Raw genomic sequence first — 72,089 nt, 5'->3', positions numbered from 1 at the left:
ATGGAATTTCAGTTGCAAAGCAAAACTTACCAAATGCGACTGGCATTGCTTCAAATGAGGAAGCTGCCCAAAAACCTATGAAGCAATTCAGGAAACGGTTTCCACTCTTTACGCAATCTGGATAACGGGACTTAAATTTAGAAACTGTCATGATACTGGCCTGTATATAAAAATAAATAACTGTCAAAAAGAACAGTAATAAGTAGAGGAGAGCAGCCACATGCTGTTGCAGCTTCTAATCTGCTTAATCCAAGGGAGAAGAAGAAACACCGGCATTGGCTGTCATGTTGTTGTCAGCAAACTATAACATTTTTTGGAAAAAAGCATGCAATCCATGTAATATTGGCTTTAGGCTTTTAGGTTTCAGACACTACACTATAAAACCCAGTATACTGTTTAAGCTTATTAAACAGAAAGTCTGTAAGGAATTTTTCGGATGCAGCCAGGGGCTGAGTTTTGGCTAACGCTAGTAAAATTACTAAGACAACATCAACTGAGACAGTAAAAATTAGCCCAGTTACCTCCAACAAGCATCTTTAAAATACTTAAAGATGTCAGTCAAGATGATGATGCCTCATCGCCCATGTAGCGGGTGTTGAACTCTGTGACTGCAGGCATGTAAACGTTGGCTGCAGCAGCTGCAAAAGTCCCAAGGAAGAGCAGCAGGCCTTGAAGCCACTTTTTGTAGTGTGCAAACCGCATGATTCCATTGTCACGTGTCGCACTGGGGCCCAAAGACTGCTCGTATGAACTAACATTGTGAAAGTAGCATCTGTAAAATGGTGGATACCTTTTTTGAGCATCACAACTCCCGTGAAATTACTCAGGTTTTAACCCTGAGGTTAGTTGTCTTCAAGTTGGCAGAAGTCTCGAGTGTGCACGCTCTTCGGGCAACAAGTCGATCTGGGTATTTTCATACCCGGGAAACTTAGCTTTTTTTTTACTTCGAGTACAATTGAGCAACTTGAACTGTGCTCTGCCTACAACACTGTGTCCAGGTCTCATTTTATGAACATGCTGCTGCAGGGGAAATGGCTTCCAGGCTATCAAATGTAATACACTTTTCAGCTTTGAGATGTATGTTATGTTTGATGCCCTGGTTAGCTTTGTAGTTTGCAAATTTCGCAGCGCTGAAAGTTACTGCAGGGGTCACGTCTCAGTCTCTCACTTCCTTCCAAATTTTATGTGCCTGATGCTCAGATTGATTTAACGCAAATTGGTGCTGTGTAATTCGATCAGTACCCTTCGGAGTAGCGAGTTCGGTACCTTACCATAATGGCATGCAACACTTGTATCATTACTGCTGTTGAATGATGGCCATCATCAAGGTGTGTGAGTGTCAATCAATATTAAAACAAAGTATTCTCTTGATCATGCCCTCCTATTATTCTTAATTGTGTAATTCCATAATTCCGCTTAGGGATTAATTAGTGAATCACTTGATGGTTATTTGACCTATTAAAGCCAATTTCTTAGTAAACCTTATTAAAAAGGCAGTTTAAAAAGGGATTATTTTATAACTACTGTACGTGTTTGGAAACAAAAAAAAAAAAAAAAAAAGAATAGCTGATATTTTCACACCTCAGAAGCAACAACTCCTACCTTTGTTATACACTTTGTGTTCTGTCTAGCATCTGTTTTGGAGGGGGGATGTTCGTGTTTTCATTCAGTAAGCAGCAGCTATCAAGTCATAGTCTGCAACATCAATTGAATCTGTGACACGACTTGTTCTAGACTGGAATGATCTCTGGTGTATTATGCAAATGAGTCACTGCAGACGCCAAAAGTTGGATAATTCAGCTACTTTATTGAATTAAGATCCGAGTCTGGCCCGCTGAACTTATTTGAAAATCTAACCAAGTACTCATTCTACAACAATTTTAAACTACTAAATGGTAATTGTTTATTTATAAACGTGTCAAAAATGATTTCGGTTGATTAGAGGCGTGAAGATTGAAAAAGGCTGTATGAAGAAAGAGCAAGTCGTTTATCAGAGGTGGAGAGAAAGCCTCACTATGTTTGTGAATATACACTGAAAGAATAAGGAGCAGACATAGTCAAGTGCAATTTGCAGCTGGTGCTGTTGTGTTAATTACAGTGACAAACCGAAGACGATGCACATGTCAAAAAAAGCGAAACAACGAACAATTTACAGATCCATATGTTAATACAAAGGGAGGTGAGGAAGAATGTCCACAGTACTGCAAAGCACGTCTCATGTACACTTCACAGCTTTTGATATCCAGTCTTCCCACTTTGGCCTGAACTTGTACGATACATCACTCAAACTAGAACAAGAACAACCTGAACTGTGACTGGAGCTCGCCGAAAATCATGAAATCCCTTCAAATGCAACTGCTGTCAAAATGCTGTCGGAAGAAGGGGAAGAAAAAAAAAAGATCTCATCAAAAGTATGTGGACAAAAAAACAAAAAAAAAAACATGTTCGTTGGATATGAAAGGCTTCAAATGTCCAAAGATTGGGCAACTCACTGTCTGAAAGAGCAAATGAACTTAATTCAAGCAAGAAAAATATCCTAAGTGCAATGACACTGCTGTCATGTAGGCAGTGATATGCTGCCAACATCGTGAAAGTGAAACATTTCTTTACACTGTTTGAAATACAGTCCCTGTTTGTTCCTCCTTTGAACTTAAATTATTAAAAGGATGTCACTGAGGGATACAGAAAGCAAGTCGCATGTACGCCCTGTACTGTCGCGCAGGTGCATAACAGATTCCAGAACAGATTCAATGGCAGAAGGAAACACAAAAAACATGGTTCAGACTAGTTGGTGAACTAGTTTAGCTGGCGGACAACTGATTATCATGTTAGCAAGCCAGAGACAGTTAGGATGGCTTTCTAAGCTTCGAAGGTTGACTAAAAGTGGATGAAGCAAGAAAGTGAGTCTTCATCAGACGAATGGCCAACAGCATATATCTTTACCTTGTTCTGTGTTACAGGTATACCAAAATGCAGTTGAAGGACTTTAAATCTTCATTCAGTCCCAGAGCAACAAACATTTCCAGGCATTCTCTCACACTTGAGTCATCTTGCATACTGTGTTCTCTGTTTTCGAAAAAGTCCACCTGGGCTGACACTATGTGTGGAGACGATAATCTGACTTTGTTCTTTCTTCAGGGCTGGAGGCTGCACTGAGTACTGTGGACCAACCTATCGTCTGCCCCTGTACGAACAGGTTCTGCAAGTTCTGCAGATTTTCCTAGCCAGCCGACACAGCATTTTTTCTTAGGTTTTACAAGCTAAAACACAGAGACTATGGTAGGTCCCACTTGCCTTATATATACAATGACCCAGACTGAGCCCAGACAAACACAAAATGATTTTTGAAATGTCTATTTCTGAGTGTAGAAGGAGTATTTCAATGCTAAGGTAAACTGGCACAATGGCATTTGATGTTTAGTTGAATCACAATGCAGCCACTCTGATCCCTTTGTCGTCTCCAACATTGGAGGGTAAATTAACTTTGGTATTGTGACAGTACATGTTTAAGCTTATGAGGAGGTGGCTTTAGAAGGGGTGGATGTTCATACTGAGAGACAGAGGAATATAGGAAGAGTTTCTGGAAAAAAAAAAAAATGTCAAAGCTGCTGTCGTACTGGAAGAGCACATCATTGTGCATGACCTACTAGTCTATGCCAACGCCTTTGCAAACTGTATAGGTCTTCTTTATGGCCTTAACATAGACTATCCCCAGGGAATGAAGTACATATCCAAGCTAACACAAAAAAGTTTTCATGGACATCTGCAGTGGCAACTGTTCAGCTAAAGCTCATGAACTGCCCCGAGGGAAAGTCAATGGCAGCCACAAGCTACCGCCATTTCAGTCGATCTACTCGAGTTATTTGAATGTTTATACATTACATAACTAACACCATATCCACATACACATTATTGTTGTCAACACTCAAAGCTTATGACATAAAGAACATTTAAAAAAGGCCTTATTTACCTATACACAAAATACACAAAACGTAATGCAATTTTTTGAAAATGTTGTCGTGGTTGCAACTGTACACCATTTCTTCAGTTCAAGAGAACATCTTCCCCTCAAGGTTGGTGCACTTCAGTTTGGCTCTTAAACAATACCTTGATTGTTCCTCTTGTTTGGTTGAAGGACAGTACCAAGACTGTTTTGCATAGCTGAGATAAATGTCAATAGCCAGAGAAACATTGGCATTTGTTATCATATTCTGGGGGTCTTTGCTATAAAAAAAGAAAAAAAAAAAAAGTTGAAAATCACTTGTTGTTGATGAATCAGTGTTATTGCATTTTTGTGTGGGTAAATTGTACATTTTAATATTCTGAGCTGCATTATTTGCACTAACAGTAAGATCTATGACTTCTGAAAATGTAACCTGACTGCTTCAGCATTAAGCCCTGTACAACTTGAAATGTTTTGATTGTATTGTTAAAACAAACTTGATTAAACTCCAAGTATGAAAATGATCAAACTATTGTCAGCTTCTCCTTAGACACTATTTTACTATTACTATTTTATGTAGAAGAAACTCATAATCTTAAATGTGCAAATAACAAAAGGTACTTATCTTGCCCAACTCAGGACTTTAAGATAGTCAGGTTACCATTACTTATTTGGATCAGCCTGCTCAATATTACTGTAGTAGGTTAAATTCTACACATCCAAACTCATCTAGTTACCCTCTGAGTAGGGATAATTATAATTGTCTTACAATTATATGAAGAAGGTGTTATTGTCTTTCCAGTATGTGTTCCATGTGGATTCCCATTATGCAGCTGCACACTTGTGAGATAACATACCATCAATGCAGACTTGAATGTGTCTGTGTTCTGTCACCTTACTCGTTTTTTTCACAACTCAAACAACATAGCAGTGTAGCTTTTCATGACGGTGATATTTTGTAAGAACATCTTGAGAGCATGGTGTCTTCAGCAGATCACAATCAGAGCATTAGTGTGCATGTAAATGTACATGGATCATTACCAATCTATGTCTTGTAGAACAACCTGAACCTAAAATGCAGACATCACAGTTATCATCTCAATTACACTTGAGTGCTACTGCTCTGCATCAGCTGTCTAATGATATGTTTTCTATTTTTGAGTGTTTTCGATGGCACTTGTTTTTTTTTGATAGTTTCACACCAGATGTAAATAAATGACAGTCAACACCCCCACCCCCCTTTTTTTCTCATGTCTGTAATGTTTCTCCCTTTTTAATCATGAAGTTCTCGAGGGTTTCTTTTTAACTCCACATTATAATGAAATGAATAAATTTCCCACAAAATAACTTCCCCAGACTGTGCATCATAATGATGAACTGTGGTAACACACCAGGCACAATATCACCACCAAATTGCCCTTGAGAATGAGTTATTCTGTAATATATCCTAAACCTAAAAAAAAAAAAGAAAAAAGAAAAAAAAGTCTTGTAACAGGGGCCTAAATCCCCAGCCTCCAGAGTAGCTACCCTAGGAATACCCCTGAGCCAAGACAGCATCTAGAGGAGGAGTTAAGTCCATCCTACAGCCACTGTCAGTGTAGGTCCCGGTGGGCCATGTAGAAACAGGCATGGCTAAAATGTTAAAGCACCACAGTATTTTGTGCCATTAATCACACTTTTAACCACACAGCATTTCTTACTGATAAAACTTATGAACAAAAAAAAAACAGGTGATCCAGGGAGCTTATGCAACTAAAGACTAATACTCTTAGTTTTTTGTTAATTGAAAAGTGTAACTTGTAAAAAAAAAAAAAATGGCCACAATTCAAAGGCAGCTCAAGACCACATTACCATACTATACAGGACTTGCTATTACTTGCTGTTGCTATCTTTGGCTTTAGTGACTACAAGCCTTTAGCAAAAAGCTCAGGTAGCTGTGGAGCTAAGTGGCCCAATTAGCTGGAATCTGCTCACATAGCATCCTCGAAATGACGGGTTCCCTCCAGGCAACTAGAAAACAGTCATCAACAGGTCTCCCTAGTGAACACGGCTGCTGGACTAATGCCTGAACACAGCTTCTGAGACTGACAGATGCCGGTTTGAAGTCTTGGGATCCAGTAAGGAGGCGATTTACAGCGGCTCTGACCAGGACTACAACTGGTCAACCTGCAGAGGACGTGGGCATCAGCAGCGGACGAAAACTGTTTGCATAGCCTGAATATATTCACACTGGTGTAAGGTTGTAGATTTCTGAGAGGGAAATAGAGGTAAAAATATATCCTTTCTTGACATGTTTTAAAGTTTATTGTGGCGAACCTGCTGCTTTTATATCACCCAGCTGAATTAATGGGTGGCTATCGGACTATCGCCTCTTGAGGCACAAAGTGATATTAGGAGACAGGAAGGGCTGAGGCTTTTTGGTTAGCATGCTAACTTGAGTAGAGATATTTGCAACACATTGTTTCACACTGTGTTGATAATGTTTATTCATTTATGAAAAAAAAAATAATGTTTTGAAACCAAAATTCTGGCCACATCTTACAAATGAGCCCCTGTAAGTAATATGGTGTGCTCAGAGAAAAAAATAATATTAGTGCCAGCAGAGATTTATTTAAATTGCAAAATAATGGAAATGTGGTGCTTTTGTGGAAACAATGAGCTATAAAAGAATCTGTTGAGTCAGTGCTATTGTTTTTAACTTTTAAGTCATGATTTCACATTCAGCTCCTAATTAAAATTCATCTTTCTTGACATAGATAAAACGCAGCCACGACACGTCATCCTCAATGTGCCAGGAGGCTTGCTGCAGAATGCTTTGTCCATTCTGTCATCTGAGGACACTGAATATTTTCTACCAGCTTCATTTGAATTTCTGCATTTGAAATGCAGTCTCCGCTGTCTTGAGTTTCTTTCAGAACACTAAAACCAGACAGATGTTTTCTACTATTTTTTTCATTTTCTTTGCATTTGTTTAAAACTTTTAAGCGATGGCCATAAATCTAAAAAAGCAGTGTAGCAGACTGAGTATTTTTTACACCTGGGCAGCAGCTAGAATGATCTTTTCTTTTTTTTTTCTTTGCTAGATACCAGCCAGCTACCACAAGTAACAACACACCATGCTAGACATCCAAAGGTGTCTCCAGCGTTGTCAGAGAAGCCACTATTTGAGAACAGTGCTGTTCGATACGTCATGATTTGATTTCTCAGAGTATGGCAAGTTTCAAAGAGAAACACTAAGACAGAAAAGATTTTTGGCAGCCGGCAGCGGAGAAATGTGAAACCTCCTCCTTAATGGGAGAGGAAAGATCGACAGTTACTGTGTCACCACTTGTCAGAAAGAGGAGTGGAGGTATACTGTGGAGCTTGAGTTGTTCTGAAAGTAGTTTTACATGGTACCGTCTGCTTGTGTCGGAGGAATGCTTGGGGAAAGTAGGGGTTCAATAAAAGATGTAGACTGCTGGCCACAGCAAGCGATAAAGTGAAGCAACTGAGCTGAGGTGGGTGTCAGACCAAAATTAATTATTTCTGAGCAGTACTTCTTTTTTACCTAGCAAACAGAGTTGACTGGGCTTGAATTCCATAGTTTTAATGGTGTAAAGTGAACATTTTATCACAATTATACCTGGTCTTTAACTGGAACAATAGTCCCCCAGGTTCACTGCACTGCCTGTAGCCAGGGTTGATGCTTTGGACAGGAGACTACACGTTTGGGTTTGGCCACTCAACAGACCCAAAGTTATAATCTTTTAGACCATTGGGATGTTACTGTCAAATATTAGAAGTTTTGGAAATCCCTGCCACAAAAACTTAATCTGGTACAATAAAATGGTGAGGACTAATCTCTATTTGAGCTTTGGGTTCCAGAAAGCCCTTTTTTAAAAAAAATCAATCATTTTGAATGAATGGTTTGCAAATAAATCAAAATATTTTTTGTACATGGAGAATAAAACACGGTATCATAGTAACCACGATGACAACCGAAAGGGCAGGAAGAGACAACGAGACATCTGGGAAAAACGTTATAATATAAGTAATCACGAGTCGTTGGTTACATAAACTGGAAGGTTATTATTTTTTTTTAAACACACATTTTTGTTGCCACAAACCAGCTCAAGAGATATAACATTCTTTCATAAAAATCTTATATTTGCTGGAAACTGTCCCATGGTCGTGATGAACATGCACTGTTCTGTCATGCTTACAAATGTTTAAATGCAGTCTCGAACTGCAGTCACTGCTGTGTAAGCCCCTCCACCAAAGTCGGGTCATACACATATCATGAGAATGTGAAATAACATATGGTGGTTGGAGAGATTGCATAAAAGTTCAATGCCATTTCATTCTGGGGACTGAGCTTGATCCACTTAAAGGGACAGTGTGTAATATATCATTTATTTAGCGCCATCTAGCTGTGAGGTTCTACATTGCAACACTCCTTTGCTGGAGACGTTCCGGAAGCTACGGTGGCCCTGACGGACAAGAAACTCATTTTCAAAATATGGACTCTTTCCCAACAGCGTCGAGTATTTCTACTGATTCAAGTAATGAGGTAAAGATGTAAGATGTTAGTTATTAAGGCAATACAACTAGAGGTTATAACTAAAAAGCTCCCTCTCAGTTCTGCAGTCAAGCTGGCTCTGAGCGAAAAAGCGTTTAGCCTTACTACGTAGTACCACGTAGTGCTTTGTGTCCCTCTCGGCAGTCCATAGTTTTTTTTAAAACTGGAAAGACATGGTCGCTCCATAGAGCTTGCCCGTGCTATGTATATTCAGATAGGTAATTCTTCGCTCAGGAGGATAAGTCAGATTGTTGGCAGAGGTAATTGTACACCAATGAGGACTTACTTATGAACGAAGACGTTAATTTGAGTTAATGAATTACTTAAATCGTTACACACTGTCCCTTTAACAGCAGTTTTAATTAATCAATATGCATATTTTCGAGGTGGAAAACTAGAAACTTACATGTCAATAATACATTTGGTGTCTGTTAGTGTTTGGATGTGAAAGGGATTACAAGCAGCCGGTTCCATGGAGCTTTACAGTGTTTTTCAGCTCACTGTGTTGGTGTTCCCTCCTACAACTTTAGTGTTTCGTGGTTCACTCTCACTGCTCTCATTAGTATTGTTTCGGTGAAAAGGTTCATCCAGTGTGTGCTACATAGCCAGCGCAAAATGAGAAAGCCAAAGTTAGCGATCACCTGGAATACACTGTATAGTGAAAACATTTACCAGCTGGACGCCGAAAAAAAAAAAAAAAAAAACACGTTTTGCAATGTATTTGTTAGTACAGTATCTGCTATACTGCATTTCTTCCCAGACTTCTATAACGGCAGCAAATGTGTCTGTGGGATGAGTGATTGTGCGCAAACCGTCTATATAGTTGTGAACAATTTCACACCATGAACATGTGTTCAAATTCAAACAATACTGTTGCATCTGTCTCTCTGTTTCTTCTCGCATTATGTCTCAACCTTGCACTTAACCAGACATATGCCCTGCTGTGTGAGTGCAAGCTGAAGGATGCTGTTTTTCTCCTGCCTCAAACCCCAGAGAAATTGTTGAAAAGGACGACTTGCTCTCAGGTTTTCTGAGAGTTTAGAGGTGTCCAGTTATTGTGTAGCCACTGTCCTTGCATGTTACACTACATTCATAAGTCTTTTCTCGTGACATTTCAAAGAAAGGTTAAAAGTAAAAAACGCTGTCCCCGCACTGAGTGAGATGTTGTGTGAAACAACACCCCCTTTCCGTTTTGAGCAAATTCCACTATAGTGCTCTACTGTATTCATTCATCAGCAGTGATAAGGTGACCAGCCTATTGAATTATCTGTTTTCTTATCGCGCTGGTCCTGGCAGAGGGCAAGGTTGCCGAACAAGGAACATTTTTCGAGCATTTTTTGAATGTAAGGCCATCATCAATGAAATACCTTGAGCTGCTTCTCTTGTGCCATTAAGTAATACTGAGTTGTAAAGCTTTATTCTTCATTTAAAATGCTGATGTCCTTCAGGCAAAATGAGAGTTTGCGTGCGTATCTGATGAAGTAAGGTCAATTTAGTAAACGATGATAAAAATGTGAGAAAGGCTAAATAAAAAAAATCGACATTTTGCACAATCCAAATATGTTTTCTAGTGACGGCATGTGTACTTCGTGAATTAAATTATAGAATCTACATGTCAACATAACAGTGGTAATTTGACTGCACAGGTTGTTTTGTCTTTGAAAGACAGGTGGTGAAATAGGATATGCTATCGCTTCTTTTAATGCCTTGCATTTCTTTGTTTTCGACAAAATGCCACGCAAATACGGTCTCACAATCCATAATCATCCCATTTCATGTCCTGTAACCTCTCCAAATCGTGCCATGGCAACGCTGTTTCCTTGTAATCCTCAAGGGGAAAAAAAATAGAGCATAAAAAAATGAATAAAGATTAAAACAGGTTGGATAGACTTCAATATCAGCCTGGTGGGTACTTGTCATAATGTCAGTTTGGATGTACAGTAACTGAAGGCATTAGCCTCGCATATCGCCATGTGCGTGTGGCGACTGTTGGTTAATCAGCACACTGGTTGGGGAGAATTACAGAATTAATTAGAAAATTAATAACCATGAGAGGGAGAAACGTCTGTTGCATGTCAGCGTCAGAGTCCAGGTCTGTCATTTACCCTCAGACTCTCCGGGATAATTGTTGCAAGGGCAAACAATAGAAGAGAGCAACACGGCTGACGTCAAACCCACCGACTGATGCACACAGACTTCTGTTAAACAAATAATTGTTTGCTGAGAAAAAGGCAAAGATGAATGGTTTTATTTATAATAGCCTCCCACCACATATGCTGCATTCAGCCTGTCCATGTGTACAGTGCAGTTTTCCACAAAAAAAGGAAGTTACATAACACAAAAAATCCACTAGATGAATAATAACAAATAAAATGATATGTGGGTCACCCAACGCACAAAGGAGAGGAAGGGGGAGAACTCAAGTGTCCTCCATATTATGTATTCATACATGGACAAGCTAAGGCGCAAAACACACAGTTGGGTTAAGAACAATGGGCTGGTTTGCATCATTCGCCTAGAGCCAAAGAGGAAGAAGTGTTTTGTGGTTTGAGTTAATATAAAGATGGACCGAATTAAAATTCAGGATCCCGCTGAACTCGACACAACCGCTCTGTTTATCCATAATGTGCATGTGTTGACATTTACAGTTCAACTCTTGGCCCGGAAAGCAAAAAATAATCCAAAATAATCAGTAGTAAGAAAAGTAAATATTATTCAGATCACATTCCACAGTCATTGACTTTAACTCTAGACTGACAACAAGTGCCTAGGGTGTGAGAAAAGCCTCACTAGCATGGACAATACAAATCCCTACATTTTGACACAACAGTTTTTATATATATCGCAGTTTGACTGGCTGATCTTCACTGTTATACTATCATTATTTAATACATATAGTCTTTAACCAAGCAACCTGACAATAAGGGGTAAAACAACCGATGTTGAAGATAAACTTGCCCTGATTGGTGGTTTTGGATTAACTTTGACCGTATAATGATTCTGCACTAAAACCACAACACACTACATCAAATTATCGACTCCGGCTGTAGGAATATTGTGTTTTTCGTTCTATCAAACATTAATTGCATGTCTGTGATGGGAGGAGAACTATGGTCTTCTCTATTAAAGTCCAATCTCGTCATGCCAATCAACCATCTCACTCCAAACAATCACTTTCAACATGAAAGATTCCCAGTGTTGGCCAAGAAAGTTATTTTAAAATCACAAGTTGCAGAATGATCCAATGTGAATGTAATACCTATATACATATTCGACCTCCAGTGTAGTAACCTATAACACAATATGACGTTTGGGAAGCGTGTGGTGTTGAATATTTGGTGAAATGTGTCAGAGTGCTATTGATCCCGTCCATCCGTTCACTTTCCAGCACTTATCCTGGACTGTGCCACTACTTCTCCCTAGCTACATCCTGCAGCCCCTTCTCAGAGATCCTGGTGTATTCCTGGACTACGGGATATTCAATATAATCCATCCAGTCTGTTCTGGGCTTTTTACAGCATGTCTTCCCAGTTGGACATACAGAAATACCTTCAGAGTGAAGGGGCTGTGATTTATTCTTAGTGCCTTACAGAGCTTCCTTTTACACTGCGACAAAACCTGATTGTAAGTACAATTGTTCTTATGACTTAACTTTTAAAGTAATTCTATCCTGTATTTTATCTAATTTACTTAATCTACTGCTAGCACTGACATACTTGATTTGCAATAGAATAGATGCACTTATTTTGTAGTTGTATCCACATGTTTCCTGTAACTTTCCACTTCCTATCATTGTCCTTTCCCCACGCCCTTTTTCTGAGCACACCTGTGTATTTAAACCTGTGTTTTTCCATCACTCTCTATGAATTCATACACATGTCAGTCCTGCATCTCATGTGTTTCTGCTTTTGCCTGGTTTGTATTACCATTTTCTTGCCACCTGCCATTTTATTACTTGTACTTTTTTGTATTTTGGGGGATTTTCCTGCCTCCTTTTTTAATTTTTTTTTTTTTATGTGACTTTAAAAAAAGTAACACTTTTGTGTAACACTTGGACAAAAAATAGATTGCAAGACATTTGGGGGGAATCAAACCCATGTCACCAGAGCTGTGGAAAACATTCACACTCATCGATCCACAGATGTTGTTGTAATGCTGATCCTGATGGAAAATTGATCATTCACAGATGTGTTAGAGTGCTCCCTAACTGCGATTGATGTGCTTTAAACAATACAGTATATGCATGTAGGAGCACAGCAGACACAATACAGACACTCAGATGACACATTGCAACGTCGGTCACCCTCTCTACCACCGATTGATTGGTGATAAAAACCTTTAGGGGCACTTGAGGCTCTCTGCTGGGACAGTCTGGGTTGTATCTCTTCTGAGTCTACCCCTCAGGCCTACATGGTCAATTGTAATTTGCAGCTTGTATGTGGGTGTCTGTTTACAACACTATGATCTGACAGTAATGCTGGAAATAAGAGAATAACTTTTTTTTTTTATTAGCTTTTCCCACTTTCCTTTTACGTTGCAATCTTACTTAATATGAGATGAATTTATGTTTACAATACGCTACCACAAAAGCATCATGAGTGAACGGCAGATCGTGGTTTGGCCTGATTCCCAAAGGAATCACGTCTTTGTTCAAACGTTCAGTAGCAAGAGGTGAACAAACAACAGGTCAGTGAAAAATAATTATCAAAATTGAGACAATTTCACTTTGGTCTCGATGCAGCCCGAATCTCTCCTCAGCCTCCATTTTCGAGGATCACTGGTGCGCATCTCCAAGCTCCGAGTGCGGTCAAGAGGTGTCTGATATAACATCAGCACAGTTGGAAACAGCAGGTAAGATCAATTACTAGTAGGTGTTGTATAGGCTAGTATCAGTCATCACCAATCAAATCTGCTCCTTGCCTTCCCTTTAAAAGCAGTACTTAAGGTTTCAACAATTTGAGTCAATTTTGGTGCAGAGAACGGTCTGGAGTGGATTCGCCACAGAGGCGTGTCTTCCGAAACGAAAAGGGAGGTCTGTTGTGAGGTATAAAATCACAATGAATGTTTTCCAAAGCACATGAAATAATGTTGGAGGAGGACCGCACATTTTGTTTACAATTGGTCCCCGGAGCACAGAGCAGTTCAGTTGGAAGTAAGCTGCCATCTGCCAGCAATCGTCATCAGTCCCTCCTATCTACAGTATATAGAATGCAACTGCCCTCATAATCCACACTATGTATGACGCATGTTATGACAATTGAAAATCCAACACTGCAATGATGCCAGCACACAATGTATACTAAGCTTTAGGATTGTTTCACCAATCTCCAGAATGAACGTTGGCAATGGACGTTTCTGCAAAACACAGTTTTTATAAACTTTACATTTCATATGTTGCAAGTTTACATCTATTTAGGTTACATTTTCCATTTTATCTTGTGTCAATGCTGTGCTTATGTTCTGGTTAAGGTTAGGCACACAAACCACTTGGTTAGGGTTAGGAAAACATCATGTTTTGGCTTGATTGGCTTAGTACCTGCTTTGGTCACAACTGGAGATCTCCTGACTTTCCATCAAAGACATCCAGTCCTTTTAATTTTTTCATGGAAGCAGTATTTATTAATTATTTTTTTTTTCTGTTCTGAAAAAGTACCTCCTTTTGTTTAAGGCACAAAGGTTAAAATTTCATACTGTAGTGAATGCAATTCCCCGGAACAGGATTTATTTTTCCCAGACAGGCTGTTAAAAGAACCACTCAATAAAAGACTGCGCTGTCCAGATAAGATGTCACAACCTTGGCTCTCTAAGGATTTAGATCTACATTTTGATCTAGGAATTTCCCAAATAGTTTTTAACAAAGCCTAAATTATTCCATGGGGTTTGGAATAATTTCGCATTTGGGAAGCAGAGAGGGCATAATGTAAGCTATTACCATTTTGGCATATAGTAACTGTATGTTGCGGTTGTTTTGGAGCTTCAACAAGCTAGAAACTAAATATCCAGTTACCACAGCATGTGTTGCTTTTGATTTTTTTCCAAGTGCCCAAATGTAATGGAAGAGCAAATTGGTGTGCAGCTTTTTACAATGATCCTTATCCCATCCTTAAAATTACAACTGAATAAATGGACAAATTCTCAAGGTAAATTCACCATTAAGTCTCAGTCCATGTTTCTTTTGCTGCAGTATATTCACCAAGTAAATTTGTTTTCAAACGCAAACTTTAAGGATGGCCTTGCAGACTTTAATCAAACGGAAAACAAAATTGATTTTTGTATTTCCACAGGGAGTCATCTTTCTTTTTCTTTTTTTTTATTGGCAATGGTTCTGGTTCCGTTGTGTTTTGTGCCGACTGAGAATGGCAGTTTTATCATTGATTTTCACAGTTGCCAGACACCGACATCTTCATACAGCACAGGATATATTTGTAGCAGGAGAGCTATGGTAATTTCCACATGTTTGTCTATAATTGGTGCCCTTTGCTCTTCTTATTTTTCGAGTGTGAGGAAATATGTTGCACATGAGAAGTGGTGGGAAAATAAAGATATGCAAACGGACACTCAGCGTAATTATTTTTCGAGTAATAAACGCATTATTTCCCCAGCCGAGCGCCAGCTCTACAAAATCTGGTAAATGCCCACGAGGGGGAAGTGGACTGTGAAATTTTTATGATAGTGGCAATTTAGTCAATAAAAGCAGATGTATCGCCTGCTGAGCACTTCCATAAGTAAGTGTTCGCAGACTGAGTGAAGTGTCATCACTTTGGCTGGGACAGGAGCATCCTCAGGGCTTTTTCTTGTGAAACTATCATCCAGCACTCCTTCCTACACACCACCTCTCTACACTCTGCCAGTCTACGTTAGTGGGGATTTGTGCCCACCGGTGATGGAGGTTTCTCCTGTATAACAGGCAAAACATTTTGTGAACTAAAAATTGCTGAAATACAATGAAGTGACATTAAACAATATATCTGGACCACATTTGTTAGTTTCATGGTTACACTTATTGTGTCACCCAATTTAGTCATCAAAACACTCGAGAAATATCAACTTAGACGATACAGCAGCTGTACAATACAGATACTAGAACGTAATATAAAAAAAGTCATTTCTATTGGCAGCTCACCTTGACCCAAAACAAAATGTTTTATTCAATGCAAAAAAAAAAAAAGTCTCACTTACTAGAGAGCGCAGCAGTGAGCAACAGGGTTCAAAATTAATATATGCAAATGACTCTGCATTATTACTATAGAAGCCTACAGACATCCGAAGAAAATGCTGTTTCTGAAAAGCATGAGAAATATTGCAGTGTGTGTGAATACTTGAATTTTAATAAACTGGCTCAAATGCATCTTTTCTATCTCAGCAAAGGAGCAAATACATTATAATAACAACGCCTATGTCCTAATGATGAATTCTGTGTCCTTGTATCCTTTGGTAGTTCAGTTGTCTTTTCAAAAATGGGCAGTATGGAACCAAAAATTGACTCGTTTGCAACATTTATTTTAAAATACAAAAATCTGACTTGAAATACAAAACATTTTTCTTTTTTGGGGTCAAAAGGTATGAGCTGAATAAACAAACAAAAAAAACGAATGGCTTGACTTCACTTTTCTATAACAATTAAAAAACAAAACTAGGGATTTATTTATATTTTTAATCATATACTGCATGTAGAACCATGTGTTTTCAGCGTCATCTACATTGTACATTTCTGTAATCAGTCTATCATGCAGTTGTTACCATGGTTACAGCAGGTCTGTTGACCCCAACACAAACTCAGTGCGGGCTCGAGTCAGGTTTAGGCATTAAAAATAGAATGTCTGTCGAGTTCGGGTCGGGCTCAGTCACTAATATTTGGACTCAACCGAGCTTGGACAGAACCGAAAAAAAAGTAGCCTGAGCTCGATCCAGATCCACCTGACACTTGGACTGTGTTGTGCATCTATTTGTGGCACTATAGCACTGGTGCTTGGAGTGACCCAAGAGGACGAAAAGACTAGCATTGCAGAAATTCCCTTACCAGATTACAAATCATGACTCAGTCTTGTTTTGTTGAATGTGACATCAGCATTTAGGTTGTAATTTGCCAAAACAATTTCTGTAATAGAACAAGAAGCTCAGATTACCAATATGTTCCTTTTGGTTGAACTGCCATATTTCATTTTCAATGGAATCCCAGACTACAACCACCTATAGTTTTCTTAAAGTCTGTACAGTGAAATAACTGAAAACTTCACATGGGTACAGTTAGAGTCATCTCGAACAGGATTCCATTAAACATGTGATCAAACCCCTCAGGGTTTTTTTTCATTGCATTTGAAATATGGAAAAACTATTAATCCTCCATATGACAGGCCTTATTTCGCCATTTATAAAATCATATAAGAGTGGGATTCCAAAAACACTGTAGAGTTGGGTAAAGCAACACTGTCTGGCACATGTGAAATTCCAACACTCGGGGGCTTGCGGCTGGTAAATAACCACATCCGGTCTCAAAATGTGGAATACAGGCCTTATTTTTCATTTATTTGATTTCTTGAACACAACGATAAAAGCTCAACCATTCATCAAACTTCCATCATACCTTTTAACAACACAAAGAAGAAAAAGGCCTTGCATTTCAACCTTAATGTCTGTACTTAAATCATATAACCAGTCATAATTACTTTTTTCACGCCTGTTTTTAAAAAAAGGAATTTAAATGGCCAAAACACACGTTGACTCCTCTGAGCAACCTTCGATTTGAGAGAAGGAATCAGTTCCTGTTAAGAGCTCACACATAGATGTCCATTAACAATTAACTGTCAAAATGTCCTTGAGCAAGGACCTGTTTACTGTACCCACCCACACAGTCTTAGTTAGTCCTGGAAAGAGCTTCGGCTGCAGTGAATGTATTTCATTGAATTTTATAAGCATACTTGAATCCTTGCATTCTGCATGTCTTGTGAGGGGAGTTTAATTATGGAATAATTTAAGGGAAATCTTCTGAAGAGAGGGCTACAGGTGCTGGTGAATGCCTCATCTATTTGGATGCTGACACTAAAAAAAATGAATGACATGAAAAAACACGAATGACTACTTATTACTCCAGCTCATGATGAGATATGCGTGGTTCTTGAGTCAAACATGACATACAAGTAATGAGCAATTATTGTGAACTTCATCTCGGACAGGAAAAAAAGAAAACTGCAGAGGGATCAACCTCAATCCGGAACTACGCCGCTTGTGTGCGTGCTGAATCAAATGGCGGTGTAAGGTATTGTGTTTACATCCTCCGCAGTTTGTAATCACAGAGAATGGTTCTGACATTTGCAATATAATAACCCAGCGCTGTACCATCACCAAACTTCTAAAAAAATGATAGAGAATCATTATTAGTTTAGTGCTGTGCCTTCTACTGAGGCAACGGATTTGTTAAGCGTATTGTATCCCTGCAGTTATTAAACTGAAAAAAATGAAACACCCGCTGCACTTAACGAGAATCTGAATCCCGTAGAGAGAGAGAGAAAAAAAAAAAAAGAGGCAAATGTCACTATATTATACTTAACTGCTTTTCTCGCGGATGCTAACTGACGCGGCTGTATTTCAGAGACAGGAAATTATTAGCCCACTCAGTTTTGGCCTTGACAAAACCATTTTTCAGCTGACAGTCAATTTTGTATTTGTTCCAGCAATTCCGACAATACACACTTTTCCTTTTCTTTTTTTTTTATTTCACCGCAAACAATGCTGTCAGAGATGAAGCCAACCCGCAAACCACAATGCACAGCTGCACACCTGGCAGCCAAGTATTTCTGTGCAGGAACACTGACACAAGCTGCACTGGTTCTCTTTAAAGTTTGGGCTGTTTAGCAAAGTGAATAACCGTCCGTTAAAAAAAGGTTGGCATCTCTACATTATGAGATCCATCCTCAGCTAACCCCGAGCAGCCATTCAGTCATTTCAGGTTCAGTCATTTAGGAGGTTGTGGTATCTGTTATGGTCCAACAAGTGGATTTCACCCAATCCACCACAACACGTTCTCACTCCCAACCTGTCAAATTTGGCAGCTCGGTCGGTCGCCTGAACCTTCAAAGTATGATGTCTACCTACCCGTCTTGCACTTGAAGGGTTCCACACTGAAGTAAGAAATTATACACAATATGCAAAGTTTCGGTTGGACTTTCAAAAATAAGCTTGCTGATAAATGTTGCAGCTGCAATCATATATTACATGTGGAATGATATTGATGTGTCAAACGGTTGTGGTATGGTTCTCGTCAGTGTTAAAGGGACAGTGTGTAATATATCAAGTATTTAGCGCCATCTAGCTGTGAGGTTCTACATTGCAACACTCCTTTGCTCACCCCTCCCATTCTGAAGACGTTGGAGACGTCCCGGAAGCTACGGTGGCCCTGACGGACAAAAAACTCATTTTCAAAATATGGACTCTTTCCCAACAGCGTCGAGTATTTCTACTGATTCAAGTAATGAGGTAAAGATGTAGTTAGTTATTGTTATTGTTAGTGACGAGCGCCTTCGCTGAGCTCCCTCTCAGTTCCGCAGTCAAGCTGGCTCTGAGCGAAAATGCGTTTAGCCTTACTACGTAGTACCACGTAGTGCTTTGTGTCCCTCTCGGCAGTCCATACAGGGTTCGTACGGGTGCTTGAAATCCTTGAAAGTGCTTGAATTTCAATGTTGTGTTTTCAAGGTCTGAAAAGTACTTTGATTTTAGTTTAAGTGCTTGAAAGTGCTTGACATTACAACTCTGTCTTCCACAAAATTGTGATCAGACTGGATAATTAATTTCTGAAGTTTTTGCTATTATGAAACATAATTTTAGATGTTTACAGCATAATACAATGTACATTGTATATATATTCCTGTAGATATGTATTTTATCCCAGCAAAAAGGTGCTGGAAAATCTTTAAAATGACCCTTAAAAGTGCTTGAAAAGTGCTTGAATTTGACCTTGAAAAATGTGTCCAAACCCTGTCCATAGTTTTTTTTTAAACCGGAAAGACATGGCGGCCTCCATAGAGCTTGCCCGTGCTATGTATATTCAGATAGGTAATTCTTCGCTCAGGAGGATAAGTCAGATTGTTGGCAGAGGTAATTTTACACCAATGAGGACTTACGAAGGCGTTGATTTGAGTTAATAAATTACTTAAATCGTTACACACTGTCCCTTTAACAAAAGTTTATTCCTTGGACACAAACCCTGGTTACTGTAGGTAACGTCGAGTGAGAGACCCACCCAACCAGTCCATGAGTAGGACTGCTCTCACTATATACTACACTAGACAGAAACAGAAACACCAGTGATACCAGAGGGGTATCTACAGAATCAAATGTAGAATTGTAGGGTTCTGACTTGGCTACTGTATTTGACGTGTTAGGAGTGAGACTGACCTTGACCTGCCTGGTACCATGTAACCCACTTGAGCAGATGATAGTTTTCATTGACTTTGAACGCAATCAGTTGTATTGGTTTAATTCCAAACTCTGGCTAATTATTTTGGGGTATTGTGCAACATTGAATTAAACAATTGATTTAAAAAAACAAAAAAAAAACAATGAAAAGAAATTCATTATTTTGAGAGTAAAAACAGATAATAAATTACTGTGTGAACCGCACATAGTCTACTGCAATACTGTATTAAATCATTGCACTCCGTAAAATGGGGCTTGTTTTGGTGGAACATTTGAGCCTCGGCCTTAACCCTTAGAAGTCGGTTCTGACGTATTGTGTTGGGGCAGCCTTCAAACTATATACCAGTTTTAAATCGTGTTGATAGGCCAACTCAAACCGGAGATATGATAAATAATGTCCGCTGTGTTTTTTTCGCTAGCATTATCGGCACGTTTGCTGCGCGTTTGGTGCAGGAAGAGACGCTACAAACGGGCTTTTCTCCCGAAAGTGTCCACAAGCAGGAAGTGTTTGCAAGGAAAAAAACATGTTCCTGTTTGTGGAAAAAGGCACCACACTAACCAATCACAAAATTCTATAGCAAAACACGTGATTTGGTTGCTAGGAGCAGGCGGAAGTTGTGGGAGGAACAGCGGCGAAGATTGACAGCGGCAATGACGATGGCAGAGAGTGATAGAGATCGATAGTTTTGAGAGTTTTGAGATTTGTGACATTTAGCGTGTTTGGAGTGTATAGATAGTGTGTTCTGTAGTGTTTAATGTAGTGTGTTTAGTCTGTAGTGGAGTTGTTTTTTTTGTTTTGTGAGTCAAAACAATGAACAGACAGCTGAATGTAAAGCAGGCAGGAAGCAGCTGAGGAGCCTGAGGCTGAGGCGTTGCCTGCATTTAAATGTAAATAGTCACATATAACTTTGTAAATTTCAAAAACGTATGCACAATTTTGGCAAACAACAATTGTTATTCTAAGTAATAAAATTGGTTTGTTAAACATATTTGTGGTTTACACAGTAAAAAAATCCAACTTTTTCCAACTCGGATTTTTATATTTTTTTGTGATTTAGGTCCATTGTGTTAATACAGTATGTCAAAATGAAAAAAATAACTGTACAGTCACACATGTGAGGTTGTGCTGAAAATAATGACACCAAACAAGGCAAGGTAAATAGTTTTTAAGGTGAAATATAATGGTAAAATCAAAAGTAGTCAAAAACGGCCATTTATACCCCAGACTCCTAAGGGTTAAAATGGCTAAATCCCTGCACAAAACCGCTGCTAACTTGTTTGCCAACCATCAGTGACCAGGTGAGGGCTGCCATTCCCAGCGTGTAGGTAGCTAACTTGGACTTTGTTGTTGCTTCACATGACAGAACATAGCAGAAGGGAGGGAGAAAAAAGATGAAGTAGTCAGAAAATGGCATGATTATATACAGGCTACATCCGGTGAGTCAGACTGCTGTTACAATAAATGCCTGTTTAATAACGAGGGCCAGAGAGCAACCTCTGACATGGTAAGCTGTAAAGATTACGTAAGACGACATGGAGGGTCTTTCTTTCCTGATGGAGCCTGGAGAGATCGCCTGCTAGCACCTCTTTATAGTCCTTGTTTCGCGAGTATATCTGACATATTTCAAGTGTTTCCTTTCGAGCAAAATAGGCCTGACAGCTCAGCGGTGCATAAGGGCAATTCAAATTATGACCTCAAAGTATGTAAAAGTTTTTCTGAAATGAGAGAAAGACATATTGGGTTGAGTGGATTACGAATGCTGAATAAAAAAAAAGGTCAGGGAAAAATGTATACCAGAAAAAAATAGTGCATTTCTGTTGAAAGAGGGTTGATTTTATTTTATTTTTAAGTTGTGCAGAGGAACAGGACAGAAGCTCTCCCGGAAACATGTGATCAGGAAGAGATTCTTCCACAACTGCGAAAGAGACAATGGACAAAAAATGTTGTGTTGCTGTCTGAGTCAAAGGTTATTGTTAATTCGGAAGCCTACACTTTTTGTTAGTTTGTAAAAGATCTTCACGTTGGACGCTGAAAAGCAACAACAGCGGCAGATTGGGAGTTGTCAGTGCCCACCTAATGTGGTCTTGTCATTGCCATGCGGGGAGCTATATCAATAACATATCAGCAGCTGCAGCTGTTATGCTAGCACAGCAAACAGTGGGGTAGACATCCGCACTTGAGCGTTCCTTTGGGAAGGCTGGGGAAATCAGAGAACTAATCAGCGGCAGCTAGGACTGTGGAGGTGAACGCGAGTGCAACAAGCTGGTGACGCTGATGGGAGCTGACACGGAGAATTGGGAGAGGATCAGGAGACACCCTTACTTAAGGAAGCTGTTTCCTCAGCCTGGAAAACTTTGATTCAATGTAATGGAGTCCTCATTAGGAGGGGAAGGGGGAAACAATGGGAATCTGGAAATGGTTTGCTTGGAAGGGGCCTGTGAAATTAAGATGAGAAGATTGGAAGTTTTTTTTTTTTTTTTTTTCTGTCGTTGCTGTTGTTGTTGTTGTTGTTGTTGTGTGTGTGTGTGTGTGTGTGTGTGTGTGTGTGTGTGTGTGTGTGGCTCTGAAAGCTTGTTTCTATATTTCCTCAAACCGTTGGGTACAGCGCTCGTTCTTGTTCTCTGATGTTTGCGCTCACTTGTTCGGGCTCCGTAACAACCGCGTTATTAACGTCCCAGGGGTGTAGATAGCAGGTGAATTAATACTAATTCTATGCAGAGATGTACAAATTAGCCTGTTTTTTATTATTTTCTTTTTATCCGGTGGCTTGTTAGTGAGGAACACCACGCAAACACACGTGCGTGCGCACGCAAGCTCGCGGAGACACACATTCGCATCCATCGCGTGCACACACACGGGTATAAGCAAACATGACACACCTCTCCTCCCCCAGTCAGACGTACAAATACAGTAGACGAGCCAACATATGCACACATGAACAAATACAAACACACACCTTCTTCTTAATCTCCCGGCGCCATACACACAACGAGGGGAGAGAATTATGAACTGCGAGGACTTGGCTTGCTATCAGAGGGAGGCTACCTCGCCGCTTGTTTTCGGATGTTAATTAGTTTGGCCTGTTTGCATTTTTATTTATCTGGCGCGGGGAGTTTGAGCTGATAATCTATTCACACTGATATTGAGAGATAAAACTTGAGCTTTTCGGATGAGGCTGGCCATTCGGAGCGGCTGCTTTTTCTTAAATAATTCATCGGCAGCGCGGCTCTGAGTGGCGCCCCGCGCATTTCAAAGTCACTTCAACCGAACCGTTTATCTGCTCGAGGTACACGTTGGGGACGGATATCGGCATCTAATAACGTATCGCTCTCCGTGGCTCTCTGTCTCACCCCTTGGCATCAAACAGCTCTGCGATATATTATTATCCCCCCTTCGCTTTTGAATTAAAATGCTATATCACTCTCAAACTGTATGGAGATGTATTGCCGTGCATCCAACACAGGGCATGTAATGAGAAGGGATGACAGAGTGCCCCGGACTGCATGTGCACCTGCCACACACTGGCCGGGCCAAGTCAACGGGATGAGAGACGAAGATGAAGATGAACAGAGCAAAAAAAAAGGCAGCCCTCTCCACCTCCCTCAGCCCCCTCCCGGCCCTTCGCCGCGTGGCTGATTTACAAGTTATGGCCTTTTTCTCCTTCATTCCACTGTCATTGAAAAAGAGATTAGATGGGGCCGATTGCTTTTAGACATCAAACATCATGCGGCCGATCCGTCATAGCGGCGGCTTTCAGCGCAGCCTCTTATGAGGAGAGCTTTTCTGGATGCATTCGCAGTCAGAAGAAAAGAAAAAAAAAAAAAGAAAAAGAAAAAGGAAAACACTGTGTGCCTTCCCAGCGTCCACCCCTCTTCTTCAGCCTCCAACCTCCCCTGTTCCTCCATTCCACAGTCAACTGATGCTCACTGGGATGTGAGGGCACTGTTTTCTCCCTTACCCCCTCCATCCAACCCACCCACCCACCCATCCAACCCACCCGCCCACTCTTTTCTCCCCTCCCTTTCGCTCCTTCGTCCCCTTTTTTTCTTTTCTCCCTTTTCTTTATCGCTAACTTGTGAATGGCAGCCAATCGGGGGCAGAGTCGCCTCAGCTTCAGCCTCGGTGACATCCACCGCCAGAAGTGATGCACTGCTAGAGAAAGAGAGAGGAGGGGATAGAGAGGGAGAAAAGGGGAGGGGGGGGGGGGAGGAGGAGGAGGAGGTGGAAGGGGGGGAGGGAGAGAGAGAGAGAGAGAGAGAGAGAGAGAGAGAGATGATAGAAGGAAAGTGTAGAGGAGGAAAGGGAGAGAAGCCAGAGAGCGGGGAGGAGAAACGGAGCGAGGGAGGGCAGAGAGAAAGAGAGAAGCATAGAGGGAGGGAGGGAGGCAGGCAGTAGACTCTCTCTCTCTCTCTCTTTCTCTCTCTCTCACACACACACACACACACACACACTCTCTCTCTCTCTCTCTCTCTCTCTCTCTCTCACACACACACAGACACACACACACACACACACTCCCATACACATTCGCACCAGCTGTGCTGTTGTCAGTCTTGGAATGTAAGCACTGCCGTGAGGAGTCAGATTCTCCGCCGCTAAGCACTGCTAAGGAGTAGGAACACAGTCACCGCGCACTCAGTCACACAGATGGATGCTAAGCTGTGAAAATCAAAAAGGTAAGGGCTTCTCTTCTGATTAATGTTTTTAAGGATACATTTATATATATATATATATATTTTTTTAGTCTGCCTCCAGACTCCAGAGGATGATCTGCTCCTTTGCTCTGTGACAAAGCCAGACTAACGCAGCACTGTGGACGTATCTCATGGAAAAAAAAAAAAAGTGTTGCAACTTCAAAGAGGTTGATAACAGCCGGGCTGACTCGACGACGGGGAGCGATTAGATTTGCTGTTCAATAACTCTCATTTGAATCTTTCTTCATCATTTATTCATGCACGAGGTGTTCCTGAAAATGACACGAATTGAAAACTGTACGCGGTGGAGCCGGGAGGAGGCTCTCAGGAACCTTCCACTAATTGGAACTTTAAGATCATCAATGATAAAACAAACGTGAAAACGAGTTCAAGTAGGGATTTTTTTTTTTTTTTCTTTTTTTTTTTTTTTTCTCAGCAATGTTCTTTTGCTTTAAGTGCTCTAATAGTCAGCTCATGACACCTGTCACACACTGCAGATGCAACTGTAAGGAAAAGGGCATTGATGTTGTGCTTTTATAGAGAATAGTGTTAACTTTGTCACTCGATCCAAAGTGCCCCGTGCACCTTATATGCCTGTCAATGTGCACATGTGATATATATAGACCTATATATATATATATATATATATATGAATGTCTGTATGTAAGTGTGTGTGCACCTGTTCCAAGTATCCATGCCAGGCTCTCTCTCTCTCTGTGCGTGCATGTGTGTAGTCACATTTGTCAGTCTGCTGAGAGGCAGTCGGGGCAAATCATACTTGTGATGTGCTCTGGGCAGATTTGATGGAGAGGCACTGTACCATTCATATCTCCAAAAACGCATGGAGGTGTTTATCGCGGGTGTTGGAGCGGCGCAACGAGAGCAGCCGACAGTGTTGCCGAGTATGTACATGTGCATATCCTCCACGGCACAAACTTAATCCACCCCTCACTCTCTTTCTCCCCCGTCTAACCGCCCCTTCTCTCTCTCTCTCTCTCTCTCTCTCTCCCCCTCTCTCTCTCTTCCTCTCTCTCCCCTCTGTGTGTTGCCGCCTAACACACCGACAGCTTTACGGTCACCAAAGTGATATTTTATGGGTATAGCAGTGTGCACCGGGTCACCCATGTTGGGCCATTATTGTTTAGTGCAAATTAGCCCGCTAACACGCTCCCTGAATTATCGTCAGATATGGAGTGACCTTTCAGTGTTGAAATGTAAAAGAGGTAGAAATCCATTCTCCCACACAGGCACCGAGGCTCTTAGGAGCATTCACACAGCTAGTCTAGGATTAAGGATCAGGCATGAATATTTATATACTATACTGTATGATGTTGGAGAGGAAACGGGGAGGAGGAAATGTGTGTGTATCGAAGAATAATGGGATTATTACAGACATGCCGGTCAGTTTTATTTGATGTCAAACAAAATTCAGGGTGGATTTAGACAGCAGCTTCTTCAGGCAGGTGTTTCATCTTTTGCAAGATAGATGTTTTAATGGAATGTTATCAGATTACAGTCCTCTGAAAAAATCCCAAGGTACAAATGTTCCTCACCGTTTTAAAAATATTTTTAGTGGAATTGGTGTTGGATGTTCACAGTGAACGCACCCTCTTCAAGTGAAAAAAGAAGGCCTTCCCTCCCTTTTTCCGAGTCGCTTTTCAACAAGGAAGTGTGCACTGTATCACAAAATTGCTTAGAGGATTTCAAAACATGAGTAAAGCTTGCTGAGGTTTGCCAAAGACTGCAGCCAGAGCGGGCAGACTTTGGGAAGGTCTAGGGCTCCACCAAGTGGACGTTTGCGCGGCTGCTGCGTCTTGGTGCATCAACGCCCCTCATGCCAGATTTACACTCTCAGTGCTCGGCCTGTCAATACCGGCGAGCAATCACTGGAGCTACTCAAGCTGCCAATCACACCACACAACTCTGGTGCATGGCGAGTGTTTTGCGGCTACAAAAATACTGCATTTGCCAGCCGTGAATCACGTCGCTGGGTGAGCGGTGGAGGTACGAATGATCACCCAGACTAATCATGACACGCGTTTTATGACCTTGCAACCCCCTCACCTCATCCCCCCCATCCGTTGCCCTCTCTCCATCTTTGCCTATTCCTTTCCCCGCTAACACACCTCTGTCCGTGTTTTATTTATGGCTCTCACACAGTATAGAGTAGTCACTTGTTGAATCCATAAGCAGAGCAGCATGATGCTACAAATCAAACGGCGTTTGATGCCAGCCATTTCGAATTCGGTTGATTTTTATGCAGCATGTAGGAGGTTATGGATGATGGATGCTTAATTATGGCGCACTCCCTTTTGTGTAGCTGTGCATTTGTGTATGAATGTGTGTGTGTGTGTGTGTGTATCGTCATTTGCCTAATTCAAGAGTTGATGCTTCTATAACACTGAGCAGTAAAAAAAAAAAAAAAAAAATGAGAGATGTTAACGATTATCCAGAACAGAATATGACTCCAGCGTGTTAGACATTATGTTGCTTTTGCATTTAAAGGCAAAATGTGTCATAATTAGGAGGCTTCGGGCCAAAGTGAGGCGGGAAAGACGATGCACGCAGGGAGGTTTGTTTGATAATCACCGTGCCAAAGGTTGCAGCAACGTACAGATGGTCAATTTAGGTTTTTATACTCTGCCATGTATAGAGGATTATCAATTTATTATGCATGCAAGACCTCTGGAAAGGGTTTACCAGCCAGACTCCTGCTGCACATAGCACCTATAATTATTGTCCTACTAAAGTCAGAGAAGCCATAAAAGTGCTTAGCTGCAGCGCTCGGTTTAATGTTTTTTTTTTGCAGGGGGAGCCTGCGAGTTCAATTTTTTCGGGTGTTGGGGGGGGGGGTGATGCGTGTGCATACAAATTTATACAGACTAATGTGCGAGGCTGTGCTTTTTTTTTTTCTAGGAAGCATATCCCGATGAACAGCTAGTTCATATCTGATCAAAGATATTCTTATTCAGCAAAACAAGAATGTATAATTTTGCAGATTACAGAAATGGAGCACGGCCGAGCTTCCTGCCAGAGCGAGTCTTAGCCAAGATTAAGAATAACAGCCCTAGACAACACTTTAAAAGCATATTTAACAATTCCGTCCCCTCACATCTCTGTTTTTAATGCCGAGCCATATAAGCTGTCTGCAACTTAATCTAATCGTAAACAACTTTGTTTTTTAATAAACCCCCCCCCCCACTATTTAATAGGCTGTATAAGTTGAGATAATTCAGCTGGAGTCTATAGGATCTGGCATGGATTCAGCATCGCTCGCTCATCCTTTAATGGAGTGTTTGGAAGAATTCTGAAAAGACACACTGGCCCTAATGCTTAATAGGCACGCCACATCAAAGATTAATATCCAGAATGCTATTAAAACTCAAGGACAGGCTGGAATGATAATTAGAAAATGCAATCACAAGCATCAGACTAGATTAATTGCGAGGCGGCGTTTCCTGATTTTGTGAATGCTGGTGTCACACTCATGCCACATTAAGGGCACGCACGAGAAAATAACACAAAAAAATGAAGCGCTGATCAACAATTTACGGCACTATCTGTATTTCATCTCATCTCCTGTTATTATCAGCGCTTTGACTAAATTAAAAATCTCAAAACTTTCTGCTCTGGCATCAAAAGGAGAGAATGTTGAAATTCATTTTTTTCATTATCTGGTTTTAAAACCAAACGACTGATTTGTTGATTAGTTTCTCAGTTAATTGATTAGTTGTTCGGTCTATCATGTAGCAGAAAATGGTGGAAAATGTCAATCAGTATTTCCCAGAGCCCAAGAAGACGTCATCGAATGTCTTGTTTTGCCTACAATTGAACAACGTCCAATTAACTGTCATAGAAGGCGAGTGAAACCAGAAAATATTCACAGTTAAGAAGCTGGAATCTGAGAATGTTGGCTCATTTTTTTTCTTACACGGGCAAAACAATGGATCATCAAAACAGTTTGCAATTAGTTTACAAGTGGATTAATCAATAAATCATTGCGACTTCATACAGGTTCAGTTCTGTCACGCTGCTTTGACTGGTAGCAAGACATATCCCATAGTTCTGTCTTCTGAGCCCTGATGGAAATGTTCATCCATAACAAACTTTCATCAACTCGGCCCCAAGGAAAAAAAAAAAGTAATCTGAAGTTGGGTGTTATTTGGAAAATTATTGCTGATTAAACACATCCAATTGAGTTAAACTGTCTGAGTGACTAAGAATGAGCACTGTTTTACATTGAGATCTCGTTAGCTCCGTTATTTGATTCCCCATTCAAAAGGATTACGTTCATTTATATTCCGTACTTTCTCTTTCATCAATGGAACCATAATACTAATTTGTTCGCAGCAGAATGCCTCCGCTGACACTACAGTCCTTATTTAAGAGCTCCGAACAAAAGCTGAAGAATTGCTAAACTACAATGTGCCTTTCCCTGAGGTACACTGTGCAATGCTTGTCAAGATAACTCTGGTATTCTTGCCTCCGTGCAGGAAACCTACTAAATGGGCTCTATTAGAAAGAGAGGGGAGATTTATTAGGATTAACTTCCAAATGGCCATAAATTATGCATGCATACCCAAATTACCTATAAGGACGAGTCCTGCTGGGGCCTTGCGAAGCGTCGGAAGTAGTCTACGAATAACACAAAAAGACCTTATCACAGCAGACAGCAGAACAAGCCTGGCAGATACATGGGGATAATTGTGATGGTTTTAGAAATTCATCACTCGTCACATCATTACATCTTGAGGGAATTACAATCTAAGCTATTAGTAATGTAAGAGAATGTATCGGGGGATGAAAAAACACACACATCCACACACACACACACACACACACACACACACACACATACATATCTCCACACATACGATTCAGCTGTGCATGTGCAGGGTGCTCTGTAGCAACGCAACCGAACGAGGGTGAAGCAGGACATGAAAATACATTTAAAAAAACAGAGTCAGGAGGGTATTTAACAGTGGTGCTTCTCGCTCGCGTCAGAAAGCATTTTGCTCCTGGAGATGCTCGCATTATGCTTTTCAAACACGCTCACCGGCTGTGAAGCACTGTTTGCGTATCATCAGTAATGCGACTTATAATCAGTGAAGTGCGGCTCACTCCTTCACTGCTCAAACACGGGGAGGGAAGGAGACATGGCAGGGAGTTGTAGCTGCAGGGATTAAACTTTATTTGAATTTCAACATTCAGTAAGATGCGCTGTGATGATTGCGCTCTTTCGGTGAAACATTTACATCGCAGTGCCGCTTTCATTACTTTCAGTCATTAATCACTTCCATACGGTGGGTCTATTGACTCCAACTGCATTAGTTTAGCACGTCTTCTTTACATCTTATGAAAGAATACGCCCAAATCAGTTTTTCAGATTGGTGTTGATTAGCTATAGAATGTTACTTCATGTTACACCCCTGCCTCAGTATGTCTAAGTATGAAGGCGTACAGAAACGATGTGTGTCTGACAAGGTTTTGCAGAAAAGGAGGTATGCCTACCACATAGAAATCTTTACAACGTTGTCTATTTGTTGTCCATTTGCCAATGCGTTTAATTTCACAAGTCAACGGCTGAACGCAAGATTCCTCCGACTTTGGTCCACTATGGTTTCTTCAGGGTAAACATTGATTTCTAGTAAACAGAATTAAAAAAATAAAAAATCTCAAAATGTAGAATGTCACCCGAGGCATTTTCCTCCTCAATTTTAATGAGAAAACTAAAACTGCACAGACTAGTTACGAGATGGAAGATGGTTATACCATGGAATAATGACGCATGGCTATAGTAGAATCATGCGTCATCCTCCAAGCTTGGTTTGGAGACGGTTATACGGGTAGTCACGGTTCATTCAAGAAATAGGATAGGGGGTAGTGTGTCAGTGGTTGAGAGAGAGTAAGAAGGAGAGCAGCGGTGGTTGGGTGGTTGAGGGCAGACAGATGTTGGTGAAACGTACATTGCGGTTTATACATCGACCACGAATGAACTCTGCAGCTCCTCAGTACCCAGGAAGAAATTCAGTTTGAGGGACAGCTATCAATCCCCATGCTGAAATGCATATTTTTGCTGATCCATGCTAATACCCATGCTACCACTAATCCATTCTAGTGATCTTTCTAGAGCAGCAGTCTGGCTGCATTGGTAGGGATTACGTTTGACTGATAACCACCACTCCATTATGTCTATTTGATTGCTTTAGTTACTAATTCTTTTTCGCAGATTCCGATTCTTCGGTGTTGACAGAGTGTGATGGAGCCAACCTTGCACATTTATTTGCACTGGACACATCAAACGCAATTGATATTTGGAAATCAGCCCCAACTTTCACCAATGCCAATAATCTGTCTAGCTCAACTTCACTGTCAGGTCCATCCTCAGTGTTTGTGCATGGGAGGTTTTAAGATTCTGCATCAAACTTGTTCATGATAAATATCGGACCAGCATTGACTTTAAAACCATCTGTGATGTCACAAATCATGCTTGTAGGCCTCTTAAGACATTTTTTTGTGTGAAAAAAAGGAAATGTTACACTCTCAGCAGATGAATGTGAGAAACAGCCTCCTACTGTCAAACTCTGCACATACTGCACAGCATCTGACACAGTGAAGCTCCAACCTTCAACTGTAGGAGCAAGAAGAAAAACACTCTCTTGACTGTGGTGGGAGTTTCAATCAATTTTTGACTTTTCTGATCTTCGTCCATGACTTGTTGTCTCTCTTTCACTCACACAATGCACATGGGTAGATATAAATTGGAAGAGAGATGCAGGGCACAGAAAGCGTCGCCCTCTTGTAGTTCGATTGCTGTCGCAGTTGTTCGTCTACTTCTGTCATATTAGTTGACCAAAGTTTCCTCTCTTCACAGGGATCTGCAGGACATCAAGGAGAGGAATACAATGTCTGTTCTGATGACACTGCCTTCCAGTGTTCATCCAATCAGAAGCTTATTACCATAATTCAGAAGTCAACCAGGACACTTCCCATCTGATTGGATACCATGATAACCAATCAGGTTCTGCTCCTTCTGGTGCTCTGTATCCCGTGGCCCAGCAATGCCCTGCCTTTAACGCCTGGGAATATTGGGAATCTGTTTGGGATGCCAGAGAGCGATGGCAGGATTCTCCAGCGCTCCAAACGCGGATGGATGTGGAATCAATTCTTTCTGCTCGAGGAATACACGGGAAATGACCATCAATACGTCGGCAAGGTAACGTGTCCAAACACATTGTCTGCGGACTAATTATAGAAAGGTTTAAGCTTGTTGAAGTAGTGCTTGATGTAATTGGCTGAAGACAAATGGGCTGACAGAAATCTGGCGGTTACAGGCTCAGTTAACTGGAGCTATCAGATACACAGCAAGAGCACATGGGAGTCGCTCTATTTCCCCCCAGTCTTAGGCAGTTCTTTCAAACAGCTCGCTGTAATCACTTATTATATCTTAAATCCAAGTTCCATTGATTTGTTGTTGGTCAGATGCCAGTTGTAACAATAACAGCTCATTGCTAAACACAAACAACAATGCGTGGCTTTTATCAACAGTTATTATGAATTCATTTTCATCAGACAAGCCTCATAATCACAGCTGAAATCAGTCAATAATACCAAGGGTACATGAGTCATGAGCCAACTGAGCTGTTGGCAAGCCCCGTGCAAAACCAGAGCCATAAAACAAGTAGACTTTAACTTTCATTTGCTCCAAAATAATCCCACCAGGAGGTATGTTAAATGGACTTGCATTTCTATAGCGCTTTTCCAGCCTGCTCCCTGTTCAAACACTTGTCACTTTCAGCGGGATATGCCCACTGTGACACATGACAGACATATAGAAGCAGAAATAACTTAAGTTGACTGTAACAATGGTTGCACACAGAACTGCCACCATTCAACTATATTTTTTTTTTTCAGTTGATTGAATGTTAAGATTTGCTGCTTTTTTGAAAGTAGTCCTTCATGCTTTGGACAATTAGTAGGACAAAGAAGGACACTGAAGTCTTAAATGTGGGCTCATTGATTAATCGGCAAAATAATGGGCTCCCTCGATAAAAAGCCTTCAGTTTGGATTTTGGATGATTCCATTCTGGCAATCGGAGAGTTAATTCATTTGCCAGAAGTAAAGAGCTGATGTGAGGCTATAAACAACCAAGGACATCGTGGTCACCATACCATACTAACCACACTTCATCATAAATTGATCGATCAACCAATTGGACATGTAGAGCCTGAACAGTTTGCAACTAAATTCCACCTGTAAAGTTGCGCTAGTATCTAGGTGAGTCTCTTTTTCAGATGTTTACGATAAAATCGCTATCTGTAGCCTCATTTAGCCACTAAGTTAGCATTCTCCGACTCAAAAACAGGCATGAGACTTTAACCTGACTCAGGCATCCGGAAAGCGATTTGAGATTCGAAAACAAGGGCTCGTTCAAGACACTATTCTCCTAAGAATCCCAAAAAAGGGAAGCGCTTTCAGGACAATGCTCCCCCTCAACACCCACCCAGATCAGAGGGGTTCTTGTCAGCTCACCCATGCTAGCGCTATAAAGACAGGTGTGATGGGGAGCGTTACAGTTATCAACTTGAAGGAGGGAAATGAGGTGACTGTCGACAGCCAATTTTCTCGGAGGAAGCTGGCTTTCATCACACACCTCATTCTCCGGAGTAAACAAGTGTCTTGTGCAAGGTTGAGTAGGGGGGATATGACAACTTCTTTTGCAGAAACCATCATACTGATGTGGTGAGGAGAAAGATACTGCAAAAAATAAATGGAATAGGGGAAAGGAGGAGGAGGAAGAAGAAGAAAACATATCAATCAAGAAGGCCAATGAAATTCACCTTGTTGTGTTATGTGATGAAGCAGCAAAGCAAATGCTAGTTATAAATGGGGCCATCCCTTGATATGTCACTGACTGGCGCGATGTGGCTTTCTTCCTCGACTCTTTGATGCTTTCTGGCACCCAACTTCTGCAGCATGTCAGCATCACATTCACCAGCTCCCCACTCTTTCCTGTGTCCAATATCATTCACTATTAAAGTGTCAGAATAACACGAGGCTGTAATAAATTACTGAGGGGGAAAATAGGGCAGCCACATGCTGCCACTCTGCTTTACAGAAGGAGCCGTGGCGATCCGTATCACTAATTCTATCAGTTTAACTTTGGCGTTTTAGATAGCGAGACAGACCGTGAGGCCAACAGAGACAAATACACAGGGAATAAGTTGAAGAGTAGATACGTAGAGGACAAGTTATAGGGGGTAGATAGAGAAGCTGCAAAAAAGTTAGGCGATAAATCTGAAAACAACTTTGATATTTGATTAGTCATTTCTCCAGCGAAAAAAGCTTCATACCGTCTCCGTCCTGCTTCTCAGTTTGGAAGATTCACTTTTTTTTCCTTGACAGTAAACTTAAAATCTAAATGTTTAAGACAGTCTGACAAAACGAGCAAACTGAAGATTGATCTCCTTGCTTTTTTCGTTTCATGCACCCAAGTGCCCTCGGTTTACAATATACCACAGTCAACCAAATCAACCGAAATACATGTTAGCTCGGTGCATTTCTGCAAAACCACATAAGTTGTAATTAATGTTTCTTACATATGTTATGTATGTGGTAGCCACAAACATGGCTGTTCGAGTTAATTTAAGGACCTCTGACTTTTACTTGGGTACAGTGGCTGAGTACATTGCAGTGAGTTACATTCTATCAGCAGTTATAAGTAGTACATTTTGTCACTAGGATTGTATTTATAATGCAAATGTTAAAGGACCCCCTGATAACTAATGCTGAATATTGGTGTCCGCTCTAAAATCGGTCAATCCTTAATTGTAGTAATTCAAAGTAACAGCCCCAGACACAAGCTGCTTGCTGGCTGGAAGGAGGGATGGCTGGATGGACATGGATGGATTGATGGATGGATGGATGGGTGTTCTAGCGGCGAGCGTAGTAAATATAGCAATCGATAGACGGAACGATCGCTAGATAGAATAGCTGACAAAAGACCAACAGACAGATAGATAGGCACACAGATAGAAAAGGCAGACTGATGGATACGAGGGAAGAGATAGAACAACAGAAGAGGAGTAGAAAGGCAGGCAGACAAATAGATTAGAGAGGTAGTGATAGAGGAGAAAAAAAAAAAAAAGGAAAGAGAATAAAGACTGAATGCAAAAAGCACTTTCATGCCCAGCACAAAGCCATCAAAGCCTTGATGGTCTTCTTCATAAAGATCATTTAATGGCCTTTGCAGTGCACTGTGGGAGACCTTGTTTATTTCACATTCAATCAAACCTCTCCAATCAGCCCACACACTCTCAACTGACTGTCACTTGAGGTTGATTTCTCGATTAGGGCAATCAAATTTGATGTAAAGAACAGTCACACTCTCCTCAACTGAAAGAAGGGAGGCAGAGGACCACTGTGACTGCAGCAGTGCACTAACTGCGGCTTAACTATGTTATAAATGCAGCTTATAAAGCTCATCAAGGTGTTCAAAAGGCACGCTGCTTTGAGGCTGACACACTGAGTGGTGCTGATTGATACCTCGGTGAAAGATAAGGAAAAAATACCTCCATTAGTAAAAGTCAGGGGTTTGATTCAGGAGCAATTGTCGACACTGAAGAGATGCATAGTATATGTTATGATTTGGAAGTATAGCACGGCGTGGCTGTGCATGTATCAAGCGTAAAGAAAAAAAAAAAAGCCTCAAATCTCATTTTAACTGACTTTCACGGGGCCATTAATGAGTGTGAGCACTCACTGTGTGCAGCTGTGGTGCCCTACTTCTTAAGCAGGGCTGTGAAGTGTGAACACTTGCAATGCTGAGCAATACAGCCGCAAACTTTGGATTCTGGAGCATTTGAGTGGCGTGTTTGAAGTGAACAAAATCCTATTAAATTCCTGGTACACTGCATTGTCTTGTAAAGAAAATGGGCCACCCTAAATTAGAATATTCAAGGTAGCTCACTTTGTTGTGCTAATATTTTTGTTAATATGCATGCGGGAGATTTTGCAAGGCCTCGCTCGATTCACTCCTTCATATAACTTATGAGGTATGGAAATACAAAGCGCACCAGAGATACTGTAAGCTGTAACTTTACCAGTATAATATACATTAGAGCTCCAGTAGTAAAGATTTTTTTTTTTTCTGCCTATGTCTTAAGAGACAGCAGGAGAGAGAGAGAGAGAGAGAGAGAGAGAGGAAGAGTAATTATTCTGTATCCGTTCTGCGCTCTATTTTGCTATCTCCTCTTTGCAGCACCAAGCAATGCTTACCAGAGACCTGACAAGAATTGCCAATGATTTTGCTGCTTTAGTGACAATTCCTCAGTGTTTGTGCAAGGCGATTTAACTCATCAAGGCTCTCTTCTGTGCTTCTGTTGTAAGGCCTTGAAAAAGGCTGTGTTTGTGCTGCAAGGCCTTGAAAGGAGAGCCACTAAATCCCTGCAAATATAGTGCGGTAGTGCTAACATTTGATTTTGTTAGGGCTGTGTGAAAACACTTTGTGCCGCACTTTGTCAAGTGTATCGGTGCCAATTTTTATTTTTATTTATTTTCCCCTAGCTGCACTGGGTGTTGTTGAGTACGACCAACATGTACAAACTCACCTCTGGCATATGTCAATAACAATCCATTCAACTTGGCTTTGCACTCAGGCTCACCGCCCTGTTCACATTTAATATATGATGTTTCTATAAGAAACCTGCGGAAAGAAAAGAAAAAAAAAACTTAAACATCCTTGTTGCTGGCACGGTGCCTCGATGATTTGGATGAACAGAAGCACTATTATTTTTTGATGCCGTGTTATCTGATAATAAGTCTGTGCAGCGTTGCTTACTTGTGCAAAACGCCTCTTTGTGTGCACTACCCCTCAGTAAGAAAATCTATAAAACCGTGGGGAGAAGATCTGTTTACCCATACGATTAGGAAGCTGACGTTGTGGAGACGATAATTAGCGCAAAAATGCAGGAGGTTAAGGCCTGAATGCGCCCACGTCGGCTAAGGAGAAATATGTAAAATACATACCACGAGGTTCTGCAAAGACTGTGCGGTTCCTATTATGCTGTAGACATCTTGGCTGCATAGGGTACTGGCTGCTTTGATGGCTCTTTGTTTGTTGTTTCTGCATCTCAGGTTCCTTTTTTTTTTTTTTTTTTTTACAGGATTAACAACAAAGACTGGAAATATGGTAATAATCAGATGAAAAAAAAAAGAAAAAAAACTCCCAGAGAATACAATCAAAAGATTTGAAAATAATGCCATTCCTGTGGTCTGACACGGTCTGAAATTGCATCGGCCTAATTATCACACTGGAGGAATGGATGTTCGGAATATCAGTAATGAAATGTGTTCTTCTTATGTCGCAGAGTAGCTCAGCATTGCTTAGTGAGCATGTCCTAGCGTCTCCTACAGCCGGTGTTCCCCTACACAGATGATGGATTTCAAAGGAGGGAAAGGGCGACACTGGCACAGCTAGGGACTTTTTTTCAGAGAAGTGAAGGCGCATAACAAAGATACGAAGCCCATTTGAATGTATAAATTCATACAAACACTCTCCTGCTCGCCAAAATTAGCCTGTCATTCACAGTCAATAGCGGGAGCAGCGTTCACATCCATAACACACCATAAATCCTTGATTCACTGGTCTACAGCTCAGGAGAGAATTCACATTCGCAAACAATGAACTGATTGTCCCCGAACACAAATACATGTGGAAATCCAAGCTGAGTGATATTCCTCTTTAGTAGACTTTGGGTAATGGAGTTCATCTGCATGGAAATATTTTCAAAAGCAGCCCCCCAAAATACTGTGCATATTGTTCATCTGAACTTGACAGTAGCTTGCTTTCACATGCGTCCCTGTTTTTTGTTTTTTTCATTCTGCCTGAGAATAGCTAGCACTCCGGCAACGCATTTTTTCTGATTTCCATTCAGAGTTTTACTGTTGACATCAGTCTTCCAACTGCGGTGAAAAATAATTAGTTTCCTCACAGCATGCAGACATTAATATTAATAAGTTACTGACGTACATTCTGTGTCCCTAACTACATGTCATTTAAAATGTGAACCCATGAGATAGTGCTCTAAATATATCTGCTGACAGATCCAGTACAGTAATGAGCTTGAATCAAGTGTCTGTCACAGTATGCCACCATTACTCCTGCATGACGCTCACACTGTAGAGCCGCTTCAAGGTGATGGATAGGTCAGAGGTGACTAATTTTAGCAGTTGTTGCTGTAGGTCAGGTTCTCATCATTTTTCAGAGGCACAATTTGGAAGAAAAATCTAAGACTAATTTGATCTGAGCTAATGGAGTATGTCACACTTGACACTGTGGGAGCAAAGGCGACGTTCTGTCCTCTGACTCAAAAGAGATAGTTTCCTCAGTAGGTTTACACCATTATTTCTCCGTCCATAAGAGTGTCACAAAGCGTATGCACATCTATACTACGGCGTAAATGTGTCTGAAGCGAGTGTCTGAGTATGTACTCATTCCATTTATACTCGTCTGGCATGTGCTGTACTTTTCCCTGACTGCATTTTATTGTGCTGTACATATCTTAAGCAAAATATACGGCCAATTGAGTCATTTATATTTTAGGATCCCCAGCAAAAAAAAAACGGCGTGAAGGGTCAACCTAAGAAGTGTCCGAGGTAGGGCTGAGACTAGTGATTATTCCATTAAAGGATAAGTTCACCCTTAAATGAATTATCATCGTCATTATCTGCTCTCAGCCACAGTGATGAAAAAAACAGTGTTGTAGTATTTCCCCCCCGAAAAAAGTAAAACAGCTGCATACAGTTTCTGATCTAAATCTATGGATTATGCCGAACGAGTTGAAGGGGCACTGGTTTTCAAATTTAAACTGATCAATCATTTAGTTTATAAAATGCCTATCACATTTTTTTCATAACCAAAACTCTTATTTTGTCCAACCAACACTTGAAAACCGAAAGACTCTGCATTTACCATCACAAATTGTAAAGAAAAGCAACAACTCCTTACATTTAGAAAGCTGAACACAGCAAATGTTTGACGTTCTTGCTTGGACACTGACCGAAACTATACAAATAAAATAGACAGCACTTAATTTTCTCTCAATCAACTGATCAATTATTCAACTACTTCTAACAGCTTTAGTGTGAAGACAGGAGTTAAATGTTCACATGCATTACTTGGTACTGGTCCCTTTTAGAGCTTCGCAATACCTTTAAAAAAGAGAAGTGGCAACAAAAGCAAAAAGCTCAAAATTGGAGATATGTGGAGAAAGCACATTATTCATAGTGCCTACAGACAAAAGACCTTTGGGAATATTTCCTAAATTGGGAGGCCCGTGGCGAGATATTTTATTTTATGTTAAAATTTTCAGGCACAGTAAAAAAAGAAAAACAGCACCTAGTTTTGTCAACAGGCTTGATGTGAGCTACGAGGGAAGCAAGGATTTGTTTTTCATATGAAGAGGAGCTCAAGGGCAACGATTAGGACTTGGAAATATTCTAGATAACTTTTCTTTGTTTCGTGTTTTTCAGTGGAATTCAACTTTCAAACACCTCGGCGCTGTTGCCAACAGTTACACAAAATGGCAAGAGTGCTTTTTTGTCTGCCTTAAATGCATGACAGAGCAGTATGCAATGCCCCTAATGAGAACCGACAACACCACTTGATTTATAGTTTGACTCCATACTAATAAAGTGTGTCTTTCTTCATTTTTCAGCTGCACTCCAATATGGACAAAGGTGACGGCAACGTGAAGTACGTTCTGACCGGAGATGGGGCAGGCACCCTGTTCCTGATCGATGAGAAGTCCGGAGACATTCATGCCACCAAGAGACTGGACAGGGAAGAGAAAGCTATGTACACACTCGTTGCAAAGGTGTTGGACAGGAACACCAACGCAGAGCTGGAGCCGGACACTGAATTTAACATAAAAATTCACGACATCAACGACAACGCGCCAAAGTTCGCAAAGGAGATCTACTTCGCCAGCGTCCCCGAGATGTCTGAAGTCGGTAAGTTGAGACTGTTGTCTATAAGTTGTGCTTGACTTATTTGAGCATACGACCATACGTTATCTGACATCAGGTATTTAACTCAAGTAAAACTGACCAAGTAATGTCGTTGCCTAAACCTTTCTAATAGGATTTTTTGTCCGAACTTAACATGATAGTGATGATTTCCCAATGAACAAACTTCCCCTCATGTTGTTCTTTCCAGCACGTCCAAACTTCATATAACCTCACTGAACAGCAGGTCCTAGCCAACTAGATGGCTGGGTTGATTGGATGAACGTACTGCAAACAGTGCAATCATTAGCTCTAACCAGCAGCTTAGCAAATGAGGAGGTTGTGCCAAAAACTACTCTTAATGCAATATTGTGTTTTGATGGTGCGAATGAAGAAACACATAAGCTATTTTAAGTCTGTCTGTAGTCTGTAGTCCAAATTGAGCAAGAAAATAATGGATCATGATTGTGAATAAAAGGATGATGATATTATTTCTTGCGCAGATCGGCCATCCCTACATCACAAACTCATAAAATGCTGACAAAAATGCCCGACATGACACGAAGAATCCAAACACTGATCAGCGTTAATCAGTCAGGTGAACTGGTCTATTGAGACGCTGCACTCAGTTCTCCAGAGTCTTTTTTTTTGTTGTTGGTTTTTTTGATTGCTACTTGTTTGGTCAGGCTCATTGGGCATTCACAACAAGTAATGCCATTTGCCATTTTTAATAGGCAGCAGAAATATTGAAACTTTAGATTGTCACAGTCTTTCCAATTAAAGACCTGCTTCATTGCACTCCACTTCGTTCCATTCAAGCAATATAAATAACCCAGTCGGTATGAATATAAACAAAGCTTATGAAAATAATGCATGCAACTTGAAATCAATCCTCAATTATGCAACCACAAATTAATACACGGGAGCAATCAAGGGTAAATCAAAAACCCAATTGTCTATTGGTGACAAATAACAATGGCCTGTTTGGAATTCATAATGAACTGCTCTTAGATTCCTCAGCTGCATGAATACTGGCAAAAGGTGGGTCGGGGTCACCGCTACTCGTCTCCGGACTAATAAACTGCCTTATATGTTCAGACCGAACACACTGGTTAATCAAGCCAGCCAGCCATGAAAAATCAGCAGCTCCCTTTTATGCTATCAATGCCGGGACTAAGTGGGACAGATGTTCAAGGGTTCATTAGTATGCAACGAGACAGTCGGACCCAAACAGGACACGGCAGAGGTCTCCTGAATGCCAAGGACAGTATTTGCAATGTGGCGTTATTGAAACGCTCGGCTGGATTATGCAGGACTTCATGTGGAAGTGACTCATTGACAGGATATCTGGGAGAGAGTGTAAGAGCACTTAAATAAGTATTCATTTTAACATTTGTTTTTAATTTATTTAGCACAAATGAGGCACATTCAACCCCCTATCATTTTTTTATATAATGTGTGTAACCAGGTCGATGTGATTGGATTAAGCTGAAACTATTTCATTTTACCAAATAACATGTTCAGAACAGGTTTCTGGGTCAAATGCCAGTTGGGAAAATGAAAGGCATTTCAGCACATACATAAAAATACAGTGCCATGACCAGACCATGAGCAGAGACAGACAAATACAGTGACCATGAGCGCAGTACTTACATTCCTGCTCCTTCAATGTACAGTATGCACCGTTTGTTGCCATACCTCTGCTCTGCCAAACAACGTCAGATAAAAATGCACTTGGCCTTGCTAAGCTAAAGGCAGCGATGGCTGTACAAGTTTAGAGAATGATTTCGTGTCAGATAAGCATAACCTTTCTGTACAGCTCTCTGCAAAGACTCTTTCTAACTGAGGAATCTTTACTTTATGCCTCGATGATGAAGAAACTTTCAGTCTCAAGTATTCTAGAGGTCCATTGACTTGGACAGGCGGTTTTAATCAAGGCAATCATTTTCACTAAGGTGTTAGCGGATTCCTGGCCAGCAGTTTGTTTTCAAAGCTCAGCCGGATGCAGTAATGACCTTGTTGTTTCTTATAAAAAGGGAACAATATGTACTAATGCTGTTTTCCTGATTGATTTTACTTAGATGCTGTTTTTGTCAATAACTAATTTGCTGTATTCCAGAGCCCAAAGATTAGTCAGCATGACTCATTGTACTGCTGAGAACTACTGTCAGATTTACAGCAAATTCTCTGAAATATGCTCTGAAATTAAATACAATTAGGTTTAGCCACTTGCTTGTGACATGACTGTGTGTATTACACTTGACTCTGAGTGCTCTTTTTGCAGGTACATCTGTTGTCACTGTGACTGCCTCTGACGCCGATGATCAAACGTATGGGAACAGTGCCAAGCTTGTATATAGCATTCTACAGGGACAACCCTATTTCTCTGTGGATTCTGAAAATGGTAAGCCAAACCCAGAAGGAGTTCTTTGAGGCAGTTTTGGGGTCACGTTAATCTGTAAACAGATCTTTTGCACTGCTGCTAAGTGTTTTCTGAGAATAAAAAAGCAGAATAAGGATGTACCTGCCTGACAGTGCCGTTAGTCTTACAAAACAGAAGATTTCTACTTTTCTAAATCTGTAAATTACCTTTTAACAACACAGTCATGAGCCGGCACGGCAGGCTGAAATGTCAATTCTCTAAAATGTGTTTGTTTGCGAACGGTTAGGTCTGGATTGGGTTGCACCAGCTGTTCACAGATCCTTCATTAGCTTGTGCGTGGTGTCTTCTTAGTAACTACAAGCGAGTTTTAAACTAACGAGCTGCTAAAATGGGCTGCACCAATCAAACACAAGTAATGTCTCAGCTAGTAGAGACATGGGTTAAATCAGTCGCTTAATGAAATCTGTGGTAGTGTCCAACCTGTGTGTTCTATTTGTTTTTTGTGGGAGAAAATTGATAAAATCAGGTTAAAATTCTCTTGAATGGCACCTAGTTTTTCTCCCTCATTGAAAATTCAAGAATATATACGATAATGCGAGTTTAACTGCTAGGTACAAGTATGTTTCCTGGAGGTTTCCAGCATCCACATCACACTATTATGTATGATTGAATGCTGGACCGGGATTAACCTACCAAACTATTTGTGATGTCACAAATCCTGCTCATAGGCCCGCCCTCTAAATATCAGATTTTCAGTGAGCACAAAGCAAATAACCACTTTGAACATTCATTCTACTGTAGGAACAAGAAGATAAAAACATGTTGAATTTAGCATACATTCAAAACTGACTAAAAGGTATCTAAAGGCATATACAGGTGCCATCAGGCGAGTTCCTCTTTAAGGTAAGATATGCTTATATAGAATCATGTGTTCTGTTACTCAACAAAGTCCCCCAAGTTGTACAAATGAACAATTATTCCTCTCTCTGTTCATGTCACTGGCTGGCTGGTAAAAGGGGAATGTACTATAACATGTCATTTTCGGTTGGGTTTGGCTTTAATAGGGGGATTCATTCTCACAGCTGGGGAAATAATGGGATGCATTAAAGTATAAGACCAGATTTGGTCCAGAAAAAAGAAATGAAATGAATGCAAACCTTGCTATGATTAACTATGCATCCAAAAAAAAATACCCTCTGTTTCTTACATGAACACTTCAACACCAAGGCCCCTTTTTGATTGCTTTCAACTCACTGACTTCACAACTTTGGGCAGCAACTTGCAGGCAAGTGCCACACAAACCAATCCAAAATATGTTTCCCATCATTGGATTCTAGGCAAGTCTATTTTTGCCATGATTTCACATAAATGACACATTTCGTCCTTATATCTGCCCCTAGCAATTAAAACAGTGCTAATATATACAGGGTTATTTTGTAAATGTGGTGAAAAATTAAGGATGTGGAACTGGATCAATCATGTAAAGTACTTATAATCAAAATATCCTCCTTCTAAACTAGAGGAAATGGCTACACGTTTTCCTATATTGCACTCCCAGTTAATCCAGTCTTTTCATTAGTATGGGAAACTATTTCACAGGCAAGTCCATTTCCTCTTTAAAAATCTATACAGAGCTCAATAGCATTTCTGGTTTTGGTGTGCGCGGCATTGTGTCACCCCTCAGCATCACTGATTGGGTGCAGAAGAGGTGTCATCAGCCAAAGAGTCTCTCAAGAACAGTCTCAATAGTTTACCCTCTTCAACGTCGAGCCAAAGTCTGGACTGGCACAGGAGGAGGAAAGCCATCGTGTTTCCAGCCAGGCCATCTAACCGCACTTTAGTTATGTGGAGATGGTGATCAAATACAAGCTTCAGTTGAGTTTTCCCACATCTTTGGTATTAATCCAGCCTCTTCTAAAAAGTTATGTCTGATAAGGTGTTGCCTGGATCCTGATGGCAGATGGAACCAGTTGCTGACATGTTTTGTAGTGCAACGCAAGTTGAAAATCGTACAGTGTTGCAAACCTCGTTGTTCGAAAGCTATGGGTTTTTTTTTGCTGCTCTTTTAGCTAGTTATGTGTAATTTTTGACTTCTGTAAAAATTTATGCTATAACGAGGCTAAGTCTGAACAGATGGTGCAATCGGCTCTTTCACCTGAATGTTTTTTAAGAACCCTGAAGTGCAACAGCATTTTTTCTTTGTACGGTTTTCAAAGACCCATTTACTTTTTCTGTGACTCATAAAAGCTGAAAAGACTGACCTGTTTCGTGCCATTATTCATTTATTCATTTGCTGCGTGTCTAAATTTACACTTGCGTAGTATGTGACATTTTGCGAATAGCGCTTATTTGCTTTCTCACCAAGAAGTGGATGTGATGATCGATGTCTGTTTAAACCTCAGGGCGTTGAGTGCACCCTGCCAGGCACGTACATTGTAAGATAGCCTCGCTCTATCTGTTCCCACAACTGCAAACTTTCCTATTTACAATTGGATTTGTCTGTTTAACATGGAGAAAAGTGAAAGGGCGACGCAGTTCAACATACAGCGTAGGCAGTGAATCTGTTCCAACAACAGCTAGGCTCAATTTACATACATAACCTCAGAAGTCACGTCTTCATCTTGCAGTTTCCAGTTTTATACATACAAGGTAGTGACTGTGAACTTTGTACCAATAACAGACTATATTTAACGAGTCACTTACAAGATATGCAAATATATTATTTGATTGGAGGCTGTATTAGCCAACATCACAATGTGTCCCTAGGCACATGCAGGAGTCTGAATCCACCCTTGTGTCATTTGCCTGTGGTACATAAATGTAGCTCTTCTGATGCGAGGAACATGTTGCCAGGGAACATAAGCAAGGTGGCAATTCCATTATCTCTCAAAACATAATTGGCAAACCAAATCAGCAACACATAAATGCAATTTTCTAGGAAACACGCTTGAGTACAGAGATGGAACTGATCTCACGTTTATCTCGCTTTCACTAAAACAGCAAATCAGTTCCCCTGAAAAAATGAAGTTTTCCCTTCAAATTGGCAAAAGTGGTAGAACAGATGTTAATTTCTTTCAGGCACCATCAAGACAGCCCTGCCCGGCATGGACAGAGAAGTCAAGGAAAACTACCAGGTTGTGATCCAGGCTAAAGACATGGCCGGACAGATGGGTGGACTCTCGGGAACCACGACTGTCAGCATCACCCTCTCCGACGTGAACGACAGTCCGCCGCGCTTCGCTAACCGTAAGACGCCGTTTCTCGCCGCGCTGTATAGATTTGCAATAGCTGTTTTTTAAACATGAATGAACTTGTGTCACAATTCTCTGAAGACAAATGCGACGCACACAAACAAGTCTGTAATGAATTTGTTTCGTTCACTGCCCCGAACAGATTCATTCCGTGTGACTGCTGTGGAGTCGACAGAGATCGGAGGCGCCATAGGACGTATTAAGGCTGATGATCCAGATGTCGGCCGCAACGCCGAGATGGAGTACAGCATCGTCGGCGGTCACGACATGTTCAACATCATCACTGACCAAACCACACAGGAGGGAGTCATCGTAATCAAAAAGGTAGCTTATTTTTGTTCCTCGCTTCCCTTCATAGCCATCTTTTATGTACTTTACTTTATGAGTCATGCTTTGTAGCCTGCAACCTGCATCAAACTCAGCCACTGTTCGCAGTCATGTAACCATTACTTGATTGATAATGGCTGTGCAATCAGACAAAACACCTCTCATGACAAGTGACATGTTTTCATACAGCTGCAGTGAACAGCTTTCCTGTCTTCAAGAAAAGTGGTTCTTTAAATAGAAAATATGTTAACTAATGCATTGAGTAACACCCAGAGTATTAAATGCTCACATATGCACGAAGGAATATGACAAAATCAGATGTGCGTTTAGTGCACGATTGAAAGGTGCTTATTTGTATTGGAGTGAACAGACTGCTTTTGAAAGACAGCCCCGTTAATTCCCAAACAAACCTGCTGCCATTATTTCTTTGAAAAGGCACTTTAATCCTTAAACCGTTCTCTTGACTCTTCCAGTTTTTAGTGTATGTTTAATTCAAATAAAACAATTGAGCTGTCTTTTAATCTTCTTTAAATATGTACATTTAAATTCAATGGACAGACAGAACAGTACATTTGCGGATTGGAAACAGCCCGCCCGATAACGCCTATTCATGTAAGAAAGACATATGACAGAATTCATTTTAGAACACTATGTGTGTAGAATCAGATACCCTAAGCCTGTGAAATGAATAATATAAAGCAGTCTTTTGCTCAAAACCCTTTTTAGTTTTCCCCTAGGATCTCCCAGATCAGTATTCCTCACTTGGATTTGTAACCTAGAATTTAGAGAATGAATAAGATAAAGGCAGACAAATGAAATGTAATGAATTGCCTATCAAAATGCTGGAGGGGGACTGTTTTTCAAAAGTCTACGGCTTGACTTCTGATGCTCTTTCATCTCCAGGCGCTGGATTACGAAAGTAAGAGGGACTATGAGTTCAGAGTGGAGGTGAGAAACACCTACTTAGACGCGAGGTTCATCCACGGCCTGCAATTCAAAGACTACGCCACGGTCAAGGTAACGGTAGAGGACGTGGACGAGCCACCTGTCTTCACCAGGAACCCTTACATCATCGAGGTGCACGAGGACACGGCTGCTGGCAGCTTCGTCGGCGTGGTGTCGGCCAGGGACCCCGATGCTGACAACAAGCCAGTCAAGTACGCTACAGGGCACGGCGGGGAGTGTTTGGACGGGGCCAGACTGTTAGAGCCACATGCCAAATCCAATCCCCACCTAACAACAAATGCTTCTTTCTTGGGAATAAGCACTCACAATTGAGTAAACTTAGAAAAGAACTTGAGTAAAGATTTCCTCGCCGACCAAACGTCGGTGGCAGTGCTTTATTGTGGCAATTTGACCGTTTCAAACTCATTGTTTCACCTTTAATTAAAATAGTCTAAAATCAATAAGAAAACAAGCATCACATGGCAGAAATGCAAAGTCTCCTCTTATCAGTTTTTTTTTCTTAGCAGGAGGATGGAAATGTGCCCACTTGGCTAAATCTAATCCATCAGCCTAGCCATGTGTCAGTATAGAGGAGGGGGGTGGTGGGGGGGAGAAAAGGATATTATTCATGGTTCCCTCTTGGTCATTTCCCTGTGGAAGATGGCGGCGGCCCTGTGAAGTGAATACAGACACTGTTTATTTCCCAGAATTATGTAAGCCCTCTGTGGCACCGCACAAAGTCAAAGTGAAAGAGCCTAATTTGCTGTATCGATTCACACAGCTTAGTGCCGCCACTCCACACATATGGCGCCTGCCCGTCGCTGACACAGAGATATGCCACTCTCAGCGCATGCCACATGGCGCATTGTGTTGCATATTCAAATTTCAGTGGAATATGAAAGTTGACTATGACAAATGAGCAGGCACAAGGGGAGATGTATCATCTTCTGACGCGGGAGAGCGCGGAATACATTTCCTTTCAGAAACAACGAGTGATGCGCCATGTAAAACACGTTTTTATGAAGTAGGAAAGTACTTCAGTGTGTTTGTCCTATCAAGACAGATCTGTGCAAGGTCGCAATAAAACGAACCTTCACTTTGTGAGCAATGCCACAATAATAGGTATGCAAATGTTGCAGGGACGGTTGCAGAGAGTGGTAACACATTACGGGCTCTATGGTCACAATCTCGGGAACGTTAAATGAGCCGACAAAATCAAATATCACAACATTTTTGGCCGAATACCTTGATGCAGATATTTGATGACATTGTATCGATGCCTTCCTTTCGCAAAATATTAACACAATGAGATTTTTGACAAACAGTCATCAGTATTGTGTATATGACTGTGCAGTTAAAAGCCACTACAAGAAGACGAGGCTGTTAAGTTTGCAAAATTACTTCACTATTAATGCAGCATTTGACACCAGGAAGACATAATCTAAGTAAATGTATGGTCTCATATCGCTATCACAATATCACATCAACGTGTTTGTACTAACAAGAACCTGTTTGCGTGTGTCATTCTTCCAGATACTCCATCGATCGGCACACGGACCTAGAGAGGCTGTTCAACATTGATTCTGTGAACGGCACCATCACAACTCTGAAAGCGCTGGACAGAGAGATGTCCAAATGGCACAACATCTCTGTGGTGGCCACTGAAATAAGTAAGTGCTGCTTCAGCGATGTTGCCATTCAAAATCTATGACATTTACAGACTTAAACTACATGATGCTGTTTGTTTCAGATAACCCGCGCCAGACAACGCGAGTGCCCGTGTTCATCAAGGTGCTGGACGTCAATGACAACGCCCCAGAGTTCGCAATGTCCTATGACACATTTGTCTGTGAGAATGTCAAAGCTGGACAGGTGCTTAACAATTCATACTTATTTTTCAGTATTCAGAGAAAGATATTTGGCTAATGTCATGTTAGCATTGAGACGGATTTATTTCGTAGGGCCCGAACAATAAATACATAGATTTAGCACTGATATTTTGAAGTCTCTTCTTCGACTGTCACTCATGACGTTACTGAATTATCAAAAATAGAAGTAATCCTTACATGTGGGTCTATAGACAGACTGCTGTATAAATAATTGAGTACTGTTACTGCAAAGCAATGTTGCTTTAATCAATGCAAAGCAAAGTTAAGAGCAGACACACCGAGCACACCCGGTGGGAAAGATGACTTTTGGCAACTTTTAGTCAAAGTCAGATTAGAGTCCGGAGGGGATTTGTCACAAAAGCACCTTTTTAAGAGGAAATTCATCTGTGTGCCAGAGGTGCATAATCACCAGAATATATTTGAATATATATATCCCCTCTAATTAAATGAACCTGGAGGCAGGTAACGCATGTGGTTATTGCAATGCGGTGGTCTTAGGAGAACCGTTCCCTGCGTTATTTAACATTTTTCAGCGTTATTGGGCAAAGAGCCAAACAGAAGTTGGCGGCAAATCAGCAGGGGCAGTTTATCTGAGGGAGGAGTCGTCTGCCGGTCACCTTCTGACGTCTACGGGGGGGGGGGGGGAGCGTTCGTTATCCACAACGCTCACTACACGTGCGAGGTGCGTGCCGACGGATCGGTGTTGGGGGACATTCAGCCACATGTGTTTCTAGCTTTAGTTTTTCGAGAGACAGCAAATCTGTTAATTATCTAAACACTCCTCACTAATTGCAGACGGGTCTAATATGTGTCTGATTAGGCTCGGTTTATTCTCAGTCAATGTTATTTATTTATATGTTTCATACAACAGTGGGTTTCAAAGGCAATTAAAAAAAAAATGCAATTCCAAATGTATAAGTCCTGAATGTGATCAAAAGCAGTGGCGTTTGAGTTCAGATGCATTTAGATCTCCTCATTAAGAAGCTTTAATGTGTTTTCTTATCTGGTTTTTGTTCATTACAGCTGATTCAGACAATAAGTGCCGTTGACACGGACGAACCCCTCGTTGGACACAAGTTTGTCTTCACTATAAGCGCCACCAACCCGAACTTCACAATCGTTGACAGGGAAGGTAAGATACATTTGAAAGGCTTCTATATGGGTGTTAAAATAAAACTCGGTGTAGAAATGGGTTTTGATTAGTTGAAAATCTCTAGGGGCCATTACTTGAAAGGAAAAATGCATTCCACTGTGCGATCTGAAGTCTTATTATTGAGTTCTTGAAACACTTTCAATATCTGGAGCTGATTGGCAAAATTTCATTTACAGAAGAGCCAGCTGTCAGGCAGTCATCCCACATCTATCTTTAGTTATGTTACAGACAGATTTGAGTTTATCTGTCACACAATAAAACATATTATCTGAAATACTGCTGCGCTCGCATTGTTTTTTTTTTTCTTTTTGCCTACTGAGGGAGAGAGAAATGCAGCTGTAGCTCGGGAAGCGTGTGAACCAGTTTGAACAACTTCAAACACTGCATCTGTCTATTTCCTCTCTACTTAGTGTAACTGCCTCTGTGTGCCTGGTGCTAGTTTGAGAATTGATTCTGAGTAAATATTTACCAAAGCCCCTCAACTACTGGGATGTATCGCGGTAGACTAAATGGAAAAAAATCGCGGCAGAAACCCAGAGAAGGATTTCCAGTCGAAGTTTTAACAACCAAACTTTGGATTTTAATTAGTTTAGCAAGAAACTGTAGCCGTGCGTAACCGCCGCGCTTTTGTCCTTTTACACTGTAGACTATTATGTGATTACTTCTTAAGCTGTGTTTCAATTTAATCTTTGATGAATACAGTTTTGTAACAAATAGTGCATATTGTTAATAAAATGCTTTGTGTTTGTTTTAATTAATATTCAGACGCCTGATCCCGAGATGCCAGTAGTTCTTAACGGCCGCGCAGTCGGTGTATTATGAGCCGTCTGTCGCAGGAAACAAAGCAAAGGAGTTCTCTCCTCCAAGATTATTTTGCAAAGTGAAACATCTCCTCGCTGACAAGCTTCGCCCATTTGCATCTGTCCGCAGATAACACTGCCAATATCCTGACGCGGAGGGGAGGTTTCAGCCGGCGCGAGATGAGCATGTACTTCCTGCCCGTAGTCATTTCAGACAATGACTACCCCATTCAGAGCAGCACCAGCACGCTGATCGTGCGCGTGTGCGCTTGTGACAGCCGTGGAAACATGCAGTCCTGCAACCCCGAGGTCCTGCCCTTCTCAGACGGCCTCACAACTGGAGCTCTGGTGGCCATCCTGCTCTGTGTCATCATTCTCCTCAGTAAGTCGCCTCGTGTATGAGCATGTGTAGGTGCATCTGTGTGACCATGTGCATCTGAACCCCCCTGTCATCCCTGTGATGTTTGTTTCTTTGTTCAGCTGCGGTCACAGTCGCCTCTCGGTGCTTCAGCTCAAGGCGATTTCTTTATATCGCCCACGCCCAATCACAGTTTAGTGATCCGAAGTCCTGCCGCCCAATCCAGGCAACATAGCTTCAAGAAGCTGCCAGCAAGGACTACACAAGGCGATGGAAGGACAACATCACCGTGATGATCCGTGATCTTTTCTGGCGATAGATAAATAATGTCATCTTCCAAATACATCAGCAAAACGATCTTTTTTTTTTTATTTCGTTACCACAGAAATAAGAACGAAGCAAACCTAGCTTGGCTAACCGTTATACATTAGCTAGGTCATTAGCTAGCTTTTTGCAAACGTTAGCTAACCTAGGATGCGACACTACACAATGGGATGCATCCATGAAGATTGTGTCGTCAATGCAATGTGACTTTACATTCTAATAATACCTTTGAACAAACGTCTTTGGTGATGGTCTTTACACTGGACAACATTTGTCATTGGTTTGAAAGAAAGGAATAAACGCACACCGTCCACACAGTCGGGGTGTCAAGTGTCCCTCTACAGGTCCCTAATATCTTCGGTAACCATCTTCTTAACTTTCTTTTCGCCATAGACAAACTGAGCACACAGCAAATATAAGTTTAACAGTAAACTGGAAGTTATTGGAGCACAGAGAGAAATTGGGAGGGACTCTATAAAGTGGAGGTGTAAATTGACCTTGCACCTGTCCAATGATGCATGATATATACTGTATAATCCACAAACAACCCTTTGCCATTTCCCACACTCACACAGTTACTGTTGCTTTCCTTTAAAAAAGTCAACTCACCTCAGCAGACATATAACAATGACACACATACAACACAATCAACATAACCCAGTTCGGATGTTTAGTATTCTACCAATAGTATTATTTTTGTTTCTGGTTTTTCTTTTGAGGAGACATGAAACACACAGAAATTTGAAAAATTAGCACTCCAGGCTGGCGTCACTTTCATATGCTCCATGCTGCAGCCAATTCCGGGTGCTAAAGCCAATAACATGCCCCAGTGTGAGTTGCTTTTGCTCAAGTGTGTGCCGCTGAGTGCCCGCATGAAGGGGATATGAAAAAAATATTGAATATTTCCAGTATAACAAGGTCTATCATTACAAGCAGGACAGAGATTGAGAGTTCAGAGTCCTGACTCACTACAACAGTTCAAATTTGACTGAAAACTTGCAGGTACCATCTCTGATCAGATGAAGCTTGGAGGGGTGATAAAGCCCTTGAAAGGTGCTATCTAACGATGGTAGGAATAATGTACGTACATGACTCTGTCTTCTGGCTAAAAAGAAGTGATGACAGCCTTAGACACTTTGTACATCCCACCCTACACTGCAATTTCTTCTGAGGCACCATGAACATGGCATGCAATGGTACTTAGAGTACCTCTAAAAGAGGGCCTTCATTATTGAGATGGCCAAAAGAGGTCGCTTGTCAAGACAGCATGAGAATAAGACATGTAAGGGGTTGAACAAACCGTGTGTTGACCCAGCAGTAAGGCCCGCTGTGGGAGGTTTTGTTAGCTAACATGTCAATGATCTTTTACTGATTAAAGCCAGTCCAATTAAGCACAGGTTACTTTGCATATTCAGTTTTAAATGTCGGTTCTCTCTCAGAAAGTAGTGCGGCGGTTCACAACAGTAGTTCTAGGCCCCATTCATTAGCAAATAAAACCACTTAACAAAATGGAAAAATGTGTGTTTCCCTGGTAAAATGGGTCGCGTGCTACTTCCTGACATCCTAAAGCACCACTTCAGCCCTCCTCGTGATCTAATGCAGTATGTAACAGCGTACTGGGCCCCGACAGCAGCGCTGCCTATCATTTTACCCGGCAAAAAGCACAAATGTGTAGTCCTCATGGTCGAGGGCATATATATAAGTAATGGGTTTCAACTGCCATTGAACCTCACCTTGCTTGGCCAAGCGTCGAGGAGCATTTTTGTTTGACTCACTAGACGTTGTGAATGTATGAATGTAGGATGTGATTAAAAAAATCGAACAAAACCATCCTCATGAATGCCTGCATGAGCCTTTTAGCCTCTCAGTGCGCTGGATTTGAACCCCCTTCCCGTCACCCTCTCCTCTTTAGGAGTTGGATAACATTTCATCTGAACCCTGACTAGAACTACTGCTTAGTTGCTTAGCTAGGATTGACCAGCTTTCCCACCATCTGCTTGTTTCAACTCCCAATTTGAAAACTCTGCGCCTGGTGGTGGACAGATCTTCTCTCACATATCGAGTGTGCTGAAGGTTAAACTCCACGCTCTCCTCTTGAGCAAAATATCATGACATCTGCTCATTATCTGACACTTTTCGCGCTTCAACCCCCCTGACAGACTGTCTCATTCACCTCCGCTTGACTCCGACAGGCAGGCGCTGAGCTGGAACGGCTCGCCCTATCTGGTCTTCCTCATTGCAGCCCTCTGTGCTGTCTAAAAACATGGCACTGGTCAGTCGCAAATGTTCGCGAAAGAACCTTTATAAACAGCCACCTCCACCCACGCACAACCCATGTTGAAGGCACTGTAATTAACACCCAGGTGGGAGGCAAGTCGACAACTAGAGTACCTGCTGATAGGACAAAAAAAGGAAGGAGAAGGTGAGGCGCACAGGTGAAGCGAGGCTTGTGCTTGTCCTAAAAATGAGAGATTGCTTCCTGTTTTTTATTTTTTGTTTTTTTTCCTGAAGAATTACGGGTTTATTTAAAAACTTGCTACCAGACAGTGCCACTCTCTGGAAACATGCTCACTCTGCATTCTCTGATTGTCTTTGACTGCTGAAAGAGAATGAAGGAGGTGAGATATGAGGCCGTGTGCTGGAGAGAGAGAGAGAGAGAGATAGAGAAGAAAAAGAGGATTCTCCAACCGCCGAGCATTTTATTCAGTGAATGTGCCGTTCAAGGGAAAACGGAAAGAAAAAGCTTTCTCACTGAATCTTTAATAATAGGAGGTGAACGCCCGAGGCAGTGTTGGGGATTTATCACTGGTAGCAAATGCGTCTCCCCTCTGCGCCTTTGCTCCCCTGCGCTCTTTAATGCATGACACATGTTAGGAGGCACACGTCTTATGCTGAGCTTCCTCTCTCTGTATTTCCCACTGTTTTTGTGTAGTGATCGTGGTGCTGTTTGCTGCCCTGAGGAGACAGAGGAAGAAGGAGCCTCTGATCATCTCCAAAGAGGATGTCAGAGACAACGTTGTCAGCTACAACGATGAAGGGGGCGGAGAGGAGGACACTCAGGCCTTTGATATCGGCACGCTGCGCAACCCAGAGGTGATGGATGCTAACAAGCTACGTAGGGACATCATACCCGAAATGCTGTTTCCCTTTCGGAGGACATCACCTATAAAGGATAACACGGATGTCAGAGACTTCATAAATGGGCGGCTTCAAGAGAACGATACAGATCCGACAGCGCCCCCCTATGACTCCCTGGCCACGTATGCTTACGAGGGCAGTGGGTCACTGGCAGAATCCCTCAGTTCTCTGGAGTCGGCTGCCACTGAGGGGGACCATGATTACGATTATCTCAGCAACTGGGGACCACAATTCAAAAAGCTGGCAGAGATGTACATAGGGAAGAGCCCCGACAGAGAGACCTAGACGGAGGCCACGACAGTCTCTCGTTTTTTCAAGCCCATTTTTTTCTGTCTGTTTATCTAGCTAGCTAGCCAGACAGCTGTTTGTCTAGTTAGTTAGCTAGCCAGCTAGTTGACTGTCTGTCTACCTATCTATCAAGCTATCTATCTGTTTATCTGTCTAGTTTGCTAGCTAGTGCGCTAGTTAACTAGTAGTCTCTTTGATTCTCATACACATGAGTGCACACGCACGAGTATACATTCAAATATAAGATCCCGCAGTCCTCTCGCGGACGCTGGAATGGAAATTAAGACCTTGACCTTGAGTTGGATTTTCTCATTAATGGAGATACAGTATAATTCTCAAAAAGTTTTACTGTTTTTGGTCATAATCAGTAAAGATGCCTTTGACTTTTAGGATTTTTTTTGTGAACAATGGTGTGGACAATGTGTTTTGTAATTGACCTGAGAGATAGTAGTATTGTATACTATCAATGTTTAATGGCACTGGACTGGGTTTGGGCGGGGAAGGGAAGGGACGGGAAGGAGTCAAGTGGTTTTTCCAGCCACCTCCATTAAATACTGTAAATGTACAAAGTGTTTTTAATGATGGACATCCTATATACTATTTGCTATCTTTGTTCGACAAGCAATGTTCATGTGAGTGGTTGGTGCAGTTTATTTGTCAAACTGTGAATTCATTTCATCATATAGGTGTAATATGTAATGGAAAGTGTATGTTGTAGGAAAAAAAAACTGTCATACACTGAAGTCATGCCGTCTGAATGCTGAGTCATATTGTTTTATATTTATATTTTTATACTTATTTTCTTAATAAAATGATGTAAAAAAAAAAATACGCTGCTATATTTCCAGCGCATTGCCTTCTTTTGTGGTTTCTGAAAGGGTGTTGCAGTAGACACTGATATTATCCTGAAGGAGTTAAGTACCCAAATTGCATGCAGTATGCAAGTTGGGAGTAGCGTTACACCCACCATAAAAATCAATGCAGATGCGGTTCATTAAAACTTTAATAACTGCCTGTAAGCAAAGTGAAAACAGGAGCCTTTCTTGAGATTAATTAAAAGTGTATACATATAAAGCATATCAGACCCAGGTCAGTGTACTCAGTGAGGATGTCATAACAGCACTGCATTTTCAGTTGTTTCTCATATAGTGTTGTATTGTTGCAGATTATATTGTTTTCAGAATAAAACAACAGGCAAGCATATTGTTTGTTTATATAGATAAAAAAAGAAGAAAGAAACAGGAGGGGACAAGTTTAATCTTTTTTCTATGGATGTTTCAATGATTAGCCTTTCTATAACTAAAAGAAAAAGACAAATACAATTGAAAAATCAGCTTTCTTGTTAGCATAACCATGTTTTTAGTCCTGAATTTGAAAAGCCCCCTAATTCAGCACATGCTGACTGGCAGATCCAAAAGCCAAGGACTTGTTGCATTGTCCTCAACATCTCATCTAGACTTATAATGACATTTTGAAACTACAATTGAGTCATCTTTTCAGTGGCTGATTGTGTTGCAGTTATGGCTTCTTGAGTGGCAAAACTGGTTTCTCCTTCTTAAAAAGAAAAAAAAAAACACCTTTAAAAGTGAAAGTGTGTCTTGTTTGATGCTACACATCCCAACAAACGCTACTTGGAAAGCTACAGCTTCTTTTAAACAGGAGCAATGATTGGATAATATGTACAGGAAAACCAGAAAAACAAACTATTCTTATTTAGAAAAATACAAATAAAATCATATTTCCTAAATTACAGTATACCAAACTCCATGTGGTTAATTACATACTCATCCGCAAATGTTCTGTTATTCAAGACAGTGCTCGCTGATTAGTGGGCAGCTGTGAAGATGACAATACCTCCAATCAATGCCCTCCTCACGTCGCTCCACTTGATTTCAAATCTTAACAGCTGCCAGCTCATTGATGCACCGCTTCACATGTAGCTGCTGTCCCATTTTGTGATGTATGGTTCTTAATGTACATCAAACATGTTTACCATTCCCGGAGGAATTATCTGCCAAGTTCACTCGTGGTTTCTTACTGCATGTTTTCAATGGTAATATCTACACGGTCCATGGAAGCTTCGATTGTCTCTGTTTAACTTAACTCTGCTAACGAGAAACTTTTTTGTTTAGAGTTTGGTGCAGAAACACAATTCATCTAACACTTTCTGTATGAGAAATTTGTCATTATTACAGAAACTCTGACTCTTGATTAGCAAAGGTGAATTGGATCTCGATAAACTACTATTCATAGAGTTAAGTGGCGATTAAGAATACCTGCACAATCCAATACAAGCCAGTGTAAGAGTGAGTGTGAAATGTCAAGGTTAGCATTCGTGTTGCATTTGTATTGCTTCATCCACCCATTTTAATAATCGCCTCCGAATATAATACGGTCTGACTCAATACCGACACTCACTAAGGCCGCCCAAACTTTCATCAATACCTCTCTGAGATGGTGTTTACAAATTACAAATGAGATTCACAGTGAATTGCTCCATTTTACATTCCTGAACTGCATTAGATTGTACAGGTGTAGATACTTGAGTGCAGGAAGAAAAAAAAAAAAAAAAAGCTTTGTTATTGTGTTATATCAAATGTGAATTCCGAGACGAGTGCCAGCACGAGGGAGCGGTGGCCGAGCTTTTTTCCGCGGTGGTGATTATTCTGAAAGTGAGAGCCAGCAGGAGAGGCCGGACCTAATTCTGCGAAAACCTCTCTCGTCTCTGGAGTTCAGGCCCTGTGCACACTGCAGCATGCCTACACATTCTCCATTTCACACAATTATTATTGACTACCCTGCTTTCTGCCACCTGCCGCAGCTTGCAGATTCTACAGAGGAGACATTTTGCATATTGATGATCATCTTTCAGCTACTAATAATGATGTGAGCTATGTTACTAAAATATCTCAACATGTCACGGTCTCATTATTGAACAGTTAGCTAGTTTTGGGGGGATTTTACAGTGTAAAATGTGTTGGACAAAGACCAGACTCTGTAAGATAGTTAATGTTGCCAATATTTGCTTTAACTTTCAGCACATTTGAGCTTCTGTTGAGCCCCCTGTTGACTCATAAGATGGTTTAACCCGTCTTATTAATATGTATTTATGTAACCTCTGTCAGGGATTTGTTTATATTTTAGTTGATGTGGTGCATGTGCATTGGTTTAAATCCCCTGTCACACAATTTAGCCATCCAGCTATATATTTATGTTTATTTATATACACTCATGCATGCATTTTTTGTGGACTTGGTAGTAGCAATGATCCTCAATGCATCTTATTAACTAAAAAATGGATATAATGATTACATTTTTGCATTAGAACAAATTGGTAAAAAGTACATATATTGTAAAAAACGGCAATGTTTAAATCTGCATGACATTGTTGCGAAGCTAGCAAGTCAAAGTCCAACATGATATAGCACAAATTAGTGCAAGGGTCATAGTTGAAAATGTTTTAATGATCGTGAAGCACTCCTCTGAAATTATTTTCCTTGTAATGAAATAAAATCTGGTGAACTTTCCGACGGGATGAATCAAAGGAAATGTTCTGAGTTTGACCTGGTGTGCAGCGACACGTGCCCAGAGAGAAGTGATCATTATTCCATTATTTCATTAATGGTGCATCCCAATCATGTTTCATTTCCTGCCACTATTTTTACCACAGTGACCCGTGGTGAGCCCACAACATGGAGAAAGGGCTTCTGCTCTTATGAAGACACATGTGACCGCATGATTAGAGCTTAAGTAGAACATGTCCTGTTTGATGTGAGAAAGGCATTTGCATGTCACTTGGAATAATACATGACAGAAAGCTCCTGATGGTAAACTGGGCTACTGCCACTTTATTGGTTCGAGCGATGTCCAAGAGAGGAAGAGCTGATATTTCCAATAGCCGCACGATTTACACTTGACTTGTTTGTCTCCTCTTTAACTGCAAAATTGGGTGTTATTGCAAAATACCAATCATATAGCAAAACTACTAGACATTTGTTTTAAACAGCAATAAAACAAACTGTGATGTGCTTTGAACTGACCTACCTGGCATCTCACAAACATTGCAAACAAACACATTTTGTCTATTCTGTTCACTTTTTCATGCCTGAAAGTGTTCTTGGCACGCCTGTAGAGCTTCACTGTATGCGCAAGTTGCCTGGGCTAAGTGTTACACTGATAAGAAGTGCAACTCCAAGACTTTGAAGCGTTAGGAAAACTTCTTACATTTTATGGAAGTGCAAAAAAGTAAAACGCCAAAAAAACAATGAGAAACGCTGGCGATGTGTTGCGGACCACCCCTGCCATTCTAGTGTTAAATATCTTTGGTTTTTTTGTCTGTTGTCGCATCTTTGATTTCTTTTTGTGATACTTTTCTGTGGTCCTGCTGGCCTTGGCTACATTACTTTTAGCAGCATAGCTTGTCTTCATTTAATATGCCGTTAGTTAATTTATCTATCCGGCATACATCCCACCAGACATATTGGCATGGGATTTTTTCATGTGCTGGACAGCTACATGTGATACTTCCAAAAGCCAACGTATGCTGGCCAGTGTTATGCCTCGCTGCATGATGTGTGTTACAGGTTGTATACGGTTTGCATGAAGTGTATTTTTCTGTTTCATTTAAACCGGTCGTGTCTTGCAAGTGGCATCAGCAACTCACAGAACATGCTTGTCGTGGTGCAAAGGCGTAACGCCACCTGTGTGAGGCAGTTTAGCTCTAATTTGCGGGAGCTCTATTCCACATGGTTTGTGCACAGCTGCTCCAAGATGATCACAAATAGACTACAAGCAGCAGGTTGATGCCATAACTTCAAGACATTTAAAAGATGTTTTTGTGCCCCCTGCCAGGCTTGTGAGAAGAAAAAAAAAAGGCCTCATGTCAAGATTCATAATGCATAATGTTTCATACGGGTCTATTGTGGCTGGAAAAGACTAAAAGATGCAAAGTACTGCAATCAATAATGCAGGTGAAACATTGGTATGCAGACAAGATGTGACAGCACTGGCAGACCACCTGAGGCTTTTTCTCTTGTCCTGTGCCTGGACTATTTAAAACAGTCCGTTCAAGCACAACATTTCCCTGAAACGAGTTACAAGCAGATGCCCAAGATAGCCTGTTCCTAACATGCCCCCACGAATCAGCTTGATGTGGCTAAAATGTAACTGAAAGGGTGTTATTTTTAACACATATTGATTACATAACTGTCCATTTGGGTTCTTGTGAAGCCTTAACTCCCCGGCTTGAGTGCATAATTGATTTTTCCATTAACTGACCTTTAGAAACTGAAACCCCCATATGCCAATATTGGTAGACTTAGAAATGTGTTGCAAAATGAAACTGGTTTTAATGAAGAGCATTATTATTTAAAGCTACTACTAGAAACATACAGCTATAAGAATACATAAGAGACATCTGTCTAGATATTAATGTTGTTTTGAATCCATATTAAATATGTTAGTGAGCTCTGCTCCCGTTTCTAGCATGCATACTATTGGCTCAATTTCTCAGCCTGTCACCATGTTATCTTCGGCCTCACCACTGTGTGCCTGGGTTGGGCATTGCCCGGCCAAATTTAGCCAGGTTGTACACCTTAGGACAGATTGTCACATGTTTGTGAGCCAGACAAGTCACAGCATGGCCAGGCGAGGGCCAGAGAAGAGAACAGAAGAGTGTGAAGCTTAGTTCCATCCTGGGGTCTTGACATGTGGTGACACCTGCTCCGTCTCGTGCATCTTCCATAATGACACTTGTGTTGTTTAGATGATGAACAATTTGCAAAATGTGAGGGTACAAACAAAGTACATGACGAACAATGACTGCCTTAGAGCTATATCAGTCGGAACTAGCATGTTTCATTGATCAAGCTAAACTTTAAGTTACACATTCAGGGCGCAAAGTTCTGTATACGTTATTGGATCATCTGAACGAAACTATAAATACTGAATTAAGAAACAGAGAATGACCATGTGAGCCCTTCAACAATTTTCAGGTATGTATTTTTATTTGGGGTTCTAGTGAAAAGGTTTACACACTTTCATTTTCAAACTTTTTCTCATTTTCTCATGTGGTGCATTGCTACAGCACCCAGTTTCACACTGTTTCTTGAATGCTCCGTTTTAGCTACGGAGTGACAAATCTCACCTTTGTTCAATCTTTGGTGAGAGTTGCACAAGCACACACTTAACAGGTAGAATGTAGCCAATCAGAGGCAGAGTAGGGCGGGTCAAGCCGAGCAAAGTAGTGTGATCTAAAATAACGCCGCTACAGCAGTAGCAACGCTTTGTCTGCTGACTGACTAGAGTCTATATATCTTATAATAAATATATGAATATACATATTTATATAGCTTTTACATAGTGATGCGCATACGACTTGATTCCAAACCAGGTGTTTTAGGCAGTGCAGAAGCAGTGTTTTCTGCAGGAGTGAGTAACTCCCTTTGACGTGGACTTTGTCACTTTGCAGACCTTTTACATGAACAAAAATGCTACATAACACAAAAAACAGGAAAGGCAAAAACCCCAAAAGCTTAATATGACCTATTTAACATTATAGTTAAGGAAAAAAACAGAAATAAACATTTCTCTTACTCCTGACAATAACATTTAAAAAACTAAAAGGTACCGAAATCATTGCAGAACACATATATATGTTAGGTAAAACAGTGATATCAACAATATCCAATTCCAAATTCACGCCGGTAGAATGTAGAAGTCTATTCATTTCAAAATCCAGGAATCAATTTCTTGAGATGCACCATCTTATTTTCTATAAATGCACCATCCAGGATTTTTTCACCAAAATACAGCAGGTCTCAAGCAACATATTGTGGAGCACAGAAACACATTTAAGAACCAGTTTTTAGTCGCTTTTGAGGCAAAAATGTCATACATTTGCTGGTTAAGGCTTCATAACTCTAAGGATTAGCTGTTTCTATTCGTCTCTGATAGTAAATGAGGAGTCTCTGGGTTTATGATTGGACAAATGGAACAATTTCACTTTTGGCTCTATAATAATTCCACACGTTTTTTGCCCACACACAGCAGATTAAACTATGACGAAAATAACCATTAGCTGCAGCCCTAAGAGGCACAAAATGGATTTCCATACTTTAGCTTTTACACAATTAAAAAAAACTGCATCCTAATCATTTCATTTATGATGCTAGCAATTTTTAAAAAAATCACTTTTCCCAAAGTAATTGCACTATACCTCATTATAACAATCAGAACTTCACATGGAATCTGATAGCAAAAATCCTGCTTGGACCATTTGATTTTGTAGCAGTTGCAATCTCGTAGCCACTCTTCCAGGTTTTAAGCGATTTTACTGCTCTACTGGCGAGCAGTTATGGACGTGGGCTGAACATTAAAAAACACAAGGCGGCTTTTTTCCCTTAGGAAAAGAAAATTACTTCAGAGCACAAAGGGAATGCATCAGTGGCATGGCATGCTGCCGAGTTTTTTATAATTACAAGCAAAGGCAGTTCTGAATAGGCATCTTAATGACCAAACAAATTGTTGCATATTTCAAACCCATCTGGATAATTTTCTTAGGGGAAATGTAATTGCTGTTCAGAAATGGTGAATGCCATCTTTGTTGTGGTGAGTGTGCGCACACACAAACACATCCACGGCACCTGAGATGATGCATAATGCCACTTCTTTTGTTGCCGGTGGAATGCAATTCTGTCAAGCTTCACATAATGCAGGTGCACATGTGTCTGCCTTCTGCCTGTCTGTCAATTAGGGCTGTAATAGTCTATTAAAGCTTGTGTGTGTGGTGGTACATTTTCACAGCAGAGTATCAACAAGGAATCTATCGCAAAATGCATGATCCACCCAGTACAACATTTTTGGACCGTGTTGCTTTGCAAACTGCCTACTTCCAAGACCATTATGGTTCTGCCATAGTGTACTTGGATATTAAGGTGCCCTTTCCACTGCACCGGTAGATTTCTTTCATTAGTATTTGGCTCCATCTCCTGGAAGACTTAAACAACAACATGTGGATGCTGTGATCCATTATTTGTCATCATTCTTGCAGGTTATAATGTCAAAATTACATAAAGGCTGCTGTATAATGAAATACATATGTGTATAAGTCTATGAAAATGTATAGACAACATTTGTGTCGCATTTAGTTTGACTGAAAGCAGAACTGCAACCATACAGCAGTTTCCTCTGCTGGAACTCATGTTTTGAGGGAAATATATGGTGTTAAATCAAACGGACAGTTCATAAGTAAATTCCACAATATAAAACGTATTGCTTCAGACCAGGTGTCTAACATAGACACACTGTATATGTGCTGTTTGGTTTGATACGCTTGGTTGGCCATCAACAGAGGGCAGCAGAGATCTTTGAACAGATAGGTGGACTCGGTACCCAGTGTTTTACTGCTACACTCAGGCTCAGGCACTAACTTCTAGCATCTCCAAAAGATATAAATTATTTCTAATAGATTGCAGTTTTCATCCACCCTCACAACACAAGCAATGAAAGCATAACTGTGAGTGTCTGCTGAGTCATTCAAACATACACAAATGAAATTAAGTGACAATAACTTAATAATACAAATAATACAAAGGTTTGTTCACATTGATGATGCAGGTGCAGCAGTAAGTATATTTGAACTTTGTAAGGTTGTAGATTAGTTTTGAAGTTAAAATGTATATTACTGTGTTATTCAAATCTGGGTAAGTTGACCAGGGGATGTGACTACATGTAATGTGAGCAGAGCATGTTAGCATCCTTCAGCAAAATGTTTCAGTTTTACCCTTCACAACAATTTCAACTTAATCGCCAGAATAGTTGATATATTGAAACTTTCCCAAATGATTTTGTTGCTACTTTAAGTATCTGTAAGTTCAGCTATTAATTCCATGTTGTGACAATGTTGTGCTTATGTTCCGGTTAGGTTTAGGCACAAAACCACATGGTCATGTTAGGAAAGGACCATATTCTGGCTGACCTGGTCTTGTCACCAGAAACACGATTGGAGAAGGCCCCGAGGTGCCATCAAAAAAGGGGGTTTCACACTTACAGATGTTAAAACGGCAACTCAAACAGAGGCGTTTTCCTTCCCAGCTGCATCGCCTGACAGCTTGCTTTCAAGCCTTCGTGCTAGGATGAGTGAACTGTCCCCTGGGTGCAGATGCACACACTGACTTTACACTGATGTTCTCATCTAGGTTGGGAAGAGAGCTAATCAGCTTAGTCTCTTATTATTCCTTTAATGCATGACAGCTGTTTGTCCCCTTCAGGTGAATGATGCGTACGTAGATACACTGGAATACTAGTAAGTTCTCAATGCACCACTTCTCCAGTTGCGCAGCTGGCAATGATCATACCTAGACCTCCATGAATTCACGCTCCATTACGAGGAGTGCTTCAGTTACCAAACAAAGACAAAGCATTGCCGTTACAACATAAGGTGTTTAAATGACTGCGACAGTCCTAGATGCCTTTTCATTAGCCGAGTCATACAAGTTGCACCATTCAGTGTGGCGTTACACAGATGAAATGCTGCCAAACTCATACATCCTGTACGGGTGATTACATTTCCTGACTTGTCCTTGCTTTCACCCTGCACACAATGCAAATAAACAAGAGGTATGAGCGTCGATCAAAGGATATGTGCATGAAACATTTAAGATGTGTCTACTCTCATCTTACCTCGCTTCATCAGCCTGTTAACAAATCCCTACAGCCCCATATTTAATCGCATCAAGAAACAAATTGAATTAATTCACATGTGGGATTGATGCATCCATTTTGGAGTAAAATCCCCCCAAATTTTGCAATTTGACAAAGATCCTGAAAAATATAGCAGCACTACAAAAAAGCATATCAGGAATCGGAATGTGGCATTTTTTTCTACATGTATTTTGCAATGCCAGCATTTGACAGATTACAAAATGTTCATACCACCCCCTTTAGATAATCTCTCCGACTGCAGCCTCTGGCTTTTGTGTATGGAGTGTGTTCCAGAGGTCAGCTCTGATCTCATCTTCTATTTTCCACGTTCGTTAAGCTCCATTCTGCTAAGCGTGTCCAAATAGGGTAATTCTGTGTTCAATTAAGCAGGGCAGACACAGGACATTCAACACAATGTCAATGAGATGCCACTAAGAGTGAGCTATCAATTTGATAGACAGTCAGAGAGGTGGTTAATAAGCTGTTGTATGTCCCCTGATTCTGCACCACCCAAGGCCATCCCTACAATTGAATTACACCGGCGCCTTGGTAAGTCACAGCTGATAGGGCCTCATGCATTGCAAAGAGCCACCTTGCAGTGACTGACTGACTGGGTTGTATAATTGTGCGGTTGTCTGTAGCTATCATGGCACTGTCTTCCTACCAGCCATGGTCATGAAGCCAGTATAAAGAGACCCACTAGGCCACACAAAGCACTGCAGTTGTCCTTAGGCATGTGGCCAGCGAGAGAGCAAGAGAGAGAAGAAGGGAGAGAGAGTGAGAAGTAAAGTAGGGAATTAGGGGGATGGGGTGACTCTGCTATGCACAGCGAGCCAAATATCCCTGGGCCACAAGCCAAGTGGCCAGTCACAAGGATGGCGTGCCAAGAGAATGCCATCCGGCCAGGTTGCACAGCCAGATAAAAAGCTCCGCGGGTTGCCTGTAGCTCAACAGACATCCCATAATACAACAGCATCTTCTCTTCTCGCTAACAAGGCGTCTTACCACGGCGCAGCTCACAGTGACACGCGTGTGCCGCAATCACTCAAACGGAGCATTCGGATGGTAATGACAAGCCTCTGTCCAGGTGTGAAAGTAGTTTGAGTTCAAGCAAAGGTTTGGCAAAAAGTTGTTTAGACACAGAGCCCGGGGCTGATGCACTGACATGTCTGATGTTGGGCTCTGCGCCAAAAAAAAACGAGCTCCTTGGGGTGCTCAGTATCAACCCTACAGGATCTCAAGATACAAGAGGAGAGAGATGGATGAAATACTTTGGGAAAACCTTCAGCGGTGCTCAAGGTTTCCGACACAATAGGCAGGCGACTGCAGACAACAATAATGATCACGTACAGCTGGAAGTAACTATTATTTTCTCTCTCAAACTGTGGTATTTTGTTGATCATTCACACAACACTTTGGTCGATAAAATGTAAAAAACTGAAGAGATTTCTACCAAAGCAATGCACACTAACTATAGACTGTACAGGATCCCACCGGTCTGACTCAAGAGCTAATTGATTTGTCTTTTCACATTACCAGCAAACCTAAACTACACTAAAAATAAGAGTGCTGCAGACTTGAGAAACGCTGAACCTTGCCCCTGGTTTTATGTTTTTAGATAAAGAAGAGCTCTGTAGCAGGCTCTTCCAGTGGGCCCTGGATAGACTAAGCACCAATTTCAGTGAGACAAGTTACACAGTGAAATAATCATTTAAAGGTAATAAAGTATTTTATTTATTAATTTAGATTAGGGGCAGTGTTTCTGAAACCAACCACTAACTACATGAAGCAATATGAAAGGGAGTACACCTCTTTCTTGTTTGTACGAAAGCTATTAAGACGTGTCTCTTTTTAAATTAAAATATTGCACCATATTAATTAATCATCCTGCAACAAGTTATGAGTTAAGGAATATGTAAAATCCTAAAGTACTCTCACTGTTGACTGAGAGCGTGTTTGCACTTTGCCAAGGACTTCACCTACCATCACAAATTAATCTATTCAGCAATACATTGTCCAAAAAAAATATCTGAAATAGCTTGAAGTGTAAGCTTTCAAATGTCAATGTCACTGAATGTTAGTAAGAGCCTTCACCTGCGTTATACTTACATAGCACAGCAGTAAATGTCATCCTTTTGAATGTGTCCATCCGGTCTCTGCGACATTATGTCCACATCTTAGACTTCCAAGGTACACGAGAATAAAATGGAATCAAAAATAAAAATAAGACGCATAAAAAAAGTCTTGAAAAGCTCCTCCTCCCTGTAAAAATATGGTTTTCATATCTTGAAGTTAGACTGTCAAAATGGCAAACACACTTGAACCTTAAATGCTGCCGACTTAAAAGGCGGCCTTTAGCTAGGATATTTAGTCAGGCCATTTACAAAAGTGCATTTTCTTTGTCTGTGTTGGGCTTCCCGTCAGTGAGAAAAAGGTGGCAGCTGAGTGCCAGGACGATGTCAAAAAGCAGACTGAGGATTGCAGGGCAGCGGCAGGAGGGTGTAATGACAAAATTGGTGATGGCACAAAAAAGTGACAAAAGCGAGACAGCAGGGTGATAAAATTGGGAAAAGACGAGAGCCACCTACCTTTTTTTGGAAGTACAAAACCACCATGTGCTGTTCATGAGACTGCTCTGCTTGGAAGGTCACAGTGAGAACAACACGTTTTCTCACTCTGAAAGTGTTATGCAAAAGGTGATATGAATGGCAACAGGTGAAAGCTGAATCCTGGAAAAAAAGCAGATAGGCTTTTGTTTTAGCCTGACTATTTATTTATTTTTTCCCAATGAGGACTTTTTTCAGCCAGTCTGATAAAGATGGTAAAAAAAAAAAAACCTCTAAAACATCCCCAGACATGTAGCGTATAATTTTGACACTCTTGAGAAGAATGTCAGCATATGTTGTTTGACCGAGTGTCTTTAAACACAATTTATGCTCCAGTGGCGAAGCTCTATAGCAGAAGTATTCATTTTGATGGAAGCAAAGGAGAAAATCAGATGATGCTGGGATAGAGTGACGGAGGAGTCAGCTTTGTCATTTTCGAAGCATGACTGCAAATGTTTTCAAAACTCAACCAAGTGGCAACAAAGGCCAAGTGGTAACATTATGGTTTGAGTTTAAACTACCAATTCATCAAGTACTTAAGGTTGGTTAATGTTGTTTTTGGAAAAGATCAATGGTTAACCATCTCATTGTTGGATTTGTAAGTTTCTGTGTCATCTAACCATACCTGACGAAATCCAACTACATGTTGATGTAAAAAAGGTTGGATTTTAAAAAGTTAGTAGTACCAAAAAACAGCCGATGGCGCTGAAATGTTTAAATACTTTATTTTACCACTAAAAAGCAAACACACTGCCAACACTGGGCTAATGTTGGGGCTATATTTTGGTGTAATCATAATCGCAGATAGGTACTCCCTAAATGCTCGTCCAAACTTAAACAGGGTGATGTACTATTAAACTGAACTACACTTTGCCCTACCAGACTAAGAAGTAATGTCACTCTTTCTCAAGGTGATTTCATAGGGGACTATGTGTCCATCTGATGTGGCATGGAAACAACACAAATCCTCAAAAATCACTTTACAGTAACTTCTAACGTGCACTGAAAGAGTTAATGTTGCACGCTGCCTTGGGATGATGCTCCACTCAAACCTCCTGCATCGTAACAGTCTGTCAAACATTTTCCAAACTGCAGGATATTCAAAAAGGAGGCGTGGAATTCCATCAGTGCACACATTTTTTTTAAAGTAGTGGGAGGCTGATGGGTCGATTTATTCGCATCATCATTTTATCAGGTCCTTAATGCGTTCTTGATTTAATGTCTAATAAGTGCTGTTTGTATGTTGTATTCTTCTGAATCCAGTGAAATGCTTCAGATCCTTGTTTAAAATGGTGATGTGCAACTCACAACTCTAATTACTAACATGTTTTTGATTTATGGGACTGGCTGTTATTGTCTCTTAAGCACTGAGGACTGTAACTAGAGTTGGTCCGTGGACAATTAATCTGTCTTTAGATGAACGCCCATGAGTAAAGGAACTCATTGCTACTGTGACTGGTCAGAAATCATTTGGGCCGAGGAATGAAATACCATCGATCCGGGTAACAATTATCCCTTGACGGCAGCTCAAAAATCATGGCAGCTCTCTGAATTAAAATAAAGAGTCCTATTCCCCTTCCCATTAGAAAATATTGAACATGCATCATTGTATTTATTCATTATTTTGTGTACGTGCAAGTCAGGATGTGATAAAAGTAGTGGCCTGCATTAGGCTGGTGCTGTTGTTTACTATATCAAAAATAGAGGCATGGGTGAAAACCGTCCAGAGGATGTATATGTTTTATTGCTGAGGGCATTCTGTGTCAGCCAGTATGGAGTAGGCACATGAAGCCCATCACTCAATCTGCCCAAAATATATACAGGTTCTCCTTGTTCCCTATGTCTTTCATTTATTGTTGAAGGAAGGAAGGAAGAAAGAAAGAATGACAGAAAGACAGACAGACAGAAAGAAAGAAACCCTTTTCCAATAATTACGGTAAGCAGTATTTGGCAGAGCCCACCATGAGCAGCTTTCACCTTCCAAAGATGTGCACACATGTGACCTACAGAGGTCCGATGGAGGGCAGAGATGATAAAGGACACTTGTCTGTTGTTTCATTGGACGCTCTCCTGCCGATGACGGGTGCCAGCTTGGCTAGGCCTTGTCAATACAACTCATATGTTTCATATTTATAACCCTCTCCTTTTTACCCTAAGAGCCTGCACTGCATTATTTATGCTGCCAAGACGGTTTATTGAATTTTTGCTCCGACACTTCGATAAGATAAAGTCAGTCAAACTGAGGAGGGCTATGACATGGAATCATAACATCTGATTAGGATCATCAAACCTGATGTTGTGTTTTAATTTTAGATGAGTGTTAATATGTTAACTCCTCTACAACCTCCATTCTGAAGCTGACAGGCTGACAGGTTCCTTTCATGAATTGGCTTTACACTGATTTCAAACACACGTGTCTCAAACCTGTGTCGTCCCATTGTCCTTTGTCGTGTTTAACATTAAAGGCTCCATGAATTTTTAATCATTGACATGGTAACAGTTGGGATCCTGTATTGGCCAAGTGCTATCTTTAGCGCTCAGCTCAGTCGGAGAGGCAGAGAAGGTTGGGGGGAAGTAATATGACCTTAATGTGTCAGACCCAAAGACCTCGCCTGGCTGAGCGCCTGTCAATATTACATCAGGATCAGCACTTTTTCAAAAACGGCACGGAGCATCCCGTACCTGAATCCCTGCCGCAGGAGGCGGAGAGCTGTCCTTTTTTCACTGTTTACAAGCACGAGGTTGTATTGGCTCCCGATGTGATGCCGGCTTCAAGTGTCTCTTTCAAGAATGCGATGCGGGTCGGACACGATAAGGCCATGTCAATACAGGATTTATTTGAAACAGGATATAAAAAAATAAAGGTGGTGTGGAAAATAAGTCAGACAACGCAACTTGGCACATGCTATACATCATGTCCCAGTTATCTCTCACCACACTGAATTGCTTGTTAGATATTAAACTGCAGCTACAATATTACGGTCTGGTTTGTGTTGTATATCTAAGGTGTGACCTTGGTTAAGTTCCAGGTATGTTCCTTTAATGCATATGTTATCTCCTGAAGTAATCAGAACATGAGCAATCTGCTCACCTTTATATTCATGGAGAGGAGATGAAGCCGGACCGGTGTATTCATTTCAAGTGACACACATGGACAGATCATGAATGCTAATGGTCCTACATGTCACGCTCGCAGTAATGGACTGTGTTTTCTCGCACTCCAATCAATCTCATAATATCTTGTTTTTTTTTTTTTTTTTGCAAAGATGGAAATCTACCAATATGTATGTGTGGACAAAATATTTTCAAGATTTATACAGTGTCAACAACAATGTTACCTGTGATGAACCTAAAAGATAAGGGTGCAGCTGAACAACAAACCGAAGCAACACAAAAAAAAAAAAAAAACATAATAAAAAACACACATCTGTTCGTCTTTTGGCAGATTTAATTTGGTCCTAACACGGGGAATTTAAATAAGCAGAGATGTTTTCGACATATCACTCACATCCAGAGACAACATTGACAAAACGCCAGTTGGGAATACTTTGCTGCATCGGACAATGAAACCCTCCACTTAGGAGATGTAGCTCATTTGACAGCAGCAGTGTGTGTTATGAGCCATTCAGAATCCAATACTGTGACTGTAGCCTGGGGGGAGGTTAATTCAATAAATATACGTTTACTTATTTATTCTTCAAAACAAATGAAAGCAGAATATGGGACCTATAGTTCTATGAAAATGAATACTGTATTTCAACACTGCACCTCAGAATTCCCCACAGCACACACACACACACACACACACGTACACACAAAGTATTAAAACAAATAACATCTGCTTATGTTAACACCACCTTCGCTGCAGCTGTGTTGATTCCTCATAATCCCCAAAGAATATAAACCCACACCGCTAATGCTTCCACAACTGTCGCAACTGTTTCATCAACACAAAAAAGCATTTGTTTCGCTCAGCCACTTTTTTTATTTTATTTTTTTTTTTTATTACAAACGGCATCAGCAACACTTTATAGTCTGCAATGTGGCGACAAGTTTGTTGCCTTTTAAAATTCCTGCAGCACTGTGAAAAAAAAAAATAAAAACTTGCACATGCAGCTGTTGTTCAGGACGCCATCCAAAACATGTTGCCATCTTTTTGTGTTAAAGTCAGGTGTATACAATGTGTTATGGTACATCTCTCTGACACTGGAATATTTAATGAAGGAGATCATGCTTTGAAAGTGCAATGTGATCAGTTGACTAACACGTGTGATGAACAAGATCATCAGGACAGTAAACCCAAGATTTATACATTTCATACAATAGCAATTCTTCCTGTTACGCTATAATTGCAATTGTATATGGACAGAATGACACTTAATTCTACCTTGAAATGCTAGTATTGTAAGCAATAGATCGACAAGAATAAATGATAGCAATGTACACTTCAGCAAAACCATGGCTTTGTTTAAACTTTTCTTTTCTTTTTGTTGCTATCTTACATTTTTTAAGGTTTAACTTTCACTTTTATCTTGTGACCGTGTTGTGGTTATGGTCTGATTAGGTCTAGGTTCAAAAACTACCTGGTAAGTGGTTTGAACAGAAAACCTGGAGAAAAAAAATATATATATATTCATCTAACTCCACCACCATCCCCTCCGTCTGCATGCCACTATATGTATATATGGTACATAGACCTGTGACACAAACAAATCTAAAAATATCAGCGGTTTGCAGAAAACGTATGTTGTATAAATACATATATTTTTCCGAACTAGAATCAGGGATGACGCTTCGTTGTGGAGAAAATAAAAAATGATCCTTGTGTTGTTTCACAGCTAGAAGAAGAAACATCACTGCAGGTAAACAGTTTTATTCTAGAGTGAAAGGAACAAACAACACCTATAAAATGTTAAAAGTATCCAAAACAAAAATCACATATAATTGCATAGAAATATATTATGTTTTTAAAATGTATGCTTAAATTTATAATATAAATGTTTTAAATAAATTGAATGTACACTGTCAGCATTGGCCGTATTTTTACGTTAACAGGAACAATATTGGTTTTAGATGTCCTATGCAATTTAAAGCTCAATCTTAAAAAACTTTATCCAGGAAATTCACCTGTTTTTTTTCAGTGATTACATTGAAACCATAGGTCTAAATCTATTCCATATCTCAGACGGTTACATTGCAGCTAATATGTGTTATCACACTGTATCAGGGTTAGCCTCAATCTTGGTTCACTTACCTGAGCCACCAAGGTTACGCGTCTCTGACCCCCATTTCAACAATCTCTAAAGCGTC

At 40.8% G+C, this 72,089-nt stretch overlaps 1 protein-coding gene across 1 annotated transcript; it reads left to right on the top strand.

The window, feature by feature from the left end:
• The first annotated feature begins 24,346 nt into the window (after window positions 1-24,346).
• On the top strand, window positions 24,347-55,312 carry LOC115570381 (cadherin-10-like). Its single transcript, XM_030398924.1, has 12 exons — window positions 24,347-24,590; window positions 31,483-31,824; window positions 39,327-39,621; window positions 41,900-42,019; window positions 45,077-45,244; window positions 45,392-45,573; window positions 46,480-46,733; window positions 48,055-48,191; window positions 48,272-48,393; window positions 49,434-49,542; window positions 50,494-50,745; window positions 53,978-55,312. The coding sequence occupies exons 2-12, from the start codon at window positions 31,615-31,617 to the stop codon at window positions 54,466-54,468; spliced, it is 2,340 nt and encodes a 779-aa protein (XP_030254784.1). The 5' UTR covers window positions 24,347-24,590; window positions 31,483-31,614; the 3' UTR covers window positions 54,469-55,312.
• Window positions 55,313-72,089: the final 16,777 nt, after the last annotated feature.

Source organism: Sparus aurata, chromosome 19 (assembly GCF_900880675.1).
Source record: "Sparus aurata chromosome 19, fSpaAur1.1, whole genome shotgun sequence".
Lineage (NCBI taxonomy): Eukaryota > Metazoa > Chordata > Actinopteri > Spariformes > Sparidae > Sparus > Sparus aurata.
The sequence above is the reverse complement of the archived record's forward strand: the minus strand, read 5'-3'. Positions and strand labels throughout refer to the sequence as shown.

Excerpts from the sequence above, each read along its gene's own strand:
- LOC115570381 (XM_030398924.1), top strand. The coding sequence starts at position 31,615 with ATGATAACCAATCAGGTTCTGCTCCTTCTGGTGCTCTGTATCCCGTGG. Across the intron at positions 48,394-49,433 it reads AGAATGTCAAAGCTGGACAG|CTGATTCAGACAATAAGTGC; the intron begins GTGCTTAACAAT and ends TGTTCATTACAG. Across the intron at positions 50,746-53,977 it reads CTGTGTCATCATTCTCCTCA|TGATCGTGGTGCTGTTTGCT; the intron begins GTAAGTCGCCTC and ends GTTTTTGTGTAG.